General features: G+C 34.1%; 1 protein-coding gene and 3 long non-coding RNA genes across 5 annotated transcripts in view; 2 read left to right on the forward strand and 2 right to left on the reverse strand.

Moving 5' to 3' along the window:
* Nucleotides 1–30,390: 30,390 nt before the first annotated feature.
* LOC126876599 (uncharacterized) lies at nucleotides 30,391–31,234 on the forward strand. The gene is made up of 3 exons (XR_007694363.1): nucleotides 30,391–30,514; nucleotides 30,598–30,700; nucleotides 30,774–31,234. It is a non-coding gene; the product is annotated as an uncharacterized LOC126876599 (long non-coding RNA).
* Nucleotides 31,235–34,298: 3,064 nt separating this feature from the next.
* LOC126876598 (uncharacterized) lies at nucleotides 34,299–49,099 on the reverse strand. The gene is made up of 3 exons (XR_007694362.1): nucleotides 48,109–49,099; nucleotides 35,539–35,670; nucleotides 34,299–34,912 (listed from the first exon to the last, which is right to left on the reverse strand). It is a non-coding gene; the product is annotated as an uncharacterized LOC126876598 (long non-coding RNA).
* Nucleotides 49,100–57,416: 8,317 nt separating this feature from the next.
* LOC126876595 (uncharacterized) lies at nucleotides 57,417–65,863 on the reverse strand. Its single transcript, XR_007694359.1, has 8 exons — nucleotides 65,588–65,863; nucleotides 64,433–65,177; nucleotides 64,125–64,220; nucleotides 63,770–64,048; nucleotides 63,426–63,694; nucleotides 63,246–63,342; nucleotides 62,475–63,083; nucleotides 57,417–62,326 (listed from the first exon to the last, which is right to left on the reverse strand). It is a non-coding gene; the product is annotated as an uncharacterized LOC126876595 (long non-coding RNA).
* LOC126876583 (katanin p60 ATPase-containing subunit A-like 2) overlaps nucleotides 65,100–72,089 on the forward strand; it is an 18,913-nt gene continuing 11,923 nt past the window's right edge. The window contains exons 1-3 of one of the 2 annotated variants that reach the window (XM_050639472.1): nucleotides 65,100–65,179; nucleotides 69,098–69,282; nucleotides 69,683–69,851. In XM_050639472.1, coding sequence (XP_050495429.1) covers nucleotides 69,807–69,851 — 45 coding nt within the window. In that variant the 5' untranslated portion in view covers nucleotides 65,100–65,179; nucleotides 69,098–69,282; nucleotides 69,683–69,806. Of the gene's footprint in view, nucleotides 65,180–69,097; nucleotides 69,283–69,682; nucleotides 69,852–71,616 lie in introns of those variants that run through there. The other variant, XM_050639473.1, reaches the window with a different exon arrangement.

A 72,089-nucleotide genomic window follows, 5' to 3' on the forward strand; every position in this document is an offset into this window, starting at 1 on the left:
TCCAATTCCTAATATAGCATAAATTATTCATATTCCAGGATGACTAAGTTCTATTCGAATTAATAATCTTATTGAAGATCCAATTATTCCTGATCATATTGCAAAAATAAAATATATTATTCCAATGTTTTTATGATTAGTTGGTATTAATCATTTTTTTATTAAGATTTATAAATATAAAATTTATATAATTAATTTTGAAGATTAATAGTTTATTTAACATAAAATCTTAAATATTAATTTAATATAAATTAATTAATTAAATTTTTAATTATAATTATAATAATTTTAATTTAATTAAATTAAATAAAATTTTAAAGATTAATTTAAAAATTTTTAAATAATAAAGTATTATGTCTGAAAAAGAAATAAACTGTAAATTTATTTACAAAAATTAAAAATTTTTTAATACTATTTCAAAATTTATTTTATAATATTTAATATAGTTTAAGAAAAATATTAAATTGCAAATTTAAAGATTAAATTAATAATATTTGTATTAAATTAAATAAAATAAATATAAAAGAAAAAATAAAATTGTAATTAGAATGTAGATTTTTATATGAAAAATTTCAAAATGTATAATTATTTTACTAAATTTAAATTTTAATAAAATATATTTTAGTAAAATGAAATAATTTCATATTATAATTCTTCTTGTTAATAATAATAAAATTATTAAATTATTTCTTAAATTTAAATTTAAATTATAAATAAATTCTCATTTGAATATAAATGAAAAAAATAATGGTAAAGAGGAATATATGAATAATAAGGAAAATATGAATATATTGAAAAATTTCTAAAATTTAAATTATTTACATTATAAAAATTAAAAAAATATATTAAAGTTGAAAATATACATAAATAAATTAGAATTAATAATATGAATAAGTTTTTATTAGTATGAAGAATAAAATAAAAAAATAATGAATTAAAAATTGATGAACATCCAAATAATTTTTTTATAGAGAAGTTGTATATTTGTATATAAAGCAATGAATGTATTATTAATAAATAAAGTAAGAATTAGATATGGTGTAATGAAAGTTATTGAAGAAAAAAAAATAAATTGGAATAAATTTTATAAATGTTGAAATAATTAAAATTTGATTTCATGAAGATATATTATAAATATAAATTATTCAAAAACAAAACGGAAATAAACCAATTTTTAAAAATATAGATAAATTTATTAGAAAATTAATTATATAATTTTTAAAAATAAAAACTTGTGTATAATTTAAAGAAATAATAATAATAATAATTAATAATCTTGGAATTGATGATATTATAAAATATATGATTCTAACAATTTTATTATTTGATTTAATATTAATTATTCTAATTAAAATAATTGTCGAAAATTCTATTGATAATCATTTAATGTAAATTCTTGATGAATTTAATATAATAAAAAACAAAATAATTACTGATAAATAAGAGAATATATATATTTTATTATAAAAAATAAATGTTTATTTTTTTTTTTTTTTTTTTTTTTTTGAAAAAATTAAATATTGTATATAAAAATAAAATTTATATAGAAAAATTTCTATTAGTTTTTAACTTATTATATAAATAGTAATAGTATAATTTAATTATATACATAAATATTTTATCAAAATATATCTTTTATCAGACATATTACTTATATTTTTATATTTTATATAAAACTTTTTGAATTTATCGATAGGGTATGAACCTATAAGCTTAATTTAGCTTATTATATAGTTTATAAATTTAATTTTTAAAATATAATTAAATTTATTAAATTGTAATTTAATAATGATTTTAGAATTATATAGTTAATTTATAGGAATAAAAATTATTCAATTATTTATAAAAAGTTAGATATATTTTAAAAATTACTATTAAATGCAATTTAATTATTATATTTTTTTATTAACTAATACCCAAATTGTTAATAATTAATTGATATATATATATATATAAATAAGTAACAGCGGTCAGTTTGTGAAAAGTGCTCGTTAACAAATCTTAAATTACAACGAAACGAAATTGTTCAACACCTTAAAATTGAAAATTACCGAACTAAGTAGGAAAAAGGCCACAATGTTTGTAGAACCTCGATAAGTGTTCGCCGAGACAGTTTCGACATCTGGACTACGTCGGACAGTTTACGACGGATATCCGTCACATAAAAGGGGTAGAAAATAACGTAGCCGATACTCTATCTCGCATCGAAGCGATCGGAAAACCAATAGATCACCATACGCTAGCTGCAGCGCAAGAAAAGGATAGCGAGCTACGCAAAATTATCAACGCTGGCTCGAGCGCGTTGCAGCTGAGAAAAGTACGATTTCCCGATCGGTTTCAGGCAGGTTTCGGATAAGTGTTAAGAACCGGCCAACGCGCACACTACTTCGTAATATCCATATATTCTTTTATTTACGTAGCGTTATCACTGGTAAGGGGGTACTGTGGCGACAAGGACTATGGAACTTTCCAACGGCTCCGCGATACAAAGCGCTACGCTACGCCGTCGAAACGCGACACGACGCACTCAATCTGTCATCGATATCTTCACTCTCCTTCAGCCGAATTTCTCTTCAGCCGAAGGGCATACAGGCGCCAGCCACGAGGGCACTTATAACGAACGAACGTCAGTGGGGATGATATCGATGGGCAATGGAAAAAGAATCAGTTCGGTCGAAAAAATAAGCACATTCGACCACGCGAAAGACGAAAAGAAACGGGTACGCTTTTATCGAGAAATCAACCGAACGACGCTATTGTTTATCGACGTTAAGAATCAGCCGATGTTATTTGCATTATTGGTTAAATATCACCTAGTGTACTTCAGTGCCTATTACACCATTCCACCTCATATTCAAGAGATAAAAACAAAACACCATTAAAAGCTGTAACAGTTATACCTTCAGACCAGAAGAATAAGATGAGAGTATAAGTAAATGAAAAGATATGGAACATTTAAGGACACTAGATATAGCATTGCAAAGAAAGGACAACATCATACATGATCTATCACAAACGCTATCATACTTTGAGAAAAATATATTTTTTATCTTTCTTAAAATCCTTTTTAAGAAGGAAAAATGATTTGAAACAAGAACAAAAGAAACTTTCAATCATTTTTCTTCCCTTAAATCGCAGTGTAAAAATAAAGATGAAAAAAATGTTATAGCGGATTGTAAAGACAATACAATGAACGAGCATACCTTGTTGTCGCGAATTGAAACGTTGCTCGTCACCGTGCGTGTCTGATTTGACGTGTAAGACATTTCCTTGCGGAAGTTGACCCTCTAGTTGTTGGCGCGAGGTTCGCCGCTAACGGTTGCTGCGATGCTGATGATGATGTGATCATGTGTATCACTGTATGATTTACTGCTGTATCTCTGTTCACTTGATCGTCCAATGCTCGTGATCCGGCTCGAAGGACCAAATGTTACGACCGTTCGCGTAGAGACGCGATCGCGAGGGAAACGTGTGAGCGGGAGACGTAAATTTTTGCTACGATTATGATAATCGACGCCGCGAATTAGTCGTTCCCCTGTTTCGTTTAGAATAACAGAGATAGTTCAAATGATTTTAACTTTGAATTAACACAGTTAATATAAACGTGTATATTTAACGATATTTAAAGTTATAATGAATACGTCACAAATGATTTAACGATGATACAATTAGTTTGTTACAGTAATTTGACCCGATTTTATGATATTTCTCGATGTATTCGTTAGACTAAGCGACTTTGATTTTATTCGTCTGAACCTTTCGATGCATCCCGTTTGAATTCTCATTTGCCACTGACTGCCCTTCCATTTGGTCCTTTGTCTTCTCTGAGATACGACCCCCACTACGCTCGGATCACGCCACCGTTCGCGCCTATGATCACCTATACCAGCTTCTTTCTTTATGCGGATAAAATAACGCACCGAAGGCGAATAGATGTTTCTGGAACTCGCTGCTTGACGACAACTATGCGTTTATCGCTACTTTGTGTATACCTCGACGGTCATGTAAGACGATCTGTTTGCGACGGTTAGGAACACGGCCTACAGTAAGCGCCTTGGGGCGTAATAAACGGTGAGAATAGAATAATCTACAGGATTATCAACGGTGAAGTATATAAATATACTAACGTCTCAGAAAACATAATTGAAGTGAGTTGCTTAGATATGAAATTATTGTTAATAACTAAAAGAATAATAGTACAAGTTAGATTAGCAGAGAGACAAACGTGATTGTGCAGTGAGTCTAGGAAACAGGATTAAATATAAAACAAATAAAAATGGAATATGCAATACGTCCTATCCAAGAAGATTGGATACCCACTAATGCATAATAAAAGAATGTCCGCAATATTTGGAATTAAGAACAAAATTCTTAAAATAAACAACCACCATCTTTATGAACAGAGAAAATTGATTATTGAGACTAAAGAATTTTATTAAGAAACAACATGACGCTCAGAGCATAATAACTGAAGTTATAATAACCTGAGCACAACTCAAAAACTTAGCTATGACCCTTTTGTAATAACTAACAAACAAACATTTCAAACTTAATTAATTATAAACAAGCTACAGATAATTTGAAGTTAGATATGAACAAGCTTAATAACAAAATTACATAAATAGAATTTTTCTTTTTTAAATGCGACAGTTCGTAGTACAAAACAAATTTTGTTCAGGAATAAGGTTTTCTGAAAATTTCCAGCGAAAATTTTTGCAAAAATTTCCTAAAGGAATTATAATCTATGAGATAAATGAAATAAAAATACAAAAACCAACTGATATTAAAAGAAGAATGATTATTTTACAAGATAATATGAAACTGTGTAAGGGATTACATATGTAACATATTGTCCCGATGTACACATATCTGCGAAGCGACTTACTACCCTGTATATTCCAGAAACTTCTTAGTTTGCCCCAGCCTTAGCAATTTGAAACTATTTTATTAAAATTAAGAATTTTCCACATTAGATCGAACGCACTTCTTATAGGTACCAAACAGTATATATATATATAGCAAGATTTTACATACCTCTAAATTATTCACAGAAAATTAATACGGCACATAAATTAGACTTCGGATTGTAAATATTAAGAATAAATAACCGATACAGTCTCACAAAAATAGAAGGATAAAGATAGAGATAAGGGATCAAAAACAACAGTTATTTTTCAAATTTGTATGAAAAGCCCTTAAGAAAATAAGTTCCTCCTTAAATTGAAAACAGTTATATGTATAGAAATCAAACTTGCGATAAAGGTAAAAAAGATAGAAAATATGAAAATTGTATTTGTTTTTATGACTCACTTTTACATGTAGTATAATTTCCATCGCTATTTTAGCATAGAACGCTATTTTCAAACACGAATTGTTCCAACTCGATAGTCCCTTGCTTTACTGTAAACGGAAAATTCTTTCGTGTTCTCAACCAAATTTATCAAATTCCAGCAATGACACATGCTATGTGATTGTCAGTAGAACATGGAGAAATGTTTCCAGTAAAGTTTCGAGCGACTTATCGCCGATTTTCAGGAGACACTGCGACGATATCGCGTGTACAGTGCTTCTATCGGTGTTGATGCGCTTTAATACATAGTGCAAGAGAACACTAATAAGATTTCCCAGTGGGCCTGTAAATCCTTATAGATCACTCAAAAATATATCATATTGTTTGTTTCAACTACTAGCAATTTAAAACGTCGTCTACATATATTTAGAAAGTTAGCAAAGACATATATTTGTTCCTGAGCATGATTTCTATCAGTTGAGCGTTGTAGCAAAATGTCCGATACAATTCAATGTTGAATTTGTCTTTTTTTTAGGCTAGCTTGATTGGATTACAGGTAGATTTAAACGATTCGTGTGTTGCATCTCCAAGGCATCTTCGACTCATCGATACGCAGTGATACCCGGCAAACATCTAGTGGACAAGCGACGTTGCTTGCAGGCAGTTTATATACATGTTTTGGCATGTGTTGTCGGCAGGCAATGTCTACAGACGCCTATAGTCTGCCCGTACGCGCCTTAAGTTTCACTGACAGACATTGTCCGCCGATTACTACGACATCTGTCTGTGGACAATAGGCCGTCAGTGTGGAGTTATCTTTACCCGAATAATTTAAGAAATATAAAATAAACTTCAACGAAAAGTTGCTAGCTTCGATATCTTACTAATACAATGTTATCGAAATTGAATAAACCTCGTTACTGTATTTAAAAGGAAATTGCATTTATATTTCAAGTTTATAGAGACAACAACAACAACCAAACAAAGAATCGCAACGAAGAAATAAACGGATACAACAAACAGAACACTGGATCGAAGATAGAACAATAAACAAGATAGAACCAAGAAAACAACAGTAACGAAGAACCGGGGCGCAGAAAAAAGCACGAAGCGTGCGAGCTGGAGAGGAAACCTGTGACCGTCGGTGCAAGCGGTAAGCCTACAAAATGGTTGCCGAGCAGGAATAATCGGCTGGAGAGCCAACCTGCTGGGACCGAGCTATATGGTGGCAGGTATCGCGTGGCGCCAGCTAAGCGAGCTGCCGCCCGAAAGGGTAGGTTTAACTTGTCCAATGATCCGCAAGGAGAGGGCAAGTCGCGCGCCGACCATCTATGCGCGCCATTCCCAAGTCGAACGCGAACATCTAAATGCGAAGCCAGTATGCGTTTTTACTGCAGGTATGGCGCGGTCGACCAAAAGGTCGGGCCCTCAAACGCACACATTACTTGTACAATTCGAGTGCTGCAGATACGGAAAAGCAATTTATAATTTATCGTAATTTATCGTAAAGCGAATTTTGGCGCGTCGTCATAAATAGATTTTTATTTAAAACTAAATTGTTAAATATCCTTTTGTATCAATTCACATAACGTTAATAAATCAATATTAGACATATTACTCATAAATTGTACATATCTTTGTGCATATACGCATAGTTTTCGTGCATATATCAATATTTGTATATTTTATGTGTATAACTTTCATATGCTTTTCGCAAATTTTACATTCATAAACATCTGCAATCTACACGTTACGTTTTTCGTTGTATTTACAAGTACGGACATTAGATATTCTATTACATTCTTTTATTATAATCTTTTGATATATTTATAGCTGTTTAATTATTAGGTCATCCCATAAGTTCGTGCCGTTTTTCGAGAGGTTATATATGTTAAGATCGTTTACATACCTTTCAGTTTCATGAAAAAATGTAATCCCCCTCTCGTTGTACAACTTCTTCCCATTTTTCTGGTAGGTTCCGTCTCAATAAAAGTTCTCTTGTTTTTCTTTAAAATAATTTTCTATGCTATTTTTGAGAGTGTCAATATTTTCAAATTTTTTAGCTACTAAAAAGTGTTGTAATGCTCTGAACAGGTGGTAATCAGATGAGGCAATGTCTGGGGAATATGGGGGATGTGGTAAAATTTTTCAATTAGATTCAGACAATTTTTTTGTAACGCTTTTCGCGACATGCGGTTTAGCATTGTCGTGATGGAAGATAACGTTGTTCCTATTCACTAAACCTGGCCGTTTTTCAGGTAGTGCTTCCCTTAATTTTTCCAACTGAGCGCAATATTTGTCTGAATTAATGGTATCACCACTAGATAAAAGTTCAAAATAGAGTATTCCTTTATAATCCCACCATACACACAAAAGAACTTTACGTGGATGTAACCCTGGTTTTGCACAGCGTTCAGGTGGCTGATTTCGTTGGGATCAGCTACGTTTCCGTTCAGGGTTTTCGAAAAGTATCCACTTTTCATCACCAGTTACCAGGGGCGTTTAAGGAATGGTTCACGTTTATTACGTGCAATTAATGACATGCACGCTGTCGTTCGTTCAAGACGGTTCCGTTCCGTAAGTTCATGGGGCACCCAAACGTTCAACTTTGACACCATCCCCATTTTTTTTAAACACCTATGAATCGTTGTCTTAGGTATTTTCAGGACATTTGACATCTCTTGAACTGTCAAACTTGGTGATTTTTCAACAAGATCCCGAATTTTATCTCCGTCTGTCTGAGGAGGACGCCCGGAGCGTACCTCCTCTTCTAAACAGAAATTCCCAGCTCTAAAACGTTGGAGCCACTTCCTACAGGTGCGAGATGAAAGCGTATTTTCTCCGTAAACAGCATATATGTTTTTCCTGGCAATTGTTACCGAACTTTCTTTCCGAAATTCATATAACATGAGATGTCGAAAATGGATACGCATTTCACTCGTGATTTTTTACTGTTAGAAGTCACTGTGTTCACTATATTACGATCTTATGCCCACGAAGATCTACTCTAGCCTGTTCTCGATCAGCTAAGCTCAAGTGCATTGGTCCCGTATCGCCGTATGTTTAGAAATCGACACATGAAATATATACACAAAAGTGTATAAATATATACACAAAAACTTATGGGATCACCTAATATGTAAACGATTTTGAACTATTTAATTTAATAAAGACCTTAGATCGACGGATTTTAATTGCTGTCACATAATCGTTAATTCATTACTTTTCCTCCAACTGTCACGAATTTTCACAAAGTGTGTATTTCGGATCGTTAATCTCATACGGATGTAAACTTCATTTTCTTAATAATCTTGGTCAATCATGTATCACATTTTCTATAAAATCTATAAGATCAGCAAGTGCTCTAATACTTGTGAACAATCATATATCTTAATTCGTGCCTTTTGTATTAATACAGAAGCTTCATGCGAGAAAGAATTTTCGTTATAAATGTTCTCAATGTTGTAAATCGAGTTCTGCCAGAGCAACCGAGCCAAACGGACATGTAAAACAGTGCTTTAGAAAAAGTGCGGCAAGTGGGGAAGAGAAAGTTACGAACGGCAACGCCCATAGCTAAATGGTGGAAACTCGTGTCTTCTACTAAGAAGACTACAAGCAAAACTAAAATGAAAAAGCACATCCCACCGATAAAAATAATTAACAAAGACGAACAATACTACATAAATAAAACAACAAACATATCAAAACCAAGCCAACCAATAAACGAAGAACAGGAATGCTCAGCTACAAACGAAGTTGACATGGAAACAATACCAAGCAATGAAGAGAATATTACCAATAACGAATTAACCCAACAGGATGAAAGCTGGAAGGTGGCAAGTTATAACAAGAAACGAAAAATAACAGGAAATTCAGATACAGAAAAGCAGCGATGGCTGCAAGAATTACCATTAAGAAACTCCTTCAGCTCACTTACGGAAGAAATAGACGACCCAACAACCAAAAACACAACTAAATCAACGCAAACTACAAAACCACCACCAATATTTGTCGACGCCCAGATAATAGACCCGCTTATTGATCGACTAAACGATATAGTTGGGAAGGAAAACTACACAATAAAACAAACAAAATTAGAACAAGTAAAAATTCAAATAAACACCCCAGAAAAATATAGGAAAGTGATAAAAGAATTAAAAGAAAAAACGCTGTGTACCACACATACCAGCTGAAAACGGAAAGGAGCTACTACTCCGGGTGTCTATTACAATCTTTTTTCTCTACTTTACGAATAGAAGCATTTCCGTCCTTTATGTTTAATTCGACGGTATTCAGGAAGTATGTGCCAATTATGAACGAGTGTTGCATCAAGGTATCTGAAACTACATGTATCGTTACAACGTACGACTCATCATCTATCACAATATTCGTCGAAAATTCTTCGAGTGTACAATTTCTTCCGGACCCGATACCAATTTTCACATACTGATTCGCTCTCATTAAAGTTAGTTCGCTACCGGTATCGGTATTGTCGCATTTCGATACGATGTGTCCGTACTCTCTACACTTAAAGCACTTGGGTCCTCACGACCTATTCGGGCACTCTGCACACTCATATTCTTCGTCGCCGCAATTGTAACATCTCGTCTTCTTCATATCTCCAGATTGACTGGGCATCCTGCTCCTTTCAATTTTGGCTAGCTTCACAATCAATTTTGCTCTGCGATAATTCTGTTCCTCGTACATGATTAATCTCTTCTTCAATTCTTTAATGGATGTAGTAGACTTATTGTTTTCTTCATCTACTATTCCTTCTACAATATGCTCCACTTTCGCCTCCTCTTCCATATCAACATGGCTGGCTATTTCAAGCATGCGCTACATATTCAAGCATGCGGTACAATTTATATTCTAGAGAAAAATGGCGCGCCCGGGCGAATAGATGGCGTTAAACGCAATGATCCCAATTGAACTGAAAAGTCGTTATGTATTAAGGGACTTGTGTGTAGAGGATGGTTAATCGTGAGATTTATTAGACGAGATTGCCCGTTGTAGAAACCGTCAAGTATATTTTAAAATGATTAAATAAATAAGAACAGATAATGTTCGCAAAGACGCTCGTATTAACGGATTCGCTAAGACAGTGTATAACCGCTCGCTCATAACTCGTTAGTAACTGATCAATACTCGGTAGATAGTCGGTAGAGTCATAGGACGTGGCGGATCGAGAGCGACTCATGTTGTTGTGCCTCGGAACACGGACATCGCCTTGACGCACGAAACATATCGATAGGTAAACTCCGGACAAAACAAAGTCACCGTTATGGGCAATCGTCGATCTAAGATGAATTCAAATTTTCCGACCTCTCCCCCCCCCCCCCCAGTATAAATAAACGGACGTGATCGCGAGTTTGTATATACCGAGTACCTACGAATTATCGATCAATATCTACGAGTTATTATCCGAGTCATCCGAGTTATAGTTATCGAGTTTTTCGCAAGCGACCATACCCTAGCTTCGCGAATACATTTGTACGAGCGTCTCTCGACGGTATTTATATTTATTCGTATTTATTTTATTTATTCTAAATATATTTGAGGCGTTGCAGCAGCAATTTCTCGTATTCTCTAAATTATTGATCCTCACACGATCCACTACATGATCGATAACTCTTTACGATTGCGTCCGTTTAAACTGGTACACTATAAATTGGTCGGAGGAGAATCGGAAAATTCAAATTCGTCTTCGTTCGACAGTTGCACGTAGAGGCAACATAGTTTTGTCCGGAGTTTATTTATTACTACATTATGTATGTCCTAACGATATTGATACTCCGAGGCAAAAAAACAACATAATTTGAATTGTCCTCTAGCTCATGTACCGCTACGTGTACTTTCAAGGAGCAAAACTGACACAGTTCCGCTTGTGACGCGAGACGGAGATTATCGTTTCACTTCCTTTAACGCATTTTTGCCATTGAAAGACACTAATTTCTGTGACTTGCTTTATCTCTGTTATAAATCTCTCTTTATATTTAAAATTTTATAGTTTTTGTGCAAACGTAAAACGTAAGTAAATATTAATAAATATTATAATAATATAATATAATGCTATATAATAATATTAATAAATACTTCGCTATTTACTTATTTTATTTCCATTAAGGTATATTGTATTTTTCATTGCATTACTTTCATTTTTATTTAGTGTAATAATAAACGCATACGATAATATTCATTGGCATTAGTGTAATTGTAAGCTTCACTGTAAATTTAATAAAATTTATAAGAACGGAATTATTAAAAGGGTATATATGTGTAATTAAACTAGATTCTATTCTCAACGTTACTTCATTATTTTATTATTGTTTCATATAAATATTTTTTTTGAAAAATAATTTACATATGCTTCTAAGTTAAGTGTTTGTATTAATTGTTACATATGTCATAATTTCAACCACAATATTAAATTATGGTATGTATTATTAAAAAGTATAGTTTAATGTATATATTAAATACTTATGTAGTATCGTTGAGCTGTGCTCAGCGCTGTAGAGGTCGCTGTTGGGTACGGCCGCCCTTTTCCTCATTTTTTGTACCGTGGAAGAAAAATCGGACTCCTACGTTCGTAACCTAAGGCGCTAACCACTTCGTCGTCCGACACTAGTTAGTGTCGAGTGGTGCTATTTAACTATCGAGTGCCACCACAGGCCCTTCTTTCCACGATACTACACTTATAAAGAATTTATTTGTAGATTTATCGGTTGTAGGAATATCGGTACTACATCAAAGAATCGGATGAAAGCACTAATTACCAAAGATATATTGAATATACGTTGCTTGGGTGTTAAAAAATCTGTCAACGACCATTTTGGAGATACTTTGCTCAAACACCACAACCTGGCCCTTCAACTTTAACTACGCCGAAAGTTTTGAAGAGCCGAGCAAAAAGAGAGGGTTGAAGGAAAGCTGCAATTAATATTAAAAAACAACAGTCAATGTCACTTGTTGAAAAATTACGAAGGCCATTAATTCGTGACGATGACAGTAATGTAAATGTTTGTATCATATTATGATGAAATTTAAAATCTTTAATCTTACCCCAAATCTCATGTTACTGATCAATACTAACCTTTATATATAGTATCTAATAATGATACCTAAAAGATATCGGTTAATTAATATGTTGAAATCTAATCGTTTAATGTATGTACATTGTGCATATAAATTCTATTATAACGTAATTAAATATATCCTACATTTTTAGAGGAAACGTGAAAACCGATCTAAAAAAAAGGAAAAGTGCTAGAAGTAGCTCAGAAGAAGAAATAACACAAAGCCCTACAAAACATAGTGAATGAGAAAAGTGTTTTAAGCGAAACAATTTCAAGGAAGATCGCGGGTACTTCACAGACACATTCACTATAAGAGAAGATGCAATACAGCCAGAAAAGTGTTCAATGACAACAAGAAATAGTAATAGAAAGAGAACTTTTTCACAGAGTGAAAACACGAAGATGCATCAGCTAAAAGAAGAAGATGAGTCATTCCCTGAAGTGAAAAAGTTTCAAGCAAATATTCAGAAACAAGAAATTAAAAAGCGGCAAAACAGATCTATGACATTGTGTTTCGATCGCGGAGAGACGCGATCGCGAGGAAGAACGCCAACGGGAGTCGTAAATTCCCGTCACGATTAGATAATCGACGCCACGAAATGATCGATCCCCTATTTCGATTAGGATAATAGAGGTGGTTAATTGAATATGACACTGATGTAACAAGGTGTGAATGACAGTTTATTCCAACAACTTTGTGAAGAAGATAGTTACGCTGGTGCGTATGTATAAGATAAGTGACTGACTGATCTTCGGGTGTAGACCCGGTCGAAGGATGTTGTATGTTTGAAGGTTGAAGAATCAGTGATGTTCGGTGACGATGCTGTAGCGGAGGAAAGCTAAGGATGCGTGTGTCTAGCGCACGGGACCATCGGATTTGTTGTTAATTGATTAAACGAAGGTTGCTGGACTAGGAAGGGTCTTAGCTGCTCTCGATAGAAAGTTGTTATTAGGAAGCATCGTACGTGGGAAAACCCAACTTTCCCTTGTCAAGCCGTGGTAGACAATAATCTTTAGAAATGATTCAGAAAACAGATGTTTGTTGGGTCTGAAGGACCTTAGCAAGCAAATTAGTGGGATTTATGACGGGTGCTTAAGGTTATTGAGGGTACGCCGTAAGAATGAGCGGACATCTGGAGCCTGTCTGGCCCGCGGTGTATGGCCGGGTCCAGGTAGAGTGTTGCATGACGCAACATATTGAGTGAAGATGAAATACAACCATCTTCGGAGGAAGAGAGAATGCTCTATTCGATCCATTTGAACAGGCAGGCACGGACACTTCAAAACTTGTTCAACTAGGATAACTAGAACGAAAACACGAGAACAAAACACTAGAGCTATTGCATGAACAAAAGCTTTGAAAAATACAAACATTGCAGAGAAAGCGATTGCATATAAATCCGCTGTGTTAAATGTGCAGGTACACACCCCACTGACCAGTGCACTAAATCACCGGAAACCCCAACGAAGTGCATCCACTGTCAAGGTGACCATTCTGCTAACTACAAAGGCCGCTCAGCCTACAAAACCTTATGTATAAATAAGTATCCCAAGCTTAAAGCCAAAGAGACAACCAATCAAATACTCAGTCTTCCGAAATTCACTACTACTTCAATCTCCTATACTACTCCCAAACAGTACAAGGAAATCAAAATAATCCAAATAACCACAGGGACCATTCTCAAAATAATGTCTCCAATTCATAAAACACAGACAACGTCTCTAGTGTCACAGTGGCCCCGGGAATGCAGCAATAGGATAATCATATCTCACATACCTTAGCCATCGAAACAGTAACTAAGCAGTAACAGGGTCCCTATGTGACCGGTATCCAACGATAACCCCTCCACAGGAGCCAACCCCTTGATATAAAAAAACCTCCCAAGTCAGTACTCGACATTCTATTCTGTTCTGTTATAACATTCTGTATCGTTACTTTGTCAGTTTCTAATAAATTTTGTAATAACGATCATAATTGAAATACGAATCTATTAAGGAAATTCGAGGATTTGGTAATACAAATAATTGACTATATTTCACACACAACAGCTATACATCTATATTACACTCTGAAGAACGTCTTGCACGCACGCTTGTCGCCAACTGACTATCCAGAATCTTTTAACGGCTGTCTTTTGTCTCAACTAAGACCTGGACGCCCTCTGACCCTTACACACACACTCTCATGTACAGTGTAAATGTATCACTTCCCTAACAATTTTTATGATTAGATTTAAATTATTAATATTTGTATTTTTAGTAATATTAATTAGTTCTTTTATTTAATTATATAGAATCAGATATATAAATTTAAATAATAAATATTTAATTAATCGTTTTTATTATTTAATATTAATGTTTTTAATATCAATAATTTTTTAAATTTTGAGACCTAATATATTAACTTTATTATTAGGATGAGATGGTCTGGGTTTAATTTCTTATTGTTTAATTATTTATTATCAAAAATTTTTATCATTTAATTCAGGAATAATTATAGTAATTTTAAATCGTTTAGGTGATTCTAGTTTATTAATAATTATTTCTTTTTTAGTAATTTTTGGTACATGAAATTTAATTTTATATAAAATAGATTTATTAATTTTATTAATGTTCTTTTTAATAGTATTTACAAAAAGTGCACAATTAATATTTATGATGTGATTACCAGCTGCAATAATTACTCCTACTTCTGTGTCTTCATTAGTTCATTCATCAACTTTAGTTACTGCTGGAATTTATTTATTAATCAATTATGAGATAATAATTGATTTTAAATATAAAAGATTTATTTTAATAATTTCAAGAATAACAATATTAGTTTCAGGAGTTATAGCTAATTTTGAAATAGATTTTAAAAAGATTATTGCTTTATCAACATGAAGTCAATTAGGTCTTATAATAAGAATTTATTCTTTAGGAATAACAGATTTAACATTTTTACATTTATTTATTCATGCATTTTTTAAATCTATAATATTTATGTGTGTTGGAAGATTTATTCATTATATAAATGGTATTCAGAATTTTTGTTTTTATTCTGGTATATTTTATTTATATCCAATAAAAGGATTATTAATAATATTTTCATTATTAATATTATGTGGATTTCCGTTTTTAGTAGGATTTTATTCTAAAGATTTAATTGTTGAATATTATTTTTTAAATATGAAAAGAATTTTTAGTACAATAAATTTAATTTTTGGAACAATTTTTACAGTATCATATTCTTTTCGTACAATATTTATAATAATGGGAAATAATTATATAATAAATTTAATTTATTTAAATGAAGATTGTATTATAGCTGGAATTATATCAGTAATTTTAATAATTATATTAATTTTAAGAAAATTTATTTTTAATTTTTTCTTTTATCAATTAAATATTAATTTAATTTATAGTTATAAATATCTTGTATTTAAGATAATATTATTAGGATTAATATTTTTAGTATTAATATTAAATATTTATTTGAAAAAAATTAATATTTATCAAAAGATTTTTTATAATAGAATTTTTTTATAAGTTTATAATGAGTTATTTAACAAAAAATAATTTATTATGAATTTTATTTTGAAAAATGTTTAGTTGAAACATTTACAGGAAAGATTATAGGATATGTTTGTGATTTATTAGAAATACATTTTAGATTAAAAATTTCTTATTTATTATTAATATATATTTATTTATTAATATTAATAATAATTTGATTATAAATATATTTATAATTAATTATTTAATTATTATTACTAATTTATATTTAAATTAAATAAAGAGAAAGATGAACTTGTTTAATTTAAATAGCTTATACATTTAAAGCATAATATTGAAAATATTAGGGAAATTTAAAAAATTTTTGAATATTAAAAAAAAAATATTTAAAAATATTAATATGTATGTCGGATTAGCACTGGGAGTAGGGTTGTGGGCGTCAAATGAATCTTCACGGGAATTAGCCATTGATAGGGTACACGCAGGTGTAGTTTATTACAATAATAGAGTTATTACAGTCTTGACAATTGATCACGACAATTGGCACTAGTGACGATGGCCTCAGGCCCGATAACGAATCCGCGGCCAACGGGATCACAAAAGAACGTGTCGGAGATGAAAGGAAAACCGGAGCCTTCCCTTTGCAATTTTGCGAGAGTCTTCTGGTGCTTTAGCCTGGATTTTGTCATAGCTGTAATTAAGCAATTGTTGTCATTTGTAATTGTTCGATATATGTGATGGCGAGGGTGGGTTCGAGGTGGCAGCTGGTCGCCGAGCGTAGCCGCGGTCACGGGATAAACGTTTTGCCTGACGAAGGTGTGGATCGGTTGTATTGTTCTCCCTAGAAATCACATAGAATTGTACTTTAGAGATGTCGATATAATGGGACACACGTTGTATTAGGAATCAATCTCCAGACAGAAACTGCCTAGTAACGGCGTTTGAATCTTTCTCGATGTTTCCAAAGAGTATACAACAAACTTTTGACAGAAATTGCCTAGCAACAACGATTGGAACCTTCTCGATGTTTCCAGCGAGCATATAACAAACAAATGCAGTCGTATAGCGAAAAAGATTTTCATCAGATATTCATTCGTGTGATCGCCTTGGAAAGTGATACATCGAGCAATTTACCGAGTGCCTCAGCAATCGTATTTTTTTTTTTTGTGTTTAAATTATTCTACGCATAGTAAAGAGTTATCCCATTGACCGTGGATTCGTTTGGAATCATTAGTTAAACTTATCATTTGTTAATCTTATCATTCATTAAACTCAATATTCATAATATTTTGTAAAATCTTGTATATTCGCGTAAATATAATCTCTGTTTCATAAAACGATGGCTAATTCAAACGAAGAATCGTTACACGCTTTAAATTCTAATGTTAACCCGACATATATATATATATATATATATATATATATATATATATATATATATATATATATATACACATATATATATAATATTTTAAAATATTAATAAAAAATAATAATATTACTATAAATATTTAATTATCTATAAAATTAAATTATAAAATATTAATACTTAAATATTCTACCCTTTATTTTTAAATTGTTTAATATACAATTTTTTTTATTTTGAAAAAATGGAAATTACTATAATATAAATTGTATAATATATAATTTAAAAATTTTTTATTTATGATATATATATATTAAATTATAAAATATCAAAAATTTTAATTATATACTAATATAAATAAAAAATATTAATGATATTATAAAATTAAAAATATTACAAATTTTAAGATTGTATTTTTAATATTAATAAAAAAAATATTAATAATATTACTATAAATATTTTATTTATAATATTTAAATAAATATAATTATTAAATTATAAAAATATTAAAAATTTTTAAATTATATTTTATAGTTATATATAAATTATATAATTCTAATAAAAAGATATTAATAATATTATTATAAATATTTTATTTATAATACTTATATAAATATAGTAATTATTATTATTATTAAATTATAAAAATATTAAAAATTTTAATTTAATATATATATATGTCGGAGATGAAAGAACACCGGAGCCTTTGGAATTTTGGATAACCCCGCAACATTGTAACCTAGAGTCTACTATAGCTGTAATTGAACAATTGTAGTTATTCAACCCGATTGTAATTGTTCGAGAATTGTGATAATGAGCTTGGGCTCGAGGCGACAGTCAGTCGCCGAACGTAGCCGCGGTCACGGGATGAACGCTTTGCCTAACAAAGGTATGAAGTAATTCTATAGCTCTCCTTAAAAGAAATATTTGTGGCGACACGCGACAGTAAACATTCCAACGGTTTCTGTCCCGTGGCTCGCCACGTGCAGACCCTATTCTTCGAGTAAGATGATTGCCAGATGTCGATGCGTCTCCGCAGTACATGTTCGGCTAGCCCGAGGGCCCGTTATAAATCTTAAGGTTTAGTTAACTAAAGTCCTTCAAACAGACAAACAGTCTTTGTCCCAACTACGGGAAGATAGGGGAGACATATTTTTCAACGAGCGGCGTCTCCCACTAGCAACTTTCCCTCGAGGGCGGCTAGCATCCTTTTCTAACCACCGATATGGAGATTAACCAATTAGCAGCAACACTTTCTGAACGAAGGCTTTTCTCGACGAATCCGATGATCTCGTATCCTTAGACACACCCCGTTATAGTTTTCCTGTGTGGCATCATCGGGACGGAAAAGGCATTCTCGCCCGCGATCTCATCGATCCAAGAGTAACGCCTTCGCGATCAGTGATTATTCTCTCAGACTTAGACTTTGTGAGTACGTTCTGTTGTCATCCCGTTGACCGCGGATTCGTTATTGAACCTAGGATCATTGTCATTAGTATCTCGAGCACCTAACTACCGCGGTTACTTGTCCGGTTCTATAATAATCGTATTTGCACTAGTCAATGTCTTCTCTATTGCATAACGACAACGTGTAACCCAAACGAAGATTCGTTTCACGCCCCTAACCCTAATTCTAATGTAAACCCGACATATATATTATTTATTCATTAATACGTTCATGCTGTAATACACGAACATATGCGTTACTCTGCTACTCACGATGCATCGTAACAAGTATGCATTTTTGTATGAAAAACCGTTTATTTTCATTTTATGTTCGTTTTTAAAGTCAGATGCGATACGAAATAACGTCAGTGTTGTTTTCTGGCTGCTCGCGAACATATGATATCTATTCCATTTTCAAATTGATTTTATCTACACGCTAAAGCGAGCTGTGGAATAAATCAAACTTGCTCGAGCCTGCTTGAATCTCTGTATCATTGTATCATAATGTCAGAACTTTCACAAGCCTAAATCTTGGCAGTCTGACGATCGAGAATATTGCTATCGGAAGAATCGCTCTCATCCGTAAACAAGATATTTCCAAGGATTGCGTTATAATTTTCTTAGCGGCTAACCATCGAATATTCGTCAAACGACATAATTTCGCACACGGCGAACCTTATAACGTACACCTTTTTGGCGTATTATTTTTCCCACTTTTTTTTTTTTTTTTTTTTTATTAACGTGGAGGACACCAGGTCGCTTCTGGGAAAAAGCGGCGTGGTAGTGGACGCCAACGGACTAAAACCTCCATGATGACCGTCCCGGCAGCGATCTAGAGGGGCCCGGGAACTGGTGTGAGGGATACACCCCTCCCCCGCGCTCAATACATCCCCTAATGGAGCGATATGCGGCCACGTCACACCGCGCCTCGTCGCCGGAGCCGCCGTGCCAGACAGTCCGGTTCCCCTGCCGGGCTGATTTGCTGCCCCGGGGCGCTGAGTTGCCAGCGCCTAAGTTTGCACCCCACCGGGGGGCGCGACGGACCTAGCGCGCCTCACCGAAGCGCTTCCATGGCCTCTGCCGCGCCCTCGCCGGTCAATTCTCTCAGGGTGAGAGTATTATTTTTCTCACTGCTGCGTGTGAAACCCCTATTGGACAAACTGTTCTTTGCAATACATCGATGGATAAATACGCGCACAAACACGCAATACGTGCAATAGAATGCTCGAGGTCAATTTTGTGATCCTCTTTTTCAACAGATCTTCGCAAATCCGAAGGTGTAGAATTACCTCCCAAAGACATAAGATGACAACAAACACTTTCTTGACACACTGTATAACATTGAGGTATCCAGTTTTGCCACATACAATTTTGTCATTGTCACGTTTGACTTTGTTCATTGTAAAGTCAAATTTGCACACTCCATCTGTGAAATAGTACGAAGAAATCATAGTGACTTGTATTCCTTATGATATCATGATGCCACATAATATATAATACAATACAATAATTCGCGAACAGATCACTCGTTAATTACTTTTAAAAGAATTACCACGGAAGCTTCCTAACACGCTACCCGGGGGCTAGGGATTTATTTCGTCGATAAGTTAGGTTATTAAACTTATGTTCTTTCATTGAAGACATCGATGGACGCTGTGTTCCAGAAATCGCCAATCACACTTGGCGAAGCATAATAGTAATTTACAATAACAAATACTTAAGAATGCCTAATTTTGTTAAACATAGGGTTAAATTTACAATTATGTAAATATTACTTCTTGAAAGTAACTTCTTAATCAATTTTAACAAATTTTGTAAAATCATGTAATAAATCTTTTTATTTATCGGAATAGTTAATACACAAATAAACACTGTACATATGTCGTGACAGAAATAAAGAGAGAGTTCATATTTCTAGAATAGTCATATTTATGATAACATAAAAGCTACCATATATGCAATAATATAATTTCGCATGCGAAAAACATTTCTTTCGTTTCCATAAATCCCATGATATTCAACTTTTATCGTTGTAATCTGTGTTATTGTTTATACGTCTGTATTTATCTCTGAAAATTCTCGCTATTCAAATGAATATGAACAGAACGAAATGACGAAACCACATTGTAGCAATAACAATGCGATAGAATAACAGTTTTATATTGTGAATAGAAATAGTAACATGGTGCAAAAATGAGTAAATATACGAATTAAATTTGCTCTTAATCAACAAAACTAATTACTTATTCCAATGGTTGGCTTTGGCAAACTGATTCGACTAAGCAATTGATTACCTAATGAATCACAACAGCATAGAAATATTAGTTTGACGTCAGTAATTTCTGCACATGATTAATACATATTTGGTCAGACAAACATAACATGGCTGTGTGACTGCAAATGAAAGGTTCTATTATTTCTGTTCAATATCTCGCGTATTATATATTAGTATATAATTATAATTACGTAGTAATACAAATGGGAATAAAATATTTGGAATTCTCCATCTTCGAAGAAAGATACCAAGTTGGAAAATTGTATTTCTAATGATTTGTACCAATTTATATTTTTAACGAACGTATATACGTATCAGTATCAATGGTATACTTTAATAACGTGTGACACGTAAGGGTAGAAGTGTTTAAAATATTTGTAGACTACTTTGTTTTAGAATAATAAAATAAGAATTAAAATATTTAATTTTTTGATTCATCAAATTTAAATTTATTGTTACTCGTATCGATTCACAAAATCATAAAGGTATGTTTTGTCAATTCCACAGGATATACACCATGATAACATATTTCAAATAATTCGTCAATAAATTATTATTACAATCAATTTTTAATTAAGTAGTAGATAACAAAAAATATGGAATACAATTTTTTCACACAACGCTTTGTTTGAGAGAAAAATAAAATTGAAAATTTATCATACGCGTGTATTAAGCCAATTGCCAACCGAACATGTTCAAACTGTATTTTTTTCAAAACGGGACCTTAAGCTAAAAAGCTTTATTTCACATATTCGACTTGTTCTTGTATGTGGTATTAGCACCTAGTCGGATGCCCGCGTTATGCAGGACACCCTGATGGCGTTGAACGTGTCACGTAATTTTTGGGTTGGTCGGTGAAAATAAAATATAGTTGAGTCGTAACACAACTATTTACTTGGTTTTAATCAACCTTTATTATGAATTCAGCAATCACAATGTAACACGCACTGAATTAACATAAATCACAATTCACTCCAACCACGTTATATAAGACTTAGTTACAACAATACATTAACTACGCGACTTATAAGAGTAGAGACCGACATAGATATGTTGACTATTCTAAGGATACAGAATAAGTGAAGTTTTACTGACGATACTGTGTCTGAGGAAAGCTAGGGGTGGGTGTGTCTAAGGACACGGGACTATCGGATTTGTTGATGACAATTTTGGTTAAGGAAGTGAGGGCAGTAAACACCATCTCCGATTGGATAATAGGACGGTTGGTGGACCCGGAAGGGTTTTAGCCGCCCTCGCGAGAAAGTTGCCAACGGAACATACCAGATGTGGAGGAAACCAACTTTCTAAGCTAACACGTGGTAGACAATAAACATAAAGGGAAATTTAAGACAGGAAATACTCGCTTGGTCCGAAGGACCTTAACTATAAAAATGCCAAGGCCCCCCTGGTGGGCACTTAAGACTATTGAGGGTGCGCTCCAAGGATATGCAGACATCTGGGTGCCATCCTGTCCGTGGTGTGTGGCCTGGTCTCTGGTATGAATTGACGTTACATACCCCCCTTCTTAGATTGATTTTGGTCCTCCAAAATCTCAGTGTTTCTGCGGATTATCTCTAGGTCAATTGGCTTTTCCGGTAAGGTTGCTGTTTGCGTGTTGCCTAAGTATATTATAGTTATGAAGCCCGTCCTGGAAAATAAGGTTTTAACCGGTTTCCATTAATTTTCTTGATATTACCTTCTATTAAAACCTCATAATACGGTGTTTTAACTCTCTCAATGGTGTAGGGTCCTAGCCACTCTATGTCTAATTTATGCTCTTTATGGTCGTTGTGTATTAAGACTCTATCCCCTTCTTTAAATATTGACTGGGGTTTTATTATTCGTCGTCTCTGATCTCTTTGATATCTTTGTTTACTCCTAATCAATTGGTCGCGAGCTTTCGAAAGTCTAGAATCCCATTCTCGTTTTCTGAATGCTACTTCGTCCGCGTAAGTGCGTTGTGGATTTCGTGAAATGGTCGAGGGTAAGTTGGCTTTGTGTCCGAATGTCAATTCAAAAGGTGTATAACCGGTCGAGTCGTGTATCATCGTATTGTAGGCTAGGCATATAAAATTTAAATGTTCGTCCCATTCTTCCCCTGAGTCCCTTTGAACACACTTTAGCATATCTGCTATTACAGCGTGAGTTCGCTCTAATGATCCATTACTTTGGGGGTGGAAACTAGTAGTTTTAATGTGTTTTATTTTGAAGGCTTCTTCGTATTTTTGCATTAAGCTACTAATAAAATTTTGTCCTCTGTCTGTCAGTATTTTCTTAGGCGCTGAGAATATGTATATGTAATGGTCTAACAGGGAATTCCAAATAGTTTCTGTTTGTTGGTTTTTTATAGGAACAAGGATAAGGTATTTTGTGAGTTCATCGTGAATGGAGAGTATAAAGGAATTGCCTCGTTTCGTTTTCTTCAATGGTCCTAGTATATCCATGGCTATCTTGTCATTGGGTTCCAATGGTGTGTCGGTTATACATGGTTCTTCTTTGGGTCGAATCCTAGTCATTTTTGCGGTTTGACAGGTCTCACAAGTTTCTATTCTGGTTTTTATTCTGTCCATAAGGTGTGGGATACTATATTTGTCTCTGATTCTGTCGTACGTCTTTTGTATCCCGGGATGTTCTATCAAGTCATGATTTTCTTTCAGTATTTGTTCTATCTCTTCGTCACTTAAGCTCTGTATTGGCTCGTAAGCAAACTCTATGTCGCCGCGTTGGTCATTGAAAAACAAAAGAAGTCTCTTTATGTGTGCTTTGTCTTGTGCGTTTAAGTTGTTGTCTCCTATCCCTATCTTTCTATTTGTTTTGAGTACGTTTGATATTTTCTGTAACCATGCGGTTTCGTCATATGGGCCTAGATATGTTTTTGTTAATTGGAAAAAGTTGTCTTTGTTAGGTGTTAGTTTTAATAATTTTGGTATTTCTTCTGATTTTTCCCAGTCTTTGAATTGTTTTAATAAGACGTCAGTTTGTGTTATCGCGTGTACTCTGGATAGGGCGTCAGCGGCCGCGTTTTCCTTTCCTTTTACGTACTCTATGTCATACTCGTATTCCTCTAATCTTAATCTCCATCGGATCAGTCGGCTTGAGGGGTCCTTACAGTTGTGTAGCCATTTAAGGGCTTGGTGGTCTGTTTGAATTTGGAATTTACGGCCTAATAAATATTGTCTCAGTCTTTTAACTGCCCAAACGATAGCTAATAATTCTTTTTCCGTCGTTGTATAATTTCGTTCAGGAGGGTTTAATGTTCTCGAAATGAAGCAACAAGGGTGCCCGTCTTGTGAAAGGATCCCTCCCAAACCTTCGTTACTGGCGTCCGTTGTCAACGTAAATGTTTTTGTGTAGTCGGGATATTTTAGTACCGGTGCTTGGCATAATCTTTCTTTTAACGTATCGAAGCTGAGTTGTGTTCTGTCGGTCCAGTGGAATGGCGTGTCCTTTTTCGTGAGGTCCGTAAGGGGTTTTGCTAGCTTTGAAAAGTTACGAATAAATTTTCTGTAATAACCTGCTAGCCCGAGGAAAGATTTTACTTCTGTTGGGTTCTTAGGTTGTCTAAAGTTTTTTACTGCTTCTATTTTCTTCGGATTGGGTTTTACTCCCTCGCTTGTTACGGTATGTCCGAGGTATTCTAATTCGGGCTTTAAAAATTCGCACTTATCTGGCTGTAGTTTCAGCCCCAATTCCCTAAGTCTTTGTAAAACGATAGCTAGGTTTTGGTTGTGTTCTTCTATCGATTGACCGAAAATAATAATATCGTCCAAATATGCAAAGCAATGTTTATTAATAAGTCCGCGAAGCGCAGTGTCCATCATTCTTTGAAATGTCGCTGGCGCGTTTTTGAGTCCAAACGGCATTCGATTATAATGGTAATGTCCTTGTGGTGTGCTAAATGCAGTGTACTTCTTTGATTTGGGATCCATAGGAATCTGGTGGAATCCCGAGGATAAGTCTAGGGCGGAAAAGAATTTTGCGTTTCCTAACTGCGATATTATGTCATCTATGTCGGGTAGTGGATATGCGTCTTGGTCCGTAAGTTCGTTAATTTTTCTGAAGTCAGTTACAATTCTCCATTTCTGTTTTCCCGAGGCGTCCTGCTTCTTTGGTACAACCCATACTGGGGAATTATATGGAGAGTCGGAAGGTTCTATAATGTTTTTCCTAAGCATTTCGTCCATCTGTCGCCTAATTTCTGTTTTGTGGCATTCAGGGGGTCGGTAGGATTTAGTGTTTATGATTTTGTTCTCTTTTAGGGTAATTGTATGTTTAGCAAGTGAAGTGCACGGTAAGAGTTCTGTTTCGAGATTGAAGACGTCCAAATAGTAAAGTAATATCTTTTCAATTGGTTCTCTGAGAGCCTTTTCTATATGTGAAAGTCTAACTAGATCTCTGAATGTAGAAATTTGATTGTAGGTGTTGGAATTTTCGATGCAATTAGTGATTTTTAAGTTGGACTCACCACCATTGATAAAGCATACTGGAGTCGGTTTTCCTTCTAGGTACACTGTCTTTGATATGACTTGCCCAGGTGATATGGTCGTTGCCGGTTGTAACAAAATAGTATTATTATTTAGTTTTAATCTGTTGTTGGAAAGATTGAATTTAAACTGTCGTAATGCGGGGAAACCTAATATTCCATCTTCTATTAGCGGAAAATCATCATCTATTATATGAAAGTCTATCTTTTTGTCAAACAGATCTATAATGACGCGTTCGGAAGTTTCGAATTCAGAGTGTCCCATTGTGAATTTCTTCACAGGTACCGGTTCTGTTCTTGCTGTCCATTTTCGCTTGAGCAGGTTGATTCCTGCCCCTGAGTCGACAAGAAATGTTCGTTTCGGTTGTCCGGCTGGTCCAAGGAGCACTGTGGGTAGTTCTCCTGTAGTTGCATTGATCCTGATTCTTTCGTTTCCATCTGGACGAAGTTGATTGGGGGTGCTCGTTGTTGTAGGCCCTGGTGTTCGAAAATTTGGACATTGGTTTGATCTGTGTCCAAAGCGTTTGCACTTGAAACATTGTACCTGGGCTCGTTCTTCTAACGGTGCTCGTCGAAAGGCCGTTTTAGGTTGTTGGGCGAAACCATTTTGAATCGCTCTGGGCGGTGTGGACGTGAAATTTGCTACTGGTCGTGGTCGATTATCGGGGCGAATGGTCCGTTCCTTACGGGTTCTGTGCTCATGAAAGTATCTTTCGATTTCGATGGCGCGTTTCTCGGCTTCAATAAAATTCTGCGGCGGAGTGGTCAGTAGTATTTGTCCTATTTCTAATTTTAATCCGCGAACAAAGTCCGTTATCGAGTCTTTCAAGATTCTGTCGCTCACGGCGCGTCTGTTCATTTCATCTGGGTATTCATTAGTAATGCTGTGCTGTAATTCATTGTAGCCTCGTCTAAACCGAGTAATATAGCTCTGTACGCCTTCACTAAACCCCTGTCTAGTGTCTCGTAATTGATCCTGGTTTTCACGGACCGAGGTTCGAGTCGCTAAGTTCTGTCGTAATGCTTGGTATAAGTGTGCGTATTCTGAAATGTGCACACTACGTATTGCCATAGCTGCTTTTCCCGAAATTCTCTCAGTCTTAATCATTCTTAGCAGTAAGTACTGTTCGCTGCACATTACCCTCATCTCTTCGACTTCTCTAACGAATTCTTCCACTCCTATATCATTTTCGCCGTTAAGTTGTGATATACATCTTATTACATCTGTAGCTTTAAGCTCTGGTTGCGTAGAACGTTGGAGGAACGCTCTGCCCTCGGGTGATTGGGGTGGCTGAGGCATTGGAGGGGGTTCTCGGAAGACTGATTGATCCGTAGTGGTGGGGTTTATTTCATCTATAGTTATCAGGGAGCTGGCTTCTGATCCGTTTCTCATTTGCATGTTTGCTAACTTATCGCTTATTCGTGCGATCTCTGCTTCGAGTCGGTTAAATCGTTGCGTGGAACTCTCGCTCTCTTTCTGCCATGCGTCTATTATAGCTCTAACTGTTGGGTCTATCCCACTACTAGTTAAAGCGGCGTCAACCATTTCGGTATTACTTTCTTGTGGCGTTGCCATTGTTATACTACTTGTACTGTCTGTGCTATTTGACAAAAGAGTTCAGCGTTCGCTCACCTTGATCGTTTAGCCCGTAGGAAAGGTGCCGTTGCGGTGTTCCTTTGTCGAAACGTCAGAGGTGTCTGCTCTGTTGCAGTGGTCCGTTGATCCTCAATCTTCGAAGTTGACCGTAGCCCGAAATGCGTAATTTCGTTTTCTCGAAGCTGATGGATCCTGGCACGGATCGCCAAAATGTCACGTAATTTTTGGGTTGGTCGGTGAAAATAAAATATAGTTGAGTCGTAACACAACTATTTACTTGGTTTTAATCAACCTTTATTATGAATTCAGCAATCACAATGTAACACGCACTGAATTAACATAAATCACAATTCACTCCAACCACGTTATATAAGACTTAGTTACAACAATACATTAACTACGCGACTTATAAGAGTAGAGACCGACATAGATATGTTGACTATTCTAAGGATACAGAATAAGTGAAGTTTTACTAACGATACTGTGTCTGAGGAAAGCTAGGGGTGGGTGTGTCTAAGGACACGGGACTATCGGATTTGTTGATGACAATTTTGGTTAAGGAAGTGAGGGCAGTAAACACCATCTCCGATTGGATAATAGGACGGTTGGTGGACCCGGAAGGGTTTTAGCCGCCCTCGCGAGAAAGTTGCCAACGGAACATACCAGATGTGGAGGAAACCAACTTTCTAAGCTAACACGTGGTAGACAATAAACATAAAGGGAAATTTAAGACAGGAAATACTCGCTTGGTCCGAAGGACCTTAACTATAAAAATGCCAAGGCCCCCCTGGTGGGCACTTAAGACTATTGAGGGTGCGCTCCAAGGATATGCAGACATCTGGGTGCCATCCTGTCCGTGGTGTGTGGCCTGGTCTCTGATATGAATTGACGTTACAAACGCAACGATTCAAATTGAACTGAAAAGTCGTTATGTTTTCAGAGGACTTGTGTGTAGAGGATGGTTGATCGTGAGATTTATTAGACAAGATTGCTCGTTGTTGAAACCTTCAAGTATATTTTCAAATGATTAAATAAATAATTATAGATAATGTTCGCAAAGACGGTAGATACTCGTAGATACTCATCCATAACTCTCGTGAACTCTTTACGATTGCGTCCGTTTAAACTGGTATAGTATAAACAGATCGGGGGGGGGGGGGGGGGGGGAGTCGGAGAATTCAAATTCGTCTTTGTTCGACGGTTCGACGGTAACGTAACGGCGACATTGTTTTGCCCGGAGTTTATTTATTAATATATTATGTATGTCCTCACGATCTTGATATTCCGAAGAAAAAAAAACAACAACATGATTTGAAATGTTCTCTAGCTCATGTACCGCTACGTGTACTTTCAAGGAGCAAAACTGACACAGTTCCGCTTGTGACGCGAGACGGAGATTATCGTTTCACTTCCTTTAACGTATTTTTGTCATTGAAAGACACTAATTTCTGTGACTTGCTTTATCTCTGTTATAAATCTCTCTTTATATTTAAAATTTTATAGTTTTTGTGCAAACGTAAAACGTAAGTAAATATTAATAAATATTATAATAATATAATATAATGCTATATAATAATATTAATAAATACTTCGCTATTTACTTATTTTATTTCCATTAAGGTATATTGTATTTTTCATTGCATTACTTTCATTTTTATTTAGTGCAATAATAAGCGCATACGTTAATATTCATTGGCATTAGTGTAATTGTAAGCTTCACTGTAAATTTAATAAAATTTATAAGAACGGAATTATTAAAAGGGTATATATGTGTAATTAAACTAGATTCTATTCTCAATGTTACTTCATTATTTTATTATTGTTTCATATATATATATATATATATTTTTTTAATTTACATGTGCTTCTAAGTTAATAGAACTAAACACATGTGTATGTATTAATTGCTATATACGTCATAATTTCAACCATAATATTAAATTATGGTATGTATTATTAAAAAGTATAGTTTAATGTATATATTAAATATATATCATTTATTCGTAGATTTTAAATATGGATACTGGATCAAAGAAGGAGATTAAAGAAATGATTACCAAAGATATATCGAATATACATAATTATTCCTTGGATGTTAAAAAATATATTAACAACCAGCTTGAAGACACTCTGGATTATTTAATTGCTGGATGGTTTAATTGCTGAAATACCACAATCAGTCCCTGGCCCTTCAACTACAAAGAGGCCGAAAGTTTTGAAGAAAAAAGGTTATCGCCGTAAAGAGACTATCCCAGAAAATGATATTATCAATACTGATAATACAGTAACAGATTCAGCAGTACATGATAAAACAGAAAATAAAGATGTAAAAACTGGGGATGTGCTGGAAACAACAATTGACCGAACAAAAAGAAAGGCTGCAATAAAAGCTGCAATTAACATTAAAAAGCAGCAGTCAATGTCACTTGTTACAAAATTACGAAGGCTAACTCTTGATGATGACAGTAATGTAAATGTTTGTGTCATATTATGATGAAATTTAATACTTTTAATCTTACCCCATATCTTATGTTACTAATCAATACTAACCCTTATATGTAGTACCCAATAATGTTTGATATCGGTTAATTAATGCGTCAAAATCTAATTGCTTATACAATTGTATGTACATTGTGTATATAAATACTACTATAACGTTGTTAAATATTAAATTTTTAGAGGAAACGTGGAGGCCGACCTAAAAAAAAGGAAAGTGCTAGAAGTAGTTCAGATGAAAAAAACACAAAAGGTCCTACAAAACATAGTAAAACAAAAAAGAATGTTTTAAGCGAAACAATTTCAAAAGAAGATGCAATACAGCCAGAAAGGATTGAACCATTAAAGTCTTCAATGACAACAAGAGATAGTAATATAAAGAGAACTTTTTCACGGAGTGAAAACACGAAGGGTAAATATTCTAATATTATTGATGATACAGTAATTCCATCAGCAAGAAATGATATTGAAGATCCTTCAATGTGCGAGGATGCACTTGAGAAATTTACTCCTCTTATGAATTCCACGATGGACATCAATTCTACTTATACGCAGAAGATGATGGACGCTACCGCAATTGTAGAACCTTTATCACCAATAAAATCAAACGAAACGGTAGTAATTAATAAAAACTTGGCTAGTAGTATAGGAAAAAATAATGAACCTAAATTTGCATCACGGTCGCCAATAACTCTGCAGGAGGAGGTTCAGCAGCTGAATCAAGCGATTGGACTCACCGAGTTCGAAGAATTATTCGCAGAAGATGAGCCATCCCGTGAAAGGGAAATGTCTAATAGAAACATGACGAAACAGGACATTCAAAATGAAATGAAGAAAAATGTGCCCGTAAGAAGGAGAGTCGAGGCCTTTGAAAAAGAAAAAATTTCAGAAAAAGCCATTGTTCAAAAACTGGCACGAAGATCTGTCGAAAAAGCAAAAAAAATCTTATTAGCGAAACAAAAGAAGGAGACTCAGATGATGACATCGCAGGTAACATTACAAACAGTATCAAAGTATTCTTCTGTTATAAAAACACAAGCTATTATTCATTCGATATTTTATCCAAAATATAGCTCCAAACAGCAAGGTCCACTTCTGTTTTGCACAGTAAACCTGACGACGACACATCGGACGATGAAGCCAGACCAAGGCGTACAATTCCACATTAGGCGCAATGTAAGTGTTGTTTTACTTAATGAGTTAATAAACATTATAATGCATGGAGTACTCGAATTTTTATCAATTTTAGCGTACATACGCGAAAATGAACTTGCAATGCAACGATAAATTCCGAAGAAAGCAGTCTATAAATTCTTTGATAGAAGAATGTGCACACCAGATTTAACTGAAATGTTTGAAAATATAGATAGGAGTAGATTACAACGCACGTCCAGTGCAATATGGAAGACACCACCGCGTTATTCCATGATGGAAAACGAATAGAAGTTATAATTTGTTAAACTGAATGTTGTTGATTTCAAATTGTGCCTTAGAGCAGGAATACTTGCCATACCTTGCGTGTAATATAAAAATGATGTTACATTGCAACTATCGTTAAAAGATGTATGTGTTCTTAAAATATACCAATGAACGTAAGACTATTTCACTTTTTATATTTTAGAATGATCATAGGCATATATTATTTTTATTATACTAATCAAATTTTACCATTTTTTCTTATTTATATGTATCTTCTTAAGAATTAATAAATAAACCAATTAATAAATAATTGTTTTGGTACGACTTTTTAATGAGAAGTAAATTTTATTAGATTTGCCTTATTATCACTGTCGTGTAATAATTCGCGAGATACGCGTGATATAATTCGCACGATTAAATAGCACTGGTGATTTCGTCTCTTCGTGTAACGAGGAGGGTCTGGTAAATGGGTCGACCGTGGACGTTCAATCTTGTAAGAGAACAAACGGCGGCACCGTATCGTCGAGCATTTTTCTTTCGGTCAACAGCCATCCATTTTATATTTAGCACATTCGGTTGCGACGCTAAATTTTCGTTACACCACCAGTTGTTTCGTCTGAAATTCGCGTGACGTAAGTGCATTACACTCTCGCACCCGTCAGCCATTCCTGCGACCACTTCGCGTGCGTTAACTCGATAATGTTTCGTCTCTGTTACCTTGTCGCCGTTGCTGCTTGACACATCTCGCTTGCTGGACGACTGATCGATGAAAATTAAAACGGGACGCTGATTTACCGTATCGTTATTTTTGTGTCAGGTATTCTCTTTTTGCCGTTTCGGCGAATTATTTTCATTTCGAACTTTTCTAGTCTTATTGTTACGTCGATTCTTATATTTCAAGATCTAGTCTTGTACGTACGCTGGGGAGCGCTTTTATTTATTGATTCAACAAAGAATATCGTTGTAGGTGTTATACATGCGAGTAAAAGTAACGAAGTATGAGTAGTTTCACTGTAATGTTATTACATACTTCCTGATAATTTCTCGTTATTTATACCATAAGAAAGTATCAAAGAGGAACTCTTATCTCGAACGTGGATCTATTTGTCGATAATGCATGCGTGTAATACTCGAGTGTCGTTCATACAGCGTAAATATACGTGCAGATACGTAAACCTTTTATGATTTTTGTATCAAAGGCAGACCTGCTATAATACTCGCAAGTGAAATATAATTCTACGAAAGAAAATGGAGCAAAAGAGTTTCGTTGGTAATATATTCTTCCTTTTTCATCACAAGTTTCCTCTTTGTTGTGCTTCTGTTACATTATAATCCTGTTAGATTTACGCGCGTAAAATTTCACTTTGTTGCACTATATCTCATCATCGCCATCTGCCGAACACCTGTGAGAAACGCGGTTTACTTTGTCTCAAAGCGAGCAAACGTCTAATTTCACAAATTGGATTTTCATCAACAGCGAGAAGGGCATATGCGATGTAAAGGAGGCTGTAAGGGCTTCCTAGGGCTTACGGTGGTTGTCACGATGCCGGAAGTGGCGCCGAGCAGACACGTCAAGGGAGAATCAGAATCGCTATTGGGAAAACCATCACGAACATTTGTCCTTCCCGCCACCAAAATTCTATCTTCTGAGATATTTTTCGCGTTTCCGAGGTCATCGCCACTCTCCTTAACTTTGCCTTACGATGTATAATATCTCGATGTTGCGGTAGTTAGAAATTTGTATTAATTTGGAGAACCTTGCAAAAGTACGCAAATCTGCTACGATAGTCGGATAGAGAGTATCGGCAGAGATCTCTTCCTTTATCGTGAAACTCTCTCGGACAACTTAGATGCTACCAGATATCGATTCTCGCATCCAACCATTTCGTAATAAACGTAGATCATCCAAGAAATTTCTCAACTGTCATCCGTTAATTTCGCGCAACTTTTGCTTTATTTTAGCTACGTGGGAACCTATTAGTGCGCAAATGTTACCCCGAAAATGTTACTCCTCTGTGCCAAATATCGTTCACGTGTATAATCAAAGTTGCATAAAACCGCGTACAATTGCATCAGGAAATTTCTAATAATTTGCTCGTCTCGCAGGACGAAAACAGGCTCACGAAGGATCCCTCTGTCTTGGCTATCGAATGTACCGCAAGCACGTAGTTTCAAGTGTCCGTTCTCTAGAAAATTCGAAACAATTTATGGTCGATGGTCGAGTGAACGGTGCAACGGTCGAGTCGGAAAGATCAGAAAGACAAATCGTCATAGTTCGAACAGACCGGAAAGCAGAAACGCACTTCCATGATCATTTGTATCGTTGCTCGATCTGTTGCTGCTCAATGACCGACCAAGCTGTTGATTTTTCTTTTTCTGCGATGCTACTATACTCTACACTCTATGCTTTGTACCGTTCTTTTGCCCGCTATTTACCTTGTACGCGAACTTTTTATCGCTAGTGGATTGCAAAAATCCTTTTTTATCACGAATTTTACGCGACAATGCGTAGGTCAAGGTGGACGTAAGACAAAGGAAGGTGTAGATAAATAAGACAGGATGTATTTAAAAATAATAAGTTATTTATTACAGTTTATTTAATATGTATACAGGCTATTCGTATTATAGCAGCGATAGCTAGTGTTAAATTAACAATGACAGTTTCTATCGTAGTTAATATTATATTGGTTATTGGCCATGACGAAGGCGAATTTTGATAGCCCTGGTCGAGGTCGGTGGTCTGGATCTATAACAAATAATACTATATTAATATAGCAAAGAAATGTCGTAAATATCGATATCATTTGCAAGGCGATTCTTTTTGGGCATAGTGAAATTATGTTGATCAGTTTGTGGATATTAGGTTGAAATTAGATAATAAAGTTATAGATTTACCCGTTTTAAGGGATTGTTCAGGCGCCGTTAATTCACTGGATATGTCGCCCTGAAGCAGGATGTTTAAATTTTAGATCATATATTGTACTGATAGGAAGTATTTTATCGATACAATTATGAGTTTATTTGATTAAAATATCTAACGTAGTGTCTAGTCACCAAACGAATTAGTAGATCAGCCGTGAACAATGGCAGTAATTTGTATAATAACAAAGGATAAGCCAAATATAGCAGAATGACTCATCGGCTAGCGGGAGGTTGTGTCTAATTATCAAAAGCGAAAGAAATATGAAAGATCCTAGTTTGTAGGACTTGTTGACAATCAATGTCAACAATTTTTTCGTTTGGTCCATAGAATGTTTTGAGTGGGCTGTATTTCGACACACGAAATTAATAACGTAAATAAATCTTATATATTTGTTTCAAGAAATGATAGCTTGTTTGTGAGCGCTATCTTTAGACAGGTTGTTGAAAACTGGATGTTAATTCGGATTTTATATTTTCAATAACTTCGCATGAGTATTTTAGTCAAATCTAGCACGAATCGAACAGGTGAAAACAATCTATACGGCGTTCGTGCTGAGGTGGTATGGTGATAGGTGCGTAAGGAACTACTCTTGGTGTTTTTAACGAACAATAGTTTATTTAGAACTAATCAACAATCAGAGTTAACAATTAACAATTAACAATTACACTTAACAGACAACTGGTAACAACTAACAAATAACGATAGACACCGAGAGATCATTCGACGCGTTGCTATGCAAATAGTACCGAGGAGTTACACATTTAATGGCGTAAGACAGACTGCCTGTGCTTTTGTTTCGGATCGCGCAGATTCTTCCCTTCGTAGCCCATCGATATCCCCCACTAGCGTGCATTCATTAGATGTGCCGCCAGTGCTGGCACGTGTATGCTCTTCCGAGAATTCGGCGGAAAGAGTGTGAAGATATCGATGGTACATTGGGCACGTCGGTGTTGCGCTTTGGCGGCGTCGCGCTTTGCATCCGGAGCCGTTGAAAAGTTCCGTGGCCCGTGCCGCCACAGTGCTTGGCAGGTTTTTATTTTGTTTACCTAGTGGATCGGTATGATAGAGTTCGAGACATGTGGAAAGTACGGCTTCCAGGCAAGCAGGGGCTGATTCAGCGCATTAAAATAAGAAGAAAATTTCGTATAAACGTTTTCGAGTAGACGCTTGCTTTGTGTCACAGTACTTTCTTACCTATTTTTAGAGAAATTACTCGAATCGACCAGATCCAGTTTCTATGGAAACGCGAATGCGTCGCGTCATAGATCGTCCATCTTGTTCGAACAGCTTACACGAATTTGTCGAAAATTTTGATCGTCACGTCAACTAACGTTTTATAAGTAAGAGATTTTAAACGTCCCCGTATTTAATAATCGAACGGATTCGGATCCGAAGAGCGTATTGGTCCGGAAATAAGGCCAGCACGATTTATCTATTTTCCAAGAAATCGTTCATCTGTGTAATGTTTAGCATCGCAAAATAAGCTATAAGCGGAACGTATGGTCATATTAGGCATATTATGTTATATAAAATTTTCTTCTTATTTCAGTATTCAGAATCAACCTCTGCCATATTTTCCACCTGTTCTGATTCACCTTGTATAATATATAAGAATGATAATTGCAAATATATTTATATAATAACTCTATGATAAGCGCTTAATATTACATACAGTGAACTTGTACAGAGTAACGTTTGCTGACTGTCGGAGGCACATTGTTGCTGTCTATGCAAAGACAAGTGCCCATTTCTTGTCGAAGAACTCCAGTCAATTCTAGCGTTTCACCCACATAAGTTTTCAACGCTGAAACATGAAAATATATAATCGTTATTTTTTAGCTTTGCCTCTATTTGATCTTCATCTTATCTGCTTACGCGCTTAATAATAGAACTAGGTTTGGTCTACGTAAAAAGTAACTTCTTTTTATTAAGACTCATATTTATTAGGATTTAATAAGATACAATTTATTAAGATACATGTAACGAAAGGCAGGAAGTAGTAACATTTTACGTGAATTTGCATGGATCGAATATGCTGATGTGCTTACGAATAAGAGAGTATTGATCGATAATTATTAAAACCAATTGTTTGTGACATGGGAATAAGCAAAAGTCATTTTTAAGTTTAAAGATCTTTAGTTTAGTATTGAAATGTGTTTAATGTATTTTAGCAAAAGTAGATAAAAGAGGAATATTAAAAACATTAAAAACTTAATATCTAGTTCTTGTATTGTCCAAAGTTGTGTTTTGAAGACAAAATTTGACAAAAATGATGCATATACAAATGCTATCTGTGGTCATTAATATATTTTTTCGTTATCGACAGAACATTTTCCCTTGATTTTATTGACATATTGGATTAATCACTTCTTTAAGTTACTCGTTGTTGAAACAACATCAAAATCGTATATTGTTTCATGCTAAAAAATCTACTAAATCCATTGACAGTGAAACGATATTTCGTATACGGTTCTTACAAGAATTATTATTATTTAAGACTTAGGAAAACGTATATACAGTAGCCACGCACATGTCACGTAAAATAACAAAATAAAAAAGGAATTTGAGGTAAAAAATAAAAAAAGAATACTTTATTTTTTTTCTAACATCAATACACTTTACAATCTACTTCCGAACTCTAGGCGTGACTTTCTAAGGCTGACTCTTATGATTTTACTTTCGATCGGATCCGATTACTTTCTTTTGTCATCCCTCAACATCCCCACCGTCCATGCATTTGCTAGGCGTCCGCGATCGTTGCCACGTGCTTTTTCTTCTAGAACCTTCGGTGGAAGGACCGTTGGGATGTTGATGGTTCATTAGGCACTTCAGCGATATACATTGTCGCCGAGTGCTTTATCTCTATCGTGAGTCCGTCGGATTTGAAGTATGCCGGTCGTGACACACACTGTGCGTATTTCTGGCGCGCGTTTCCGTTCAGTGACAGTACTTCGGCGGACTGGATTGCCGAAGCGAAAGGGTTAAAAAAATACGATAAAATCACATGTAGCTCTCTATTTGTCTAGTCGCTTTTGTAGCAATATCACTATGTCCTCTGACATACTTGAGGTTTCTTACAATTCACAAATTAAATGAACAACTGTGCAAGCGAAATCGCTGCTGTAGAATCCCCGCTTCTGTAGAATCAGTCGTATGGATTTCAAAATTTAGTGTGTCGCCGGGATTAGCGTTATCCAAAGTACGCCACAGGAATAGAACATAAAGATATTTCTCAAAATTTGTTATTGCTGGTATGATATTGCTGAAATACAAGGCTGCAGTTTCTTAATGTCGTCAAAACATTCAGTTCTTTTTTGGTCAGTCATTTTTCGCGTGTGTCACGACCGGCATACTTCAAATCCGACGGACTGACCATAGAGATAAAGATGTGGCGGCACTCGGCGACAATGTATATCGCTGATGTGCTTAATGAACCATCAACATCCCAACGGTCCTTCCACCGAAGGTTCTAGAAGAAAGAGCACGTGGCAACGATCGCGGACGCCTAGCAAATGCATGGACGGTGGGGATGTTCAGGAATGACAAAAGAAAGTAATCGGATCCGATCGAAAGTAAAATCATAAGAGTCAGTCTTAGAAAGTCACGCCTAGAGTTCGGAAGTAGATTGTAAAGTGTATTGATGTTAGAAAAAAAATAAAGTTTTCTTTTTTTATTTTTTTACCTCAAATTCCTTTTTTATTTTGTTATTTTACGTGACACGTGCTTTGTATTGCTCTGTCGAATTTGAAAGTTTCTATTACGATAGCGGATGGTGCGAAAGACGCAAGTTTCTAGTATTTTAGAGATGTCTGAACGTCAGCTGCGTGATTATGTAACAAAAAATGGAGATATCCATTGAAATATTTTAACACGCAAGAGATTTCATGTTAAGACAATACACGCAAAGTAAATACACACGAATATAATAGTATATCCCTTTCGATGTCATTCGATTTTTGTGTCATTCATTTTTTCCCCGATATATTTGAGCGATTCGAGATAAACAGGATACACTTCTAAACAATTCCTCTCAAAAGTGGCAGGAATTAATATTTTTTCTACTGAAAACAAATAACTCTGGAAATATTGAAAATGTAAAAGAATAGGAAGCTTAAAATCCGTTCACTTGTCGATGCAATGAGCAGAACAATACATATTTGCGATAATAAGAAGAATATCTCTAATGATACTTTTAATACATCAAAAGGCAAATACTATAAAAAGATTCGACGCGCTCTTTGAATACAGCTACTATCAAGATGTATAAACATTAGTACACATAATTAGCCTAGATCGTGTCGAAGTAGTAAGTACGTATGTACTTTTGACGAATTTTTAAATTCAAAATTCTTTTGAAATCACGTTTAAAATACAGTTATTCTTAGAATATGATTTAAAATATAATCTTCTTTTTACTTTTTGCGTAATTTATTACGTAAATCATTACTAAAGAAAGTTACTTTCCAGTTGTGTTACAAAGTAATCCACTTTGTACACAGGTATGTAATAAATTGCCAGAAACTTTGATGAGAACGAACTTTTTATTAAAAAAAGTGACATCTTTCATGTATGATTTCCTCTTCAATCTAATATTTGCTTGGTAGTAGTATATCAAATATTTTTGAGCTAAAAGTAAGTAATAAATATTCGGTAGGTTTATATGCGGAATGCATAAATAATTGTTATGAGTATTGAAAGTATTACATTTTTCTGTCTACATCGTTTCGGTTCAATTTGGAAAATCTTATTCTGCGTGTGCAATTAATACCAGCAGCATGTCAACTCTAAAGTTTCATATCACGAAAAGAGTTTATGCAAAAGACGAATAAGAGTTAAGTTTGACATCGAGTAAAGAAAACCCAATTTGAAATTGATCTAACAGTGTTTTTCTAAATTATTTCTAGGTATTGTTCAATTTGTTCTTTTCTCAATATTGTTGGATTTAATTAACGCAGCGTCATATTTACGCTAATATCTGCTTGTTAAGCATAATTTTAATATATAATAACATGATCTATAACTCTTTACAATTTATATTTTATCATGGCATATGTTTTAGAATATTCTCCGGCTTCTTGTAATTTTTATTCATACCTATTCCACGTGTATCATGTTTTCTTTATTAACTTGAAACGTTTTACACGCACAGGTGTACGCGAGTACTATCAATTACACGTACATACAGAACTTCCTCAAGCTAATATTATCAACTCTAGAGCTATTAATAAATGTTCATAAAGGGGATACTTCTTCGCGACATGTAGTTTAATAGTTTATTAACACATTGACTGCCACGCGTGTTTTCAAAAAAATCTGCGTCAGGCCACGCGTACAGCAGTACCAAGCGTTCTCTGCTAGGTGCTCCTATCGATATTTTAGTAATGCGAATCGCTCAAGTGATGGTCTCAAGAATGATCTTTCGTTTCGCTTGTTCGCTACATTAAAACCGCTAGCTGTTGTCGAATATAACGAAGGAAAGTGTGGTATAGATTATTCCGATCAAATGGTTTCTTATGCCACCACAATTAGAAAAGGAATCAAATGTTACAGAAAACTTGGCATTCAATTCCTTCTGGGAATTTCTGTTGTAAACGCTTTGACGGTTTACAAAATTGCAATAAGGAAAAATATAAATATTGGAATATTGTTATTCTATAAATTTATTATTATTATGTTATTTTTATTTATTATTATTATTTATTATTATATACTGTTATTTTATAAATTCAGAAAGATAGTTATATCCACTGTATATACTACGTACATATATGTATAAAATATATGATTTTTTAGGAATATCTCTCTACTTTAAACTGTTACTAGCAAAGATACTTTGCAAGTAGCATTCTTATATGTTGGATTACAAGCTATTTCAATTAGCCTTGTAGTGAATATACTGTACAATATTTGTAATTTTAGCGAATGTCGTGATATTGTTCTGTAGGAGTACCAAAACATAGTTATCTTCTATTAGCAAATAAAATTCTATTTTTGATGAAATTTAGTAAAAAATATTAAAGTATCCGAGGAACAACTTCTTTTGCCTGCAAAAGTCACTTTGAGCAGGTGAAATCGAATCCTCAAGATTTTGATTAACTTGTGATGATCCGAGATACAGTAAAACTTTGCATCGCTCTATTGAAAAATATTTGTGCGCTAGGAATAAATCTCGAGTAAATAATGAGTTTGCTATTTTAAAGATAAAACGTGTAACAGGCATTACATGTAAGAAATACAATGCGGGCAAAATAACAGCTCACTTAACATTTCTGTTAATTTCTAAATACATAGGATTTTTCACCAGATATTAGCGCTTTTATTGGAACAAACAAATGAAAATTAACAATTCCGTGTAACATATTTCGGAGCCATATTGATCTGATATGTCAAACATATACATTGATATTTCGAAAATTAAAAATTATTTTCTAGAGTTGACATGTTGTTTTTCAGGTAAGTAAAATGTTTTTTAATGTATACTATATCTAATTTATTAAGTGTAATTACCAGTTATTTGCCCCACTTTTATAATTTCCTTTGTATATTACATACATTATAATCTAAAACGTATTTGTTCAACGTATTTGTCGTCTAATACCGATGATTTAGTCATAGACCGAATTTCTTTTACCTGTAAGTTCAATATTTTGGCAACTGAGACTAAATTAGAAGGTGTCCGTTTAATTTTTCTTCTACCTTTTCCCATAGAAAAATGTCTGAAAGTCCAAAACAGAAAAGAGAGAAATGGTCAGAGGAGAACATGAATGGGGCTTCGAAGCTACTCCTCAAAAATAAAATGGCCCAAAGACAGGTCACTGCAGCTTTCAATGTTTCAAAAACGACGAATGTGAAGTCTGGGCACACGTCGAATGCGCAGATCAAGAAAATATTAAGTATTTTCCATACGATATACATAAAAATCAAATTTGAATAAGAATATGTATACTGACATCTAGAGGACTTTTTTAAACATTATTAACCATTTAGAGCAAAAGATCAAATAATTAAATAATTGATCGGTACTGGACGACAATTTTTCGTTTCCTAGAAATTCCGACATTACTATTCTTGCACATTGTCAATTCGTCAATTCGTATTATTGAATTTCATAAAATTAATTTTCCTACTTTTATCAAGTTCCATTTGTGCTATAAAGTCACTTTGTAAATTTTCATTTTTACCAACTCTAGCACAAGGTACTGTGCGACTCTCCCCTGCATCTTATTTTGTATGTGATTCGAAATCCAAATTATTCGATATTTTTCATACCAAACTACGATAAAGATTCTTAACAACTTCTGCAAGATTACCTATACTAGCATTTATGACGTTCCTGTCTCACAAGATCAATAACCAAGCCTTTTCCTCGATTCTTTTTCTCTGATGAAACGTTAAATAGTTTTCTTCCTTCTTTCTGTCCGGATGAATTTTATCTTTTTCGTAGGTCATTGATATCTGGTCGCTTTTTTAAATTACTTTTTCCGTAGTTTTCATGTCACAATAAAGAGATTAAAAAATGCTGGATCAAAATTCTTAATGCTTTTCTCACCCACTCCGTACTGTTATCTTTCTGTTCATGTTCAAAATAGCGAATAGAGGTACATATAGAGGCGAATACCTCTGTGTTTAGTCTATTGACACCCCCTCCCTCTCGCCCCTTGATGAGGTTGACTCGTGTTAGATTACAATATCAGTTTGCCTAACAATCAGAACTACATGGAATTTTGGGGATATACAGGCTGAGTCTTCAACAGCAAACCACCTGAATAATTCTTTCAATTTTTTAAGACGCAGGGAAATGTTTGAAACAAAAGTTGTTTGGTTTCGAGGAGGCTATTACGCGATGGAAAAAGTTTTTCTCAGATGGACGCGTTTACGAGTTTTAAAGAACACTTTAATAGGCTTCGTTTTTTTTTTTAAGTGCAGCCGTGTAGTTTTGAATACCTATTTGTCCCATTGTTGCTCTTTTGAAGACGGATTTAAATATCGCGGTCATTTAAGGTCACTCAAGGTCATAAAACGTAGTAAAATAGTCCAATCGAACGTAATGTTTCAATATTCCGAAACAAAGGAAAATGGATTTACCATTTTCAAGATAAGCGGCCCGTTTATAAAACACCATTAAACTAGGAGACGCAATCAATTGGAGAAAAGATAAATTTTCTGTGACTACTTATCGTACTCGAATTCGACTCTACATCTTCGTTACTTTGTCGAAACTGATAACATTAACAAAATATTTAAAAAATGTCAAAATCGGCGGTATCTCCTTTTTTTGTAAATATTTACCGGCTATTGAATCCATTGATTCTCGATTGCCTTATCTGTTTGCTTGTGTATATCTTTTATATGTCGGAGATGAAAGGAAAGCCGAAGCCTTTCCTTGGAAATTTTGGGAACATCCTCTAGTACGTTAGCCTAGATTTTATTATACTTGTAATTGCTTAAGATTTGTAATAAGCGAGATTGGGTTCGAGGTGACAATCGGTCGCTGAACGTAGCCACGGTCACGGGATGGATGTTTTATCTAACGGAGGTCTGGAGTGGTTGTATGTGTTTTCCGAGAAATGTGGTTGTGGCGGCATGCGGCCTCGAGAGCGGGCCTAGCCACGTGTGATGTTGCCTCGGAGGTGCCGATGCAATGGGACATACATTGTATTAGTAATCAAAACTCCAGGTAGAAATTGCCTAGCAACGGCGTTTGGAACTTTCTCGATGCTTCCAACGAGTGTGCCTAGCAACGGCGTTTGGAACCTTCTCGATGCTTCCAAACGGGTATAGAAAACAAAATGCAATCGTACAGGGAGAAAAATCTCCACGAGGCTGGCATTCTTGCGATTGCCTTGGAGAGTGATACATCGAGCATTTTCGACGATCGCATTTGCGTCTAAGTTAGTTTCGCTTAGTAAGGAGTTATCCCGGTGACCGTGGATTCGTTTGAACTCAAACATTGCTAATAGTATTATTTAATTTAATTATTCGTAGATCGTATTATTCATTAGGCTTAGTGTTTGTTAGACTTATTATTAGTTGTACTTATTATTTGTTAAGCTTAGTGATAGACCTGTATATACGTGTAAATAAAATCTCGGCTTTGTGAAACGATGGCTAGTCCACATGAAGAGTCGTCGCGCGCCCAAAATTCGAATCGTGATCCGACATATATATACATAGATGGATACACAAATAAGTTTCGTCTATGGCGAGATCAATTTAGCCACCTGAGTAACCAGCTATCTTTCGAATCAACAGATACAATACCGATACAATGATACGACATGCGATGTACATACTCGAAACGTTACAGATTGAATCAATGAATTAATGAATTAATGAAGAGTAGCTGCTAATCATTGGTAGGATACACGCTTGTTAAAGATCGAAGATGTCCCTGAATTAATTAGCTTTGAAATTAAAAGGTTAGGTATGTGGGAGATTTTGCGTTTGAGGAAAATTATTCGAAGATAGCAATATGGTTGATGATACGGAAGTGTAGGGGTAATAGGGTGAATGCACCGAGCAATGTACAATAAACAATTGATAATTGGTAATAATGTATAAATAATTCGTAACGATTAAGAATAGAAGCAGATAGTAATATTTAATTAGAACCCATGTTTTTTGTTTCAACTTCCAATTTATGTTCCTTTGATAGCAAAAACTAAAATAGAATTGATTATAATAAATTTTGAATATAGAGATTGAAAATTGAAATGGTTTATCAATTGGGCTGATTTCAAACTAATCTCGTAAAAAAGTTGTAAAGAGGGGAAATATAGCTTTAAGAAATACGCAATTAGTCGAGTGTTTACGGTACGCGCCAATAACAAGACAAGCTTTTGACTTTTGGAGAAGTTGACTGTAACAAAAATATATTATATTATATTATATTATATTATGTTATATATTATATTATATATTATAGCTATAATTTTAGCAGATACTGTTTATCTATTTCGTTTTGCGTGTATTAACGTCCTCATGGTGTATCGTATAGTAATTAATGCATCAGATTATATACATATCGGTGTTTGTAGGTAACACGTTATACAGAGTGGAGAAGCAGCATCAAATTGTCACGATTGCAAAATAAAATGAGTGAACGGCTGGTGAACGAGCAAAATACTCGTACAATAACAAGTGAATGTAAAGGGAGCTCTAAATTCCAAGAAATTCCATTTTATCAGCCGAACAAAATGTATAATCTGATAATGTTTTGAGGATAGTAAGTTAGGCAGGCGAAAAAAATAGGTGTTAACGATCAAGTATAACAGATACAGTAGTAAATATTCAACAATTTTTCAACCGTAATGTATTTATACACAAATCTGCGTACTTTGTATCAAAGTTTCTGTTGAAAATGACAACGTGAGTTCGTGCTCGCCATCCATATGCAGATGCGTTAGTGATAAGAAATAGTAACTAGAGGATGATGCTAGTTACAATCGATAGATTTAATCGATAGGCTTAAGATGCTTTTTTGTTTTTATCCCTAGTTTTTGTAAGCGTGTGCAATAAAGGCTTTTTTTGGCTCAGAACGGTGTAATAGATTTATCCATTCAATAAAATAATAACTACTCTGATCTTACCTCTGAGTATAGAAATAACAACAGTTTCGATACATATATTTTTATGTACAGCATGTATAAAAAGTGTCAGGGCGTATAAGTGTCCACTAGCGTGATTTCGGAGGATCGGAGCCTCTGGATCGATTGATTCATGCAAAATTTTGTAAAAATTGACGTTTGCTGGCACCGTATGCTACTTAGCACGAGGATCAAATGGAACTTTACTGGGAAAGTATATTTGGATACCATGATGTGCAAGATATTATTCTTGTATATGTAGGATTTGTATACATTTTAATCAATTTACTTTTTTTAATCAATTTAATCCTCATTTTATCAATAAATCCAATTATTTTGCCATCTATCTCTATTACCGACTATCGAATTGTTCGTTGTTCCAAAAATGTGTTGCGCGCAATACTGGACACTATTAAATAAATTTTCATTTAAATAATTGTTTAAATGTTAAAAGACAGAAATAAATTATTTGCAATTTCAACAAGTTTAAATATATTATTTAAAATAATGAGATTAATTGTTATTTACAAATTTTATTTTCTATTATTCTAAAAGAAAGCTAATAAAATCAGAATCTTTGTTTGAAAGTCTTTTTTCACACAGTAGATAATTCTGTAATAATGTGAAATCACACTGATTGCTCCATTCTGTTTATCACGGGCTATCCCACCTGCTAACGAAAACTTGTTGTTTTCTCGTTAATGTCACATTGCTTACTTTCTACCTGACTGCGAAATATAAACTTGTTGCGAATAATCTCGATGTAAGACCCAATGGAATTTCAACGTCATTTCTCCAGAAAACGGTTCAATTGCGACTCATAGCTTATTTTGAAAAGTTGGCAAGTTGGTCCTCGCGATGAGTAGACGTTTGTAAAACTGTATCATCTAGAGTTGTAGAATTAGGTTGTAGAATCCGGTCAAATAAGTGTATTTTTTATATACTCTGTACATATACAGGCTTTTCCAGAATAATTCCATACCGCCAGACAGGATAAGACGTCAAACAAGAAAAAAAAAAACATTTTTCATTTTTCCAGCTTATTTTTGCGCGTAAACTTTTTTTATTTAAAACTAAAGTTTGAAATAGTTGTAGATACTCTGTCACACTGAACGTATTTCATTGTAAGCTAGCTCAAGCAGAAACAAAGCCTTATACAAGAAAACTTCATCCTCTTCCTTTGACTTACTTTTGCATACAGAAAAATCTGCAGTCTAAGTGTGCTATCCTGAGATTCCTTGATTATACATATCTTTTCTAAATCTTTCGTTTCTGTTAACAAAACTTCCATAAATGATAAAGTGCAGGTATTCCTAAAGGAAAAAAATGTAAAGAAACTAAAATTAACGCCCAAACACCCAAAATTTCAACATTAACCCGCCATATATATATTGTTAAATATGTAAATTCGCACGTTCGTGGGGAGACGCGATCTCGAGGAAGCGCGCCAACGGGAGTCGTAAATTCCCGTTGCAATTGATTAATCGACGCCACGAATCGTTCGATCCCTTATTTCTTGTGGGATAATAAGGGTAGTTAAATTGACGATAACGCTGCTATTAACAGGTTATTATATATGTCGGAGATAAAAGGAAAACCGGAGCCTTCCCTTTGCAATTTTGAGGAAGCCTTCTAATGCTTTAGCCTAGATTTTATCATAACTGTAATTAAGCAATTGTCATTTGTAATTGTTTGACATTTGTGAAAGCGAAAGTGGGTTCGAGGTGACAACTGGTCGCCGAACGTAGCCAGGGTCACGGGATAAACGTTTTGCCTGACGAAGGTGTGGATCGGTTGTATTGTTCTCCCTAGAAATCACATAGAATTGTACTTTAGAGATGCTGATATAATGGGACACACGTTGTATTAGGAATCAATCTCCAGACAGAAACAGGTCGTCCCATATAACGTAATACGTTATACCGTCATACCATATAACGTATTACGTTATAACGTTATAACGTTATAACATATAACGTAATACGTTATAACGTTATACCATATAACGTAATACGTTATAACGTCATCCCATAAAACGTAATACGTTATAACGTCATACCATTTAACGTAATACGTTATAAAGTTATATCATGTAAAGTAATACGTTATAACGTTATACCATATATCGTTACATATGTCACGACCGGCATACTTCAAATCCGACGGACTGACGATAGAGATAAAGCACTCGGCGACAATGTATATCGCTGAAGTGCCTAATGAACCATCAACATCCCAACGGTCCTTCCACCGAAGGTTCTAGAAGAAAAAGCACGTGGCAACGATCGCGGACGCCTAGCAAATGCATGGACGGTGGGGATGTTCAGGAATGACAAAAGAAAGTAATCGGATCCGATCGAAAGTAAAATCATAAGAGTCAGTCTTAGAAAGTCACGCCTAGAGTTCGGAAGTAGATTGTAAAGTGTATTGATGTTAGAAAAAAAATAAAGTTTTCTTTTTTTATTTTTTTACCTCAAATTCCTTTTTTATTTTGTTATTTTACGTGACACATACATCGACACTCTGTGTTACCACAGATTTTATACGAAATAGTGAAATTGGAAATTGAATACTGTATTCAGAGTGAAAATATAATGCTATATGGAAATGAAATAGCACTTCAAAGACTTGATAGATTTCGTTAATAAAATAAAGCAAAATAAATCTTTAATTCACTCACTACGAATTTATGGTATTGATTAAAATCAATGAATGTAGAGTTACTTTCGATTAAGGGTACAACTGTTATAAATTAAGAGCATAATTACATTGAATTAATGGGAAAATGTTGTTATAAATTATTGGTATAACTGTTAAGAATTAATGATGTAATTGTTTTAGATTAATGGCTTAAATGTTATAAATTAATGGCTTAGAAGGTATAAATGAATAGCTTAAATGTTATAAATTAATAGTTTAAATGTATAAAATAACAGTTTAAATGTTGTACATTATTGGCTTAGATGTTGAAAGTTAATAGCTTAAATGTTATAAATTAATGGCTTAAATGTTATAAATTAATAGTTTAAATGTTATAAATTAATAGCCTAAATGTTATAAATTAATAACTTAAATGTATAAAATAACAGTTCAAATGTTGTAAATTAATGGCTTAGATGTTGTAAATTAATAACTTAAATGTTATAAATTAATAGCACAAATGTTGTTGAGAATTGTGGATCTTTGAAGTCGAAATAATGTTATAAGAACACTAAATTTATACTGAGGATTAATTTTAAAATAGTAATATATTTATTTCATGGACGATTTCTTATATATTCATCGATACATACTTGCACGCGTCTCAGCACTTTCTTCTATACCCGACTGTTAACCGACTGAACAGTTTACATTCATCTGTTTTCGAGACGCCGCGCACACACATACATCCACACGCTGATGTTCACATACAAGTATCTCTACTACACATTTAACCCAGTCCAACACAGAAAATTATACATATCTCAACAAATGTTATAAATTAATAGTTTAGACGTTATAAATTAATTGCTTATATGTTATATATTAATGGCTTAAATGTTATAAATTAATAGCTTAAATATTATAAATTAATTTCTCAAGTATTGTAAATTAATGGCTTAGACGTTATAAATTACTAGTTACAATGTTGTTATTTGAAAATTTTTTTTATTTACCTTATATTTAAATTCTTCTTGGATGTTCACTGTCCGGAATTTCAGGCACGAAAGAGCTCGCGCGCGACTTCCGCGTTCCTTATATATCTTGACAAGGTGTCGAGATGTCAATCAAACGTTAACGATCTCTTGACATAGCAAAGGACGGGTTTTCCATTGTAACAAAATCAAATTGAACAATTTCTTAATTTTTATCGTAAATTGGCGCCTTCGACGATTTAATACGGTATCCATTTTTATCATTTTAATAGTTTCTACAAACTAAGACTAAATTCACACCTCCTTGATACTAGTTTTCGACTATCAATTAGTTTGAACAAAAAGGGAAAAGAGCCTAACGGCAGTCGATGACGTTACTGTGAAATATGTTATGGTATTTAAATAATCAGCCAGATAAAATTCATATTAATCATTATATTATATTATTGATATTCGTTCATTTACTCGTGCTAATTACAAAATAAAATGTTCTCTTTCCTTGAATAACACCTACATCACCGTCTGCGATATTTAAATTTCTTATTTAATGCTTATTTAAAAGTCAGGTACCTTTTTAATTCCTCTCAAGTTGAACGAGTAAATTTACTCGTTATAGTTGTAACATAAAATGGCTATTTTCTTCAATACCACTTGCATCGCTGTACGTGATACAAATATTAATTATGTATCGAATAATATGTACCAATTGGCTGTAATCGCGGTTAGGTATTTCTTCGTTTGATCTATCAAGAGATCTATTAGGCTATTAGCGAAAGACTTATTGATTCCTCAAAGATGTATCTTAACTTAAATCTTAAAGATTAACTAAATGATTATATTTGATTAGTATTCGACAGTGTCTATCATATTCAGCCATCTTCTTTTATAATTGATACTGCTCGGATCAATTATTTTATAATAAATTGCAGATTATGCCACGGTATATTATAAGATATTTGTCTATAGCTCTTTTTTTCTAATTCATTGATTTTATTATTAGTCTCGTTGGTTTTTCCTGCGAGTATCTGCTGTACGTACATTGGAAATACATAATGGATACGTACATTATATATATATTTTAAAATATAAAAATAAAAAATTAACAATACTATTATAAATATTGCTATTATAATTAATTAATAATAATTTAATTAGATAATTAAATTAAAATAATTTACAAATATTTAACGTAATAAAATAAAATTTTTTAATAAAATTGATAAAAATTGAATTATCTTGTATATAAGTATATATTAATATATAATTATTAATTTTAAATATATTAATTTTAAAATCTTTATACATACATTTAATTTTATAAAAAAATTAAAATATAAATATAAATATTTTAACTTTAAATTGAAAAAATGTATTATATATAATTAAATATTTATATATAAAAATTAATATAAATTATAAATATTTTATTATCTTGAGATATATAATTAAATTATTATTAATAATAGGTAATATTAATTTATAATTATTTATTTATTTATATATATATATACGTCGGGTTTACATTAGAATTAGGGTTAGGGGCGTGAAACGAATCTTCGTTTGGGTTACACGTTGTCGTTATGCAATAGAGAAGACATTGGGTAGTGCAAATACGATTACCATAGAACCGGACAAGTAACCGTGGTAATTAGATACTCGAGAAACTAATGACAATGATCCTAGGTTCAATAACGAATCCGCGGACAACGGGACGGTAGTCGTACGCACTCGCAAAAAATCTAAGTCGGATTCTGTGTTAATATTCGCTGACCGTAAGGAGTTAATCCTTTTTTGTCGATGAGACCGCAAGAGAGAGAGAGAGACTTTCCGACCCGGTGATACCCCAGAGGAAAAATATGACGGGGTGTGTCTAAGGACACGAGATCATCGGATTCGTCGGGGACATCCTACGTTCGGAAAGTAAGGGAAATTGACGTTGCTGCTAATTGGCCAATCTCCATATCGGTAGTTAGAAAAGGATGCTAGCCGCCCTTGAGGGAGGGTTGCTAGTGGGAGACGTCGTTCGTGGAAAAATAGGTCTCTCCTGTCTTCCCGTAACTGGGACAAAGACTGTGTATCTGTTGAAGGATTTTAGGTAACTAGATATTAGTGTTTATGACGGTCCTCGGGCTAGCCGATCACGTACTGTGGAGACGCGTCGACATCTGGTAAACATCCTGCCCGGAGAATAGGATCTGCGTGTGGCGAGCTACGGGACAGAAACCGTTGGAATGTTTACTGCCATGTACCGCTACAAATCTTTCTTTTAAGGAGAGCTATAGGATTACTTAATGCCTTTGTTAGATGGAGAGTTCGTCCCGTTGACCGTGTGACACCAATTACCTCTCAGAGAAAAGACAGCGACTCCCGACTGTCGGACCCCAACGCCGCGACGCATCTTAGTCCCCATCAGACATAAGGCCCCAACCCCGACTTTCGGACTCCTTGGAATCCACACCAAACCCCCCAACATCCCCAAGCCAGGGTGTATATAAGCCGAGACTTCACCCAGCCCGGGGAGTTCTCGTTCTAGTTGCTGTTCTTGTACAACACCCCTTTCTCTGTTCAACGTTATTCTACTGTAAGTGCCAAAGTCATAATAAAGTTCGATAAAAGAGAATTAATAGTTGGGCTACGACTCAGCTTTCTTTTCTCTCGCAACCCAAGTATCCATTTTACGTGACATTTTGGCGATCCGTGCCAGGATCCATCAACTTCAAGAAAACGAAATTACGCATTTCGGCATACGTGCATCATTGAAGATTGAGGGATCAGCGGACCTCTGCAGATCAGCTCACTTTGCGTGAAAACGACTTCTACGGAAAGCGGACTACGGTCATCACCAAAATTGAAACTGGTCACGAAAAGAAGAATATTCAGGTAAAGAACTGGATTCTTTTAAATATTATCGTACTCGTCGCAATAGCTTCGCTAGTACAGACTCCAACAACAGTACAATAACCACTATGAGCAAAAAATCAGAAGACACATCTTCTGTTAGCCCTATGGCTACTGGTGTGGATCCAAGTATTCGGGCCATACTAGACGCTATGCAGAAGCAGAACGAAATCAAGTTAAGAAAACTGTTAAAGGAGACTATTAAAGCAGCGACTAGTCGGAGTTATCAGGGTAGTTTAGTTTCTAATAATTTGAACAAAAGCTTGGAGAAAACAGACGTTACTGTAGGAAATGAAGAAATGGTTTTGAAAGAATTTTCAAAAGAATTGCAGTCTAATGTAGAAAATTCTTATGAAAAGAAAGTATCAATTGACACCGCTTCACAGGATTATATTTTCATTAAAACAGACTTAATGTTTGATGTCAATAGCTCAACAGAATACCAGAAAGAGTCTGTGAAACGAAGGAAAGAAGATATTGCAGTATTGTATAATGATTTGTCACCATCTTCGTCACAAGATACTCAAAATTTACAAGAATGGTTTGACAAAAAAAGTAAAAGTTTAGGAGAAGCAGAAAAAGATCATAACAAGAAGGATAATATTTCAATGAGAAATATTTTGGACGGCGATACAAATAAAAAAAACCAAATTGAAACGAAGGAATTAGAAGCAGGTAGTAAATCAACTGCTGAAAATGATACAAAATCAATAGACAACGTTGAACAAAATATATCATTAGAATCCATACAAAAAGCAAGAGATAATGCTTACAATAATGAACATTTGCTTATAGAAGAAGACCAAATGATGACAGCGAAAAATGCGTGTGACACTACAGAATCAAAAACTTCAGCAGATCTTATGTCGAGAAAATTAGATGCTAATACACAAGAGAAGTCTTTAGAGAATAAAGATGACAAGAATCCATCTCCATCTATGTTAGATAGTAGTAAACGGAGCAGTCGTTATAATGTTGCTGCAAAGCCTGCTACTTCGCCAAAATTTGAAGATATTGTTTATAATCAAACCAGACAATCAAACACAAATAAAATTTTGCGAAGCGCTTTAAAGACGAAATTAATCGAAGACAAGTCTGAAATAATTAATAAACAAAAGGCATCGGAAAATGTAGAAAATAAATTTGCCAAAGAAGAAAAAAGAGGTGTTAAACAAAAATCAATTTCAGATAATGAAAACGAAACAACTGATACTCGTCAACGAAGGGAAGTTCTTTTAACGAACACAGCTAGTGATAGCGATAGGTATAAATCTGTAGAAAATGATAATGCAGTAACGGGTGTAATAGCAACTGATGAAGCGAAACATAGAGGCAGACCTAGGAGATCGGATAAAGTCGAAGTTAAAAAAGATGAAGATACAAGGAAGATCCTACAAAATGAGAAGGGTGGATTAGAAGAACAAAGAAAACTCGAAGAAGATACAAAAGAAGAAACTGCAGAGACAGAAGTCAATTCAAAAGGTATATTAAATAATAAGTGCGATTTACTTGATACCGAAAGAGCTATTGAAATTAATGATACGGTTCAAGATATTAAATTTACTGAAGGTAGAAGCCGCACTCAAAATGATATGGAAGATGTAGTAGAAGATTCACAAGAATTATCTAATAAAAGTAAATTATCAGAAATAAGGATTGCACTTAACAAAATTGAATATACAAAAACTATTTTACGGAATAAAAAGAATTCATTAGAAAGAGAAAGAGGCGTAAGGGAAAAGAAGAAAATGTACAGACAGAAATTATTTAAAAAAATATATCAGATGATAAATGTGATTTGCTTTAGAAAAAAAAAATATTATCCACAAACTACATTAGGAATTTATCTATTTTAGTGAGGAGAAAGAGAAAGGATAGAGGAGTTGATCAATAGACTGTGGCTTTTGAAGCGTTTATGAAAAACTTACAATTTTAATAAAATATTCAATGTAAAGTCTTTGTTATAATATTCAAATAAATAGATGAAAAAAAACTGAATTTGCATAATTACTCATGGCTTATTGATCAATCATGCGACTCGTTCAGAGGTAACTCGAGTTGTAAAGGCGACAATTTATTAAAAATGGTATATCTGACGTACGATACATTTGCTCATGTTAAACTATTTAAATAAGTATAAAAATCACGCGAAAAAAAATCTACTGAAAATAATGTTGAACTAGTTAATAATAATAAATCATATAGTGAAACACAAACCTTAAATCAAGATTTTAAGTTCAAAAAAAAAAAAAAGAAAAAAAAAGAAGAAAGAAGTTGATAAAATGACAGCAACATGTAGCAGCAGGCGAGAGAAAATAAGCCAAATTTCTAAAAGAAGAAACGATGCTCAAAAACTCGAAATTTCTCGAGTGGATATGCTAAACAACGAATTTAATGAACAGTTGAAAGAACGTGAAACAGCAATAGAAGACTTACATCAAATGTTAAAGCATCAATCGGAAATTCATAAAGTTACCTTAAATGAAGCAAGTTTGAAAATAGGAGAACTCTCTGATAAAATTAAATGTTTTAAAGGAAAAGATAGCCAGATACCGAAACGTAATGAATTACTCGAAGAAGAACAGAATAAATGGAGAAGTTTAGAAAACATGATTACAGAAAAACTTGAAGAAGAAAAATCCCGTTAGGAAACAGCTGAAGACGAAGTGAGAAAGCTTTCCAAATATAACGAGCAACTTCTAAAAGATTATCAAGAAATCCATAAAAAAAAAGAGAGAGAGAGAAAGGAAATACGCTGAGGTTGTTCATCATAATCACAGGTAAAGAATTAAACATGTACCTCAACTGAAAGATAAAATCAATAGACAGGATTTATATGCGAAGAACATAAGAACACAATATATAGAACAGCACAAGATGATCGAAAAATTGAGAGCAAAAGGAAAACGTGTGCATAATAAAGGTAAAGAGAACACATAATGTATCTCCACCAGGGGCATGATCCAAAATTAAATAATAAAATAAAAGGTTTTGTTACTGAAAAGTTAGAGAGATTTCATGACAACAAAAGCATTGCCTGTGCAGAGTGCAGTGTATCAATGTGCACTAAAAATGCAAGCAACGTGACGATTACTTTTAGAACACCACAAGCACCACGAAAACACAATCAAGACCAAACAAGATCAAGTTCAAAAGTGAAGTTACGCGAGCTTATTACTGCTAACGACCAAAAATTGAATTACGATCCCGAGCATCAACTCGCTGACCCTCAAGTAGAATGTTCCGACAAAGACAGGACGACACAAGAGTTCGAGAAGCACATAGAGGACATGAAGGAGGAAGTGAAAAAATTAGAATTGCAACTCGACAAGTTACAAAAAAAAAAAAACACACACGCACGTAAAAAGAGTTCAATCTTTTGAAATACAAATTGAAGAACTAACAATAAAATTAGAAGAAAGAACATAAGTCACAAATATGAAGTTGACTTGCTGGAACAAAAAAAAAAGGCCAAACTTAATTCATGTGTTAGTAATTCAATGGAGGAACGTGAAGCTGGAGCTAAAGATGCAAAAGAGATAAAATGTAGTTCTTGAACCACAAGGACAAATAATCTGCCCTTCAATGTGAACTAGACGAACTAAAGGGTGAATATGAAAAAGTGGGTGATTTTGGATATAAATATGAAGAAGAAACTAATAAATTGAAACTGGATTTTGAAAAATAAGAAAAATGATCCTTGTCAATGAAAATAAATTTGAAATATTGCGTAGGGTAGAAATTGAAGGTAAAGTAAAAGATATGAACGAACAAAATAATTTTCTTAGAAAAGAACTGGAAAACGTCCAAAAGCTTTCCAAAGATGTTAATAATCGCTTACTCGAGGCGAACCAAGAATTAAAAGATTCACATAGAAAACACACTCTTATTTGAAAATTGAAAGAAGAAAAAAAAACATCAGGAAGAATTAGGTGATATAATAAAACTTCATGATGAAGAAAAATATAAACTGATACAGCATTGGTGTTCTGTAGAATGTCAAACTGCCATAAAGGGTTACATTGATGGAAAAGTGCAGTAAATATTTAAATAACAATCCATGACTTCTTAAGTAATTGTAACAATCTTGATGTTTTACTATGGAACAACTAGATGAAGTGCACAGTGACATTAATAAAGTAGAATCATCGATAAAAGTAGATGTATCTTCTTCATTAATATCAGAATCAACGACTGATATTATAAAGAATGTGCATGATATTCCAGAAAATCAAAAAAAAAAAAAAAAAAAAAAAAATAAGTCACAGGAATGTACAGATAATACAATTCAAGATGGTTTAGTAGTAAATAAATGTGATGTAACAGATTTAAATAAAAACAAAAAAAAAATTTTAAAGTAAGGAAAGTAGTGAGACAGACAGCATAAAGAACGCTGCGATTAATGAAGTAGAACAAGAAATAATAAATAAGGACCCACAAATTGATGATCAATATAAAAAAAAAAAAAAAAGATGAGAAATTTCAAGAAGAGCAAGCAGAGAATACAACTGAGATTGGAGATCATTCAAGATATGCAGGTGACACATCTTTAGATAAAGAAAGTACGAACGATGTTGAAATATTTAATACAAATGAGGGTGAACAAAACATTGAGAAACACAACGTTTATACAGTGTTAAATATAGATACAGTTAGTGTTACTAATGCTCAGTGTCAAGCATTAATTAAAACACTTGGTGAAACTTTTGATGATAAAGCCCAAACATTGCATCTCACGGATACAGACACAGATTTGTCTAAACTAGTTGATAGTAGTTCAGAAGTAATGGTACTGACTGTAGAAACTACTATATATTAATGATATGAATGAAAGTACAGAAGAAAATATTGTTTTAACTGTACATGAAAAGGATGCTGTTGTAAATTCCAATGAAGAAAAAAAAATGTTTCTGCAGAACAAAAAGGAATGAAGAACGCTGAAATTGTAAATGAAGAATTTAATTCGATAGGTTAAGCACGAGAAAGTGATGGAACAATTATAGAAGTAATTTCAACAGAAATTGTGGCTCAAGAAGTTTCTGAAAATTGTAGCCAGAAATACAATTATGACATATTAAATCATACAAAGACAAGAAACGATTCTATAACTCCTATTACCTCAGGAGTAATTAGTGATCTAGAAACTGCAGATGACATTGATATTAAAGAAAAGAATAACAAGAAACAACAAATGGAAATGGCAAGATTGATCTTTTGATAGTTCACATAAAATTAATGTAGAAAAGAAAATTATTCATAATAAAATTGTCGTACTTATACATGTTGCTAATACAGAAGGAAGGAATAAATCTATAAGTGAAGCAGATAAAGTGCGCATAACTAACAAAAGAAGTGTCATTCAGGATATCTTTGATGATTGGGGCATTGAAAATGCAGAAGATGACAGTCAGTCGGTATCTAAAGCTCCAGATACTGTGGAAATTGAATTGAAAAGTTTACTAAATGACACAAAAACACGAACTATACAGGAAAGCACAGTTGTACTGGTTGAAGAAGAAATTACATGCATGGAAAAAGAACCAGTTGTAGATGCTGAAAAGGCTTTAGAAGTTGCTAAACAAAACAAAGAAATGCAAGTATCAAAGGAACAACTGGATAACAATCAAACTATAAAGAAACAACAAGATAGTATAAAACCATTACTCAAAGACCACCAAGTCATTCTATATCACAGGCTGTTAGAAAGTCTACAAAAGATTCAACACGTGATACTGCGGCATTTCGTCAAACTTAGCAAATTATCCCTATTAATCGTAGTCGAAATTTAACCAGCCAACAACCTTCACAGGTTGAAATAGCAAAAGCATATACCACGACGAAGAAGAACAAGTACAAGTCGAACCAGTCAGAGTCCAATTCCATCGCTCCATACTGAGGAAACACCAAGATTTTGGAGGACCAAAATCAATCTAAAGAGGGGGGTATGTGACATCAATCGCATCTCAACCTACATCAGTGATAATACATCGACACCCGACCTTCGGACACTTTTGGACACATCACCACCTTATCATCATAGCATACACCAAGGCTGTGACGCACCTCCGTCCACATCAGAGATAGGATATGGACCCCCGACCTTCGGACACTTTTCTACATCATAACCTACACCTAGCCCCTCAACATCCTAAAACCAAAACGTATATAAACCGAGACTTCACTCAGCTCGGGCAATTCTTGTTCCTCTTCTAGTTGCTGTACTCATACAACCCCTATTTTCGGGTTCGGTGTTATTTTGTAAGTGTTTATAATAAAGTTTTATAAAGGAAAATAAGTAGTTGGGTTACGACTCGGCCTTCTTACTACCACCCAAGTACCAACTTTACGTGACAGGAGCCGCCTCGGACCTAAGACTGATAATATAGGACTTGGGTTAAGTAGTAGAAAGGTAGTCGCGATACACTGTGTGGTTTTTAATAGTTCTTACACACGGTGTGTACGCGAACCTTTCCCACCAAACTAGATTAAGAGTGGGGCCGCTCCACTGGGATACGTCGCAAGAGAGGGTAGGAGATCCGACCGGCCTTGGATACAGTGTCCGGCCGTGGGAGGGAGGAATCCGTCTTCAATGTCTCTGCCATGTACATAGCTTTGTTTCCCCCTCCTTCCATTGTGTCTAAGGCATGAGCCTGCTAGGTAAGCCTTACTGATGAGTCCACTAGCAGGCTCTGGACGAAACACACTTTTTTTCTTCTTTTTCTCCGTCTTCCTTCATATATCCGTGATAATTGTAGGCTGCTGGCTGTAGATGTCGCTTGCCGGGGTGTAGTACTGCTGTATTTCCTTCTTATTTAGATGTCGTGGAAGAAAAATCGGACTTTGGAAAAGTACGAGGCGCCGGGATTTGAACCCGGGATCCGAACGTTTGTACTCTATGGCGCTAACCACTGCGCTGCCGTCGTCCGACACTAGTTGGTTTCGAGTGGTGAGATTTGCGTTCTCGTGTGCCGCCACGAGAGGAAATCTCAGTGTGGGTGTGCTTTCTGAACGAAGAACACGGATTCGTTGTTCACACTTTTCGTTAGGAAAGTGAGGGTGCCCATTGATTATAGCCAACGTTAATGAATGAAGATAGGAGGAGGAAGCCTCCTACCAACGTGGCTCGTGGGTGACATTGTTTATTGGAAAAATAACTACCCGCTTTCTCCGTTATTTGTAAGAGTGCGCAATAAACCTAAGCATTGTTCTAAGGACCATCCATAAACCGAAAACAGTTACAGGGTTAGAGATTCCTTCAAGCTATTAAGATTACGTCAAAGGATTAAGTTTATAGTATATAGTATGTAGTAGATCAGTATATAGTATAAAGTTTCAGACGGCGCACGGACCATCGTACGCGCCGTAACATAGAGAGTTATAAGAATATACATAAAATATAATTAAACATCGCAAAAGTAACTTAATTAGAAATGACTAGAATGTATGATGTATAATATAATGAATTCAAATTGTCTAAAAAATATTACAAATTTATAGAGATTTTACTATAAAATGTTTTTAACAGAAGCTGATACAGTTATATAGCATTTTCAAGCATTTACGAACATTAATGTACGAATTTGAAATTAGCAATATTGAAGCGCGGTACTCGGAAAGACGAATGTACATGGATAATTGTATGCACTAATCAACTATACGGTTATAATTGCATGCTTGATAGAAAAATATCATCGTAAAATTGATATGATTTCATGGAAACGCGTCTAACTTGGTATCTCGAAAGTATCTTAAGCAAACTAATTAGCGTGCCTGTTATGTCTTGTAAAATGTAAATTAACATGTAACAAAGAAACCTTCATCAATTTGATTCGCTTCAAACTGCGCAAATAAGTAGTATAAATAATATTTGTGATAGATTTGGCATCAATTCCATGTTTCCTTTAATATTTGCCTTTAGAAAGTCCAATTCGTTTCACGATTATACAAATTACTAAAAAAATGTCTATATTAGTAATTTATTTATTTTGCATTAATCGTGACATGTTAGTTGCATTATGTTATATGTAAACTACCACAGAGGAAAAATGATAATCTTTCAGTTATTAGTTTTCTGATTTTAATGTCATTTTATGAGTACTTTAACACGAGGTACTTGTAAATGAAAACAACCAATTAGGTCTAAAAACATAAGCCTGTTACCAAGACTCTTATTAAATTGAACAAGCTTTTCAAAAATCGAACGTGTACATTAACGCGAACTTATTATTTGACTGATTTGACTGATTTGACTGACATCCGAAATTGGTGAGATCATATGAAATTTTGCTTTTCGCGGTTCGGTGTATAAGAACGCGTCACCGATTGCTCAACTTTCGATATAAAAAGCGCATCAAGTCTACCGGATTATCCTACAGACACGCATTAATTCGTAAGAGTTAGTCATCATCTGGATAATAATTATCTGAAGAAACTTTCAACGTGAAAATATAAAATTTTCATTGATTACATATTGCGTTCGCCATAATTGAAAAAATGGTAAACCTTCGATCTCATCTTTCTAATACACATTTTCTTTACCTCGTGATAAATAAATTCTTGGAAATTTAGGAAAATTTTCAGTGATCATTTTAAGGAATTTGACAAATTTCCAACGAGACTATGTGACACCGTTAGGTAAAAGTGATTCAAATGTAGTAGCGATATTAAACGAGAAATCTATAAAGGTGTCATTAGAAATTCTAAGAATGTCTCTGCATCTTTATCTTAGGTATTACGCCAATAGTTTTCATTACCGTGATGTAATATTTATCATGCTTATTTTGTACGTAAAACGAATCGTTGGAATATTCCCGAAGCTAACGAAGCATTTCCCAAAAGTTAAACCGAAGAAATTAACGCGAATAGTTAAGTGAAATTTTTCCATTAACTTGCTGACCAACCGGCAAATAAAAAATCATAAAAATTGTTTCAATGTGTTGAGGTCACGCATAACTTCTTTTTTCATTGACGATTACCAAACAGGTAAAATTTCGAAATTGTACGAAGGCCACGTGACCAGATCGTATTGGAATTTGAAGTGCATGGAAAAAGACAACTCGAAGTACAAACCTTGAGCTGCACTACTCGAAGTACAAACGTGAACTAATGGATGCAGAAAAGCAATTAACGCCAAACATCCGAACAACATCTTGGAGCCCGTCATTGTTCTGAAATAAAAGAAGTGACGAATTAAAAAGACGCAGGACTAATAATAATAAAGGAAACTTAGTTCGTATTATAAATTGAATTTACATCAGAAAAGAAGCACGATCAAGCGAAACAGATCGTAGAAATGACAAATATCATCGATATACGTTTCAGTGTAATTTCACTTTTGAAAATTATTTAGTTTAATACGATCGTATTCATCGCTCTGAAACTTTCATTGTGCTGCAATTTGTGCTGCGTCTTTTTAATTTCTCTATCTTTCTGTGTTTTCGGAAAAATTACTTGAAAGATTAAGAATTGCTTGCCTTATTTTATTTTCGATTAGTTAGGATTTGATTATTCCAGGTAAGGTTTATTATTTATAACAGGTTTTATCACTTGTTTATTATTTAGGAGTTTGTTATTTTAGGATTAGTACCTTTTAGGATTTCTTATCCTTCGAGTTTCTGTTTCAGATATCTAGGTCTATTTCAAGATGTTTTATTACATTAGGATTATTTATTCGATTAAGATAATTTAAGAGTTTCACAATGTACAAAGAAATAATCGCGTGAAATTTAGATTTATGCTTTAAACGTATTAAACACGCGGTAATTTCAATGTCTATAGCCTCGAACGTGTTCTGATTAGTTGTGTCATTGTCTGTGACATTGAAATCACAAAAATCCATTGCAAGTGTGCTGTCATGCAATGTAGATGTAATTGGGTTTTTTGGGTATTTCCTGTATCATCTGATTTGTACAGTACTATTTTAACGCAAGGACAGGAAGCTTATTATATATTTCCCGTCCATTATTTGAATCGTTGTGAAGTGTAACGAATTATATTCGATTCGAGGAGATGTTAATGAATTACCCATTTCATATGTAATTACATGGAAATAAAAATCATTGCAAAAATAATTGATCTAATGACAACGGAATTTCCAATATTTTTTTGTTTCGTTACGTCTTTTTCATAATATATCTTTTATAGGTACGTGATTTATTAATCGTTCGAATGGAAATAATTATTCGTATAATATTCAAATGATTCTAGCCATAAAATAAATTAAAACGATACCTGTCAATGATATGCAATCTGCGTATGACGTCAACCTCGATCTATGCTTATACAAGAAATTTTATCAATCAATGACTAGATATACAATAATCAAATATTATAAAATTTCCTGAAAACCTTTAGGTGTTAATATCTTTAATATTTGCAAGTTATTGTTTAGCGCTAATTAGTTAGAATGTAACAAGTGGTGTATCAGAATTGAGATAACTAAGCCACACGAACAATCTTATTTAGATCTTTTTAATTTTTTAATTCTCTTTTGCTCTAATACTTCGTAAAATTAATCTTCATTAGCTACTACACTTCATAGAATAACAAGAGATAATTTTTCTTATATAACGTTTCATTCATAAAACCTATCATTAAAGTATATCTTCATAAAAATATCATTCCATACTAACGGTATATTTGGTGTCATACGAGATAACAGTTACCAGTGATGACATATGTAACTTTATAAAGATATCTCGTTTTATTATATATTAAAAGAATGTACTCATTGCTGCTATATTTCAGATGAAAAAAAGGAGGCAACGATTTTACAGTAAAATCGTTCGTTTACAACTGATTCATTTACATTTCATGATAATACTGTGCATTCTGAATATGCTATGATTTGGTTTAAAATAATAAATAGTCCATTCTTGCATACTATTGCTCCAGCTTTACTTGTATTTTCGATATTGGTATAAATAGAAAGACAATTAATGTCGTTCGAGTCTATTTTCGGATCATTTATATTACGTTTAATCCATATAGTTATTATATGAGACATAGTATCGTAAAATTTGGAAGAATAAAACGTTCGTACAGGAAGTACATTTTATAAGAACTCCAACAAATCTGCGTGTGCACCTAAAATACAAACTGATAGTGATTGTTCATAAGTTTATATACATTATCTAATGTCAATCGAAGGTATCAATTCTTTTTCTCCATAAGAGTACTTTTTCATTTATATGTGTTCAAAAATACATGTGTTCAACCGTGAAGCATATGTCACCTACAACGAAAAAGAGTTTTCCTATACTTAATATTTCCTTTATATACCTATGAAAGTCTATTCTTCGCGTAGTATGAAATTATGAATAAATCTGGAATATTGTTCAATCTGAAAAGAAAAATAACTTATTGACATCATTCATTGATACGAGATTCAGAATGTTTGTTTTGTCTTGCAGAAAAAGAAGGCAGCCCTCCCTTTCTTTTAATGTGAAATAGAAAGCGAAAATTTGAAAACAGATTTTTTGGAAATTTACTTGCAAATATCGTTTTCAATATCGTGATTTTCTTCCCAATGGTACTGTACTTTCAAATTTTCCAGTATCCCTCTAAAAACAAAAAGTCGAACCTCGTTATTATTAACATAGGCATTACAAGGAAGAGAAGTATTAGAAAGCAGCTCCTTTTTATTATGGATTTCTTTATAATCATGTAAATAAGAAATTCCGGAAATTTTTTCCTCAAGAATTTAATTCTTGTGTTTTGATTGATAATTATTACACTGCATACTAACTTTCCGCATACTGTTCGCGTCTAACAGTTTCCTAATAATAACTACTTCAAAATTACATATGTTCTTGCACGAATTCAAAAGTACGTATGATACAATTACAATTGATTCTAAAATAATAATTATTTAAAGATATTAAGATACTAATTAAACGTTTCACTGTATTTCAAAATCTGGAACAACAAATTTTTATTTATAAAAAATGAAACTGTCTTTATATATTCTTTGTCATGATGCTATTTCTTATTACCGTGTCGACATTTTTTAAAATTCATTTTGTTATCTCTACGCAATACGAAAATTCATATACTGCTTAATATTTTTTGCATATTATCCATCCACCGCATGATATCTTCTGAAAAATCAAAATATTAATGTTATATTATTACAATGCTTCTTAAATATCAATTTTTGACAAATTTGAAATCCAATATATTTTGCACAATTATTATTTATCAAAAAATTCCAAGTTAGTAACTTTCTTTTCAAATGGCAAATAACATATACTTTGACTTACCTGTAAGTTTTTGTTCCTAATCATCATTTCCTCTTATAGAACATCATTATTGTTCTTATAATTACTACCAGTGTCATAGATATTGTAGTGGCTACAACTGAATTAATAGAAAATGATAAATAACTGTGTATAACACTAACACATAATTGTGTATAACAATGACACATAACTTTTACTTACATATCTGTCGATAAGGGATTACTGTGATATCCTGTTGATGTTTCTTAAGGCACTTGATTAGGTGCGATACGGTATCATTCCTTATGGTATACTGTAGATAAGTATTTTAGAAAATAACAAGAATAAATCTAAATTATTCAGAGGTTCCAGTTTCGGCTTAGACATAAATACAGGACCATTTGCAAAGAAGAAAGGGTGCGTTTCTACAGCCTCGTTATAGTAACCATGAATACCAATCTCTGAATTACTGGTTACTAAACATAAATATCCTATAAAATTTAATATATTTCTTTAATTTTTAATACATACATGAGTTAGTAGTTCTAAATTATGAATCATCCTACCTGTGATATTACGCTTTTCCTTATAATATCATCACTCGAGTGAACAACATTAAGATCATGTAAACCATGTCATCCTATCTTACTGTGAAGATACTTAGTTATGTTATCTAACATTATAAAAATATCATCAAATTCAAGTCCTTTTATTCACATCACATGGCCACGACGATCTGGTTCTTCGTTATATAATGTTCTAAAATTTGTCGTATATATAGGATGTACAAACCGTGATATCAAGGTATCAGTTCTTCCTTCCCAAGGGACAGTTTCATTAAAATTCTGATAGAATTAAAAATTAATTATTAATATTCTAACAATCATATGTGTTAAATACATTATAGTCAACGATATATACCTGAGCGAATGTAGGGGTGATTCCTTGATAATTATAAATGTCATCAGCCCACATCATTGTGCCACTTCTTTGTACTCCAGCCTCTAGATTAACAGCCTAAACAAACATACAAAATTTTATAGAAGCTGTACAAAATATAGTATATATGCGCAATATTGAAGCGTTCAAGGGGATATAAAGGTAATGTACATCACATACACGTGTACTCTCATTCAACAAAATACAATTAGATTTAATAGTATAAGCTCTTTTATTCATCATAATAGATTGGAAATTTAAGTGTCTTACGAGGGTGAGTAAAAAGTTACCCGCTCTGTCGGTGTAGAATTTATTTTAAGCAATTGTCAAAAAAGACATACATCATTTTTTGACATAATCACTCGATTTCTGTATACACTTTGTCCATTTGCCGAAGGACCTTCGTATTTTCTCATTAAAAAATGTTTTGGGCTGAGCTGCGAACCACGAATGCATCGTCGTCTTCACCTTTTCATCAGCTTTTTCGGCATCCATCTCGCACAAACTTTTTAAAACCCAAATCTGTCGTGCACTATTGCATAAGCAGAGCCGTGGCTGATTTGCAAATGATTTGCCACATTATCCAGTGTCACTCGTCTATTCCATAGAGCATAAGTTCATGAGCACGTTCAATGTTGTCATCGTGGATGTGGACGGGCGTCCAGCTGTTTTTTCATAACACTTGTGCGATCTTCTTTGAACTTTTGTGCCCATTCAAACACACTTCGTGACAAAACACTTTCTCCATAATGTGCATTAAATCTTTGATAAATATAGGCATCAAACATAACCTCCGACCACAAGAAACGAATCACAGCATTCTGCACTGTTTTCCTGCAAATCACCATTGCAAAGCGCCATTACTCGCGCAACGGTCACAAACGAATTGACGTAACACAAAGAAACCTGCGCAGCAGCACTGAACAGATATTGACGTCATACGAAGAGTGCAGATGGATCAATACGGTCGACAGAAGTTTTAACTATCTGGAGTGCGGATAAATTTTTACTGAGAGTCGTATAGGAATCTATAATCTGTAAGTAGACCTTTGGCTGAATGGAAATTTCTCTTACATATAGTCAAAAATGCAGAAACTGTGTATTGAATTGGAAAGTGATAAAAAATAAGTGAAGTTTCGAGGTTGCATGTGATTGCATGAGTACACAGGACGTTTTTAGCGAATAAAAAATAATTTTGAAAGACACGAGACTTATCTTGTATTTTATGCACTCTCTGTGTCCGAATTTCCAGAAGCTCTCTATCTTATGAAGTGTTTTAGATTAGCCGGAAAATTTTGTATGTACATACAAGAAGTATACGATCTAAGTGGAATATTCCATTATTCTCTTGATACAACAGAAACGAAATTTACAGAACTTCTCAGAAAGCTGGTTTATTATTACCAAATTAATAGAATTAATATACGTTTATCATCTTTACATACCTAAGTCGTGGAGGTTTATCGTGCGTAAAAAATTAGTGTCGTTTCAAAGTTACATTTCGTACATTTTAAGCCTATAATTTGTAACGTACAAAACAATGTAAATTTGAGCTGTTTCTTATCTCCACAATAAGAAAATCCAACTTTACGTTTTTTACACAATGATATTTATGGAACAGTAATATCATATTATTGCATCGCTTGGAGAATGAAGTCAAGGTACGATGTGACCCTAGTGTAAACGCTGGGATACCCAGCTGTGCCACACTTATAAGCATAAGACACAATACCTATTAAATACAAGGTTAATTCATGTTGTATCAGCAGTGGTCCGCCACGGTCAGCCTGAAAGGATCGTTGAATTTTTAATCAAAGATACTGAAATATATCGATCGAATTGCATTGAAATTATACTTATATACAGTAATAATCTTCTATTGATTTGTGTATTGAAATACTCCAATTTATAACGTACATGTTATATGTATTTTGAGCAAAACTAAGATTAGAAGGAAATTAGATTAAATACCATAACGAGGTGTGAGAAGTGGGCAAAACTATTAAATTGTGTTTATCTATTATTTTTAATGTTTAAGACGTCGATTTGATGTTAATTCGAATTGACGTGTCTTCAGATACCGTATAGTTTATAGTAACTCTGTAACTTAATTACCGTACACGAATTATTACCTATTCGATATTCGATCATACAGCAGACGATAAGTACATACGTACAAATACTCTGAAATAGAGATTTGATAAAGACAGAAATTAAATTTTTATTCCAGTGGAATACAAATTATTAAATAATTCTATATAATTTCTATTTGAACTATACTGAACTATAAAGTTCAAACGTGTAATTTCTGCCCTAACAGTTTTTGATCTCTATCCATATTATTACTCCTATATCAATTTTTTATTTCAAGCAAAAAGATACTCTTCCTAACATGAAGTAAAAGAAAGAAATAATTCAAGTTAATAAGTAAAGTTACTACCGATAAAATCATAGCATTATTATTTAGTCTAATTGAAATGTACATTGATGTGCTGTTTAATGCCTTTAAAGTTCATTCTTTGCAGTAAATGGCTTATTATTAATCGGAAAGAAAGACATAAAACGTACCAAGTTCAGCTGGTTTACCATCGACCACCACCCTGGTATGAGAGACGTTGCTAAAACCACAGTATGGTGGTCGCAAAGCCTTATACTTATACACAGTTTTGATTAAAATTTCTCTCTTCTCTTTGTTTGGATCGTTCGGACAGCAAACGATCGTAACATTGCCCTGGTATCTGCACACTGATCGTCTATAAAAATCGGTGGCTGTACGGTACTGTATCTGCCATATTTCTTGCAGAGGTTTACATTTTCTGTAGTCAAGGCACCTGCCTTCTTGATTGTCCGGTGTGGTACATTCTGGATCAAACAATTTTAAAACATTTATACAGTTCAAAGATGCGTAAGAAAGCGACACCGATTACTCAACTTTCGAAGTAAAAAGCCGATCAAGTCCACCGGATTGCCCTACAGACACGTATTAATCCGTAAGAGTTAGTCATCATGTTGATAATAATTATCTAAAGAAACTTTTCACGTGAAAATATAAAATTTTAATTGATTAGATATTGTGTTAGCCATACTTAAGAAAGAAAATGAAAATGAATGAAATGAAAGAAAAGGACGACCTTCAACCTCATTTTTTAAATAAACACTTTGTCAGTTTTGCGGTAAATAAATTCTTAGGAATTCAGGACAGTTTTTAGTGAATCATTTTGTTTCGACCGTTCGCGGAGAGACGCGATCGCGAGATAGCACGTCAACGAGAGTTGTAAGTTCCCGTTACGATTAAATAATCGACGCCACGAACTGATCGATCCCCTTATTTCGATTATGATAATAAGGGTAGTTCAATGAAATTCCACAGAATTAACACAAATAAATTAATGTTTATTTCAACAACTTATTAACTAGAAAGATATAAATGGAACAAAAAAAATGTAAGTGCGTTTTGGTTGATAAGTAATGCGCGACATACCACATGTGTTGACGGTTCGACTTCTCGAAAAGTTCTGAACGCCTTTCGATTTTTTTCGTTTTTTCTGGAAGGCGACCCCCACTACGTTCGGATCACGCCACATTCTTTTACGCGAGGTAAAATAACGACCACGAGTCGACGTTTCTGGAAGTCGCCCTGCTTAATGAACCATGCGCTTGCCACTACAATGTTTGTTTGCCGGGCAGACGCGACGGTCCGTCTGCGACATTATAGTGCCGCGATCGATAGTTAAGAATATGACCTATGGTAAGCCGCATGGCGTAACATTCTCCCCCCGTTGAGAGGGTACCGATCAAACTAGCGAGGTGTGGTTGAAGTTCCCATCTTATTTCGTCTCGGTGGCTATTTGTTCGGGTTTCTCGAGATCGGGTTGAATTGGCAGTGGGACAAGCCTTTTGACGCCCCGATCCAAAATGCTCTTTGCCGTCTGAACTGTAGCTGTCCGGATGACACCATCGGCGCCTGGATGAACCTTGATAACTCGGCCCAGAGGCCAATGCATGGAGGGAACGTTGTCCTCTCTGAGGATGACGATTGTGCCCTTTTGGATGCTGTGTCCACCCTTGCTCCATTTATTGCGGTTGGTTAGCTCGTTCAAATACTCCTTATGCCAGCGGTTCCAAAAATGTTGTTTAACCTGTTGGATATGCTGCCATTTGGAGAGTCGGTTCGATGGAATGTCCCTGAAATCTCGATCACGTAAGCACATTAATGAATCGCCAATGAGGAAATGTCCGGGAGTGAGGGCTAGGAGAACATTTGGATCGGTGGAGATAGAAGTTAGAGGGCGGGAATTGAGGACTGCTTCTATTTCTATGATAAGAGTATTACGGTGTTAAGCTCATATGTTTCTGTTTCTCCACTCGCGCTGCGCCATAATATCCTTTGATATTTCCGATCCTCTGGTCGTACGAGGAATTGCCGATACATTTTCTCGATGTCGCCAGTGAGTACGTACTGATGAGCGCGGAATCTAATTAATATACAAAATAAATTGTGAATTGATTCGAGAATATAGGATTTCCCCATTTTCATAATTGTCGTGATTTTTGTATAAATATATTTTTTAAGATACTAATAATTAGGTACTTATAAATTAGTATTATCAATTATTTTGCATTTATAATTCCGCCTTTAGTATAAGTGTTAATTGAAAACTAACTTTATGTTTCAAAAAGTACTAGCAAAGTCGTTGAGTAACAAGCCACTGATGCTAACACAAATAGCATTGTCGTAATTAAATATTTCTAAATATTCATTTTTCATTTTGAACCTGTAGAAACAATTTATTATATATACTATTAGCTAAGTAATTGCATATTTAATTAAGTCGAAATATAAAACTTAGTTATTTTAATAATTTAAAAAATAAAAAACTGACAAACATTTCAATTTAATTTATGGTTGGAACAAAAGACAGTTATTTTTCATTAATTGAAATATTGCAATGCAGAGTACTTTCCAAAATACGCCGAGAGTATTCCTGATGGTGAAACGAGCGTTGCTTCATCGAACGCAGCTAAAGAAAACAACATCTATGTAGTTGGTGGTACGATGCCTGAAATAGAGGGCGATAAATTGTACAATACTTGTACTATTTGGGGTCCCGATGGAACTTTGATAGCAAAACACCGAAAGGTAAGTAATATATTCCTTTATGGCTTTGAATTTGAAAATATTGGGGCGAAGAAAGTGACTCTATCTAGGAATAATTTAGGAATATACATATGTACATACGTATACTATAACCAATTCTATAATTTACGGTTTATAAAATACGTTATGATACGGGAAACGCCCATTTTTGTTGTAATGTGTTTGTGTTGTATAAATTTTTCACATACTTAAAATATTATTATACTTATTTTTTCTCCTTTTTAAACATTATTAAATGATAGGATTTTTTAATAAAAGAAAGTGATAAAAACGCTGTCAGTTATTAAATAAAAAATAATTAAAGTTTAGGAGTTGGTAACTTTGATATTAAATTACAAAAGTTGCAGCAATAGAATTAGCGACTACATTTTTATGTTATTAGGTACATCTATTCGACATCGACATTCCTAATAAGATTACTTTTCGAGAGAGTGATTCACTCAGTCCTGGTAACTCCCTAACGACGTTCGATGTGAAGGGCTGCAAAATAGGTATTGACATTTGCTATGATATTAGATTCGAGGAAATGGCACGCATTTATCGGAACAAAGGTACAGTAACTTAATCGATCAATACTTAACTAGCAAAAAATTAAATATCTTTCTTAAATATATTCTATATAAAATTAATATAATCTGTAACTCTGTATAAAAAGAAGCTTAATTTAAAAAACCAGTATATTTGCTGAAAATGAAACAAATAAAAGGAATTAAAAGCACAATAAGAGGACTGTCCTCGCATATTCAGAAATGATGGAATGTGAACCGTGCAACTACGAAGTTAATTGGTATTCGGTGGCTTCATATTTCCTGCTTCTCTGGGTTAGGTTGCCAAATGCTGATATATCCAGCGGCATTCAATATGACCACTGGACCACTGCACTGGTCATTACTTCAGCGTTCCAGAGCGAATGATAATCAATTATACGTTGCCTGCATATCACCGGCTCGTGTTCCTTAAGCAAGTTACGTCGCATGGGGACATACACAGTTGACCAATCCCTGGGGAAAGATTCTTTACGATTTGGAAACTCAAGAGAATATGGCAGTCACCGATATCAAAAAAAAAAAAAAAAAAAAAGCTGGCGAACCGTGTGTTACCACAACGAGACCCGCGATGCTATTTGTCGCTTTAAATTGTGCCGCAACTCGTTTTTGAGATCTTTGCCACGGGCGCGTTAAAATATGCTGAAAATATATTTCTGGCTTTTCTGGGGTTTAACTGAAATATGACAAATAACGTTGTAAAACATATGTACTTATGACTTACAGAGTAATTGAGTGTACAAAATATATAGTATACAAAATAGCCAGCGATTTAGGGCTTTAAAAGATCAAAAGGAAAGAAAAGAAAAGAAAAGAAGAAAGATAATATGTTGTGGCAGTCTAAGTCGATCTAAGAAAATAGATAAAGGGAGGGAGGGGCAAAGCTAGTTAATCTGGAAAGAATCCAAGCGTCAATTTCAAGCATTTACAGAGAATCAAGCGGGCTGGTTAAAGTCGTGAATTGAGCAATTATCCCGCGTTAGGTTCAATCAGGTTAGTCCCACGCGAAATTGATCCAACCATGCGAAAACGAGTGTATTCTGATTTCTGTCGCAGATACTTCTGGCTAGTGCAGTACCTACACGGTGGTTGTTGAAATAGCCGCTTCTCATCTATTTTCCGCAGCGCGGACATCATCCTTTGATCCCTTACGACTAACGAAGTTTTCGAAGATGTACGGCAGTTTGAGATTCTACTTGAAAATGATCATGATTGCGGTCTGTGTGTCGTCTGCTCTTCTTTTTGTCCTTCCGTTAAAGACTGGTAAGTTGATACTGATTAATTATGCGATCGAAACCCTATATAATGGCTACAAAAATGCCGCTAATATAATATTCCTTCTTTCTTGTATCTGTCTGCCTCTCAGGTCGTTTTACTAATTACAATAAGTAATTTCGCCTTCTTTGCGCTCCCTTTTAACGCATTGAAACTTGATCCAGTTTCGAGAAAATGAAAAATTCGTTTCTTCTCTTTGCTGATTCACGGCAAAAGCGTCGACTGTAAAAATATTTGTAGTTGCAATAGCAACAAGTATGTTTTCTCAAATAGAAAATATTGGGAGCGTACACGCTGGCAAAACAATTCATGAATAGCTCGTCCTCTGCTTGTTATTTGTTTCGATACTGTTAGCAAACAAATTCATGAAACATACTGGTATAGCGTAATATGAACATAAAAGTTTTGCGTACACTTGAGAGCTGAACTTTGGTTGTTATACGTATATTATACATATACGCATACAGTTATGTATATGTATATATATATGTATAGAAAATTCCTTAGAACTTTGAGCTTAATAACATATTAAAATCATTAACATTAAGGAGGTGAACTTTACTTACCAATTACCAAAGTTTCTTCCGCCAAATAATACATAAAAATTGAAAAAGATAATGTAACTAGTTTTAACTTTTTTTTGTGTTATAATTTGAATCACTCGATTTATCCGACTGAGGATGGTCGATCGCAATCTCAAATTATACGTATTCTCATCGCATGAAATAGATCACATGAGGGATTTTCAAAAGTCGATGGAATATTAATCGCGATTAATTATTTGTAGGTGTATTCTGTGCGGCTAAAGCAGTCACCTAATGAATTATTGAGTACCAGGAATGTTAGCGGTAAACAGGATTGCGGCTATGAATGATTCTCTAATGTCTATATTAGAGATGAATTTGATAATTTATCCTCATAATATGCAATCCGCTTTTAAGTGGAAATCATAATTAACAATTTCTGTTT

Source organism: Bombus huntii, unplaced genomic scaffold, assembly GCF_024542735.1.
Source record: "Bombus huntii isolate Logan2020A unplaced genomic scaffold, iyBomHunt1.1 ctg00000084.1, whole genome shotgun sequence".
NCBI lineage: Eukaryota > Metazoa > Arthropoda > Insecta > Hymenoptera > Apidae > Bombus > Bombus huntii.